The following is a 72,089-nucleotide window of genomic DNA, read 5'->3' as shown; positions in this document are numbered from 1 at the left end:
TACAAATATGATATGGTTTGGTGAAAAACAAACTGAAACTCAATGTATTAAGATTATCCTCTGGCCCTTGGTTGTGTTATTTACGAGGGCGCTCATGTGACTATTATTAACATTGCAGTTCACTCTGACTCGCTCAGGAGAAGCACACAAGTTGTAAAACATAAATATGAATAAAAACACTAAATTAAAATTGAGATGAATTTTATAAATATATTTTTGTAGGCCTACTTACCTATAAAAAACCTTTTCGCGTTTGATGTCTGTTCGGTTCAGCTGCGCTTGCTTTGGTTGATTGGTGGTTGTCTTGAAGGTGCATTACCGCCACCTGCTGGATTGGATTGTGGCGCATTCGATAGGGACAAATATTCTAAATTCTTTATTAACCCTGCATTCTTTAGATAAATAATGAAATGCATGTACATTCTACATGATTTAAATAATAATAATAATAATAGCCTACAATTTTATTTATTTAAAACTGATAGACAAAAATGTATGGTAGAAGTTCTTTGTTTTTTTTAAATTATTATTATTTTTTATTATTATAATAACATGAAACACAGAATGACAACCTTACATGCCAGGCGGCAGGAAAATAATATACCTTTTAAAAAGATTCATAGTTTTGAATAATGTGACAGATAGATTGACCGTAAGCCTCACCGGTGGAGAATTAAGCTGACCAAACATCAGCATTTATACAATGTTTGTCTTTTCAACACTGAAAAGCATGGAATTATCAACATTGATCCAATATTATTTAGCAGTGAATTTTCAACATTGGTCCAGTATGGTTTTAACATTGAATTTTCAACATTGATCCAATATTACTTAGCATTGAAATTTCAACCTCAACCAAAATGATGATTCTGATGGAATTTCAACATTGATTCAATGTCATAATGCTATCTGGGAAAAGATCAAAGTTAGAACAACAAATAGAAAATTTCAAAGCAACAGAAAAGAAATCACTTACATTGGATGATCTGGTTGCCGCAGAATCGGAAATAATAAAACTCAGTCAAAGACAACAGTATGGAGAAGAAATAAAAGTACTGGAGAAAGGTAAACAGCTAAGTTGCAGCAGTCAGCTGTTTAAATTGGATCCGATTCTTCAAGATGGCACGTTAAGAGTTGGCGGAAGACTCAACAAGTCTGCTTTGCCAGAAAATGCTAAACATCCAGTAATTCTTTCAAAGCAGAGTTGCTACACTGCTTTTGAGAGACATACACCAAAGGACAGGACACTGTGGATGCAGTTATGTTTTGGCACAATTAAGATGCAGGTATTGGATCCCACAAGCCATTTCTGCAATTCGAAAGATAATCAACAAATGTACAGTGTGCCGCAAAAATAATGGAAAGATTGGTGAGCAAAAGATGGCAAACCTGACAAAAGATAGGCTCTTACCAGACAAGCCTCCTTTCACAAATACCAGAGTTTATTTCTTCGGGCCGTTTGATGTCAAGCGGGGCCTGAGTACAGTCAAAAGGTACGGCGCGATGTTCACTTGCCTCACTCTTAGAGCGGTGCACATTGAAGTCGCAGATAGCCTAGACACAGACTCCTGCATTAATGCAATCCGTCGCTTTATGTGTAGGAGAGGTCAAGTTACCATCATGCGTTCTGACAATGGCACAAATTTTGTGGCCGCCAAAAGAGAGTTGAGAGAAGCCATTCAACAACTGGATAACTACAGGATTGAAAGGGCCTTGCAACCAAATGGAATAAAGTGGATATTCAAATGCCCAGCCACTTCGCACCAAGGTGGGGTTTGGGAAAGGCAAATTCGGACTGTACGAAGAATCCTTAACTCCCTTTAGAAAGAGCAAGCAGTGAACGATGATTGTCTTCTGACAATAATGTGTGAGGTTGAACGCATCATCAATGGTAGGCCACTTACCCCTGTTTCAGATGATGTGAACGACGTAGAACCTTTAACACCCAATCACTTATTGCTGTAGAAATCTCAACCAAACATGCCTCCTGGGATTTTCAGCAAAGATGATATGTACACAAGAAAGAGATGGAAGCAGGTTCAGTATCTTGTGGATTTATTTTGGACTAGATGGACACGTGAATACCTTCCACTTCTTCAGGAGCGCCAGAAATGGCTTAAGCCAAGAAGAAACTTCATGACAGGAGATGTTGTGCTCCTAGTGGACAGTTCTTCCCCACGGAACTCTTGGCTCATGGTTGAAACGTTGCCGGACTCTAATGGAATGGTACGAAGAGTGAAGATAAAGACCAAGACCAACACTCTGGAAAGGCCTGTAAACAAACTGCGCTTATTAGAAGAGGCGATGTCAGAAGAGTGAAGAAAAAAGAAACAAGTTGATAGTTTATGGACTTTTAAAAATTAGTTTGGCTCTGAGTGTTTGAGTTTATAATTGCTTAGTCCTCCTGCCTAACCAATTAGGGGCCGGGTAATGTAAGAGCCACATAAGGACTAGTTCACTTGAAATAATAATTTAGTTTAAACAGTAATAAATAAATATAAACCATTTCATGAAAAGTAATAGGAAATGTATTGGTTTAAAATGCATGATTTAGAAATCTTTAGATCCTATAACATTTCAGTATTTTGAGCTTCCAGTCAGATATCACTACGTCATAGCGTTAGCGATTGCATGTAGTTAGTTAGTTTGAAGTTAGAGACATTGGAAGCAACACAGTTTTTTGACCGTGCGTACCATGTCTATGTATATTTTTGTTTGTTTGGAAGTAAACATAAAAATAAAAAGAAGACAGTTGTCTGCTCGTGTTTCAAATACTGGTTGTAGTTAGACTGACTTCAAAAGGTGGTACAGAAGAACTAAAAGCAACTGGTGCCATTATATTATTTACATTAGTTTCACGTCATAAAAGCATTTTGAGATGCAAGTACATTTAGCCACTGTGAGTTCAAAATGTTGACTGGGAATGTTGACACATTAAGTGATGTTTTATTAAACAAATTTCTGGAGGAGCACGTACAGATAATTAAACCTACACTGTAAAACCTCCTCGACAGTAAGGATGGTGACTGTTGCCTTCTGCACCTGGTCAAGCTCCTTTTTCTATATGCATTGGAAAAAAATATGTTAGTTTATGTCACCACATATAAAAATAACCCTTGTCAGGGCAGACACCATATTTACATTTTCATAAATAAAAATAACGTTATAAGGAACGGATTATTGTTGGTTTAATTGGGTGTGCTCATTTAAAACCCTGTAGTTCAACCCTGAGTATCAGCTGAATGTTCTAGACCTTGAATTGAATGACGAATTGAATTGAATTCAAGCGATAATGCGCACATTGCAAAACATTTGTTTTTCATGTCAGTATGTCATAAATAGAAAGAGGCAACAGTTTACTGTCGAAGATTTGTTGCTCACATCACGCTGCATCCAGTGTAGACAACATAACGGATTATAGGGGGCTCTTGTCCTGTCGCGCTGCTCACATCCGGTGTAGACAAGGTGAAACAAGACAGATTTGATTAACAAATTTTAAATGGATAATGGCAAGACATCCTTGGTGTAAATTACGTTCTTCTTTCAGATGAATACAATCAGAGCTGTATTAATAATGTCCTGGTTAATCCAAGCATTATAATGGCAGTAAATGGCTGCCCAAAATTTGAAGCCAAAAAAGCGCATCCATTCATTATAAAAGTAATCCACATGACTCTGGGGGGTTAATAAAGTACTTCCGAAGTGAATCGATGGGTTTATGTTAGAAAAATATCCATATTTAACGCATTATAAAGAAAATAACTAGTTTCTGTCGCAACGATGATGTCGGACATAGTGTAAAAAAGCATAACTGCCACGACGTTGGCGGCGGACGCAGCGTAAAAGACATAAATGATGCAACGATGACGTCCGGCGTTGCACAATCGTTTTGAATCACGAGAGGATATTTTTCTTAGACAAACCCATCGATTTAATTTAGAAGGCCTTTATTATTCCCCCGGAGCCGTGTGGAGCACTTTTAAAATGGATGGATGCACTTTTTTGGGCTACAAATTTTGGGCTGCCATTCACTGCCATTATAAAGCTTGGACGAGCCAGGATATGTATTAATATAACTCTGATTGTATTCGTCTGAAAGAAGAATGTCATTTACATTTACATTACATTTTACATTTAATCATTTAGCAGATGCTTTTATCCAAAGCGACTTACAAAAAAGGGGAGAGTAATAGAAGCAACGAAACAGACAAGGCCAACAACCTGTAAGAGCTGTAAGAAATCTCAATTAATTAGCACAGTACACAATTGTTTTTTTTTTTTTTTTTTTTTTTTTTTTTTTATAGACATCTACAACAAAAACTCACGTACGCAAAATGCTGAACACTGGATTTTGATAGCCATGATAACAACCCATTAGGACTAAGGCTGTTGCCCCAGCTGTTGTCGTTAATGCAGATTCAGTGGCCCAATGGGTTGGTTTTGTATTCTAGCTAAACGCGCAGCAATAGCCATCGACAGCAAAAACTCACGTACGCAAAATACAGAACACTGGATTCTGATAGTTATGATAACTATGTAACATACCCGCCTGAAGGCACAAATCCGGATGAGAGACGTAGATATGATCCAGGAGTGTGCGCTTTTGGTCGTTGCTGTGGTGATCAGTAAGTGCTATTCTGTATTGGTCAAGTGCAAATGGAAAAGATGTGTCTTAAGATGTTTTTTAAAAATGGCTACAGACTCGGCAGCACAAATTGAGATCGGCAGGTCATTCCACCAGGTGGGAACGGTCCAGGAAAATGTCCGTGAGAGCGATTTCATGCCTCTTTGGGATGGAACCACGAGGCGCCGCTCGCTCGCAGAACGCAAGCTTCTGGAGGGTGTGTAAGTCTGAACAAGTGAATTTAGGTATATTGGTGCAGAGCCAGTGGTTGTTTTGTAGGCGAGAACTAGTGCCTTGAATTTGATGCGAGCAGCCATTGGCAGCCAGTGCAGTTTGATGAAGAGAGGCGTAACATGCGCTCTCTTCGGCTCATTAAAGACCACTCTCGCCGCTGCATTCTGGATCAGCTGCAAGGGTTTGATAGTGCATGCTGGAAGCCCAGCCAGAAGAGCATTACAATAGTCCAGTCTGGAGAGAACAAGAGCTTGAACCAGGAGTTGTGCAGCCTGTTCTGATAGGAAGGGTCTAATCTTTCTAATGTTGTATAAAGCAAATCTGCAGGACCGGGCTGTTGCAGTAATGTGGTCAGTGAAGTTTAACTGGTCATCAATCACAACTCCAAGGTTCCTGGCTGTCCTTGATGGAGTTATGGTCGATGAACCAAGCTGAATGGAGAAATTTTGATGAAATTGAAATTTATTAATAGGATTAACCCCTTGAGATGTACCATCTCGTTTTCGAGGGGGTCCTAATGTACAATCAAAACATAGTTACAAAACAATTACAGATACAATTAACAACAAAACAAAACAAAGCGCACAATAACAACAAAAACAATTATACATGTAATAATAATAAAAATGATATAAATAAATAAATACATTTTACACCACAAAAAAAAAAAAAAAAAAAAAGTACAAAAAAAAAATACCATTATAAATAAAATACAAATATAGAAAATATTAGCAAAACCAGTGAATAACAGTGACAGTATCAATGATAACATGTACAAGCAACCTTAAAAAAGGATAATAAAGATTGTTTAAACATCCTAAAAGATGTAATAGACCTAATATCAGCAGGTAAATTATTCCAGTCTTTTGGAGCTTTACACATAAATGATCTTTTGCCAATAGTTTTGTGTGCACGAAAAGCAACAAAATAAGTCTGGCCAGAGTGCCTAACATGATAATTTGAAGAAAAAGGTACAAAATATTGTTGAAGATAACTGGGATAGTTAAAATAAATACATTTAAATATGAAATTAAGCCAATGAATGCGTCTTCTCACATACAGAGATGACCATTGAAGTGCGTCATACATTGTACAGTGATGGGTGAAATAAGTACACCCCAAAACAAATCTACAGATTCTATTATATGCTGTATTAAGAGACTCAAGATCTGATTTTGCTGCTGTTTGATAAACCACATCACAATAATCAAAAAACGGAAGTATTAATTGTGAAACAAGTTTCTTACGAACACTATACGAAAAACAACTCCGAGAACGATACAAAGTATTAATTCCCATGTTGACTTTACGTAAAACATGATTAATGTGTGATTTAAAAGAAAGTTCAGAATCAAGCCATACACCTAGATATTTAATAGCATCAACTTTCTGTAAAATAGTACTGTCTTTACATAATACAGCACAAGAACAAGCTTTAGATTTCAGTTTCTGTCTAGAACCAAAAATCATAGTATATGACTTGCTTTTATTAAGCACTAATTTATTTGCTAAAAGCCAATCTTGTACAGCATTAAAATCAGACTGAAGAGATAGATGAATTTGTAAAGGATCAGAATTAGATGCATATATGACGGTGTCATCAGCATAAAGCTGAACTTGGCAATGTTTAAGAATTAATGGTAGGCTATTTACATAAATAGAAAACAGAAGTGGTCCCAGTATTGAACCTTGGGGCACACCACATTGTTGAATCACAAAATCAGATTTGTTCCCATTTAATACAACACATTGTTTTCTATTATGCAGGTATGAATTAAACCACAAAACTGTATTTTCAGAAAGACCAATAGCATGAAGTTTATCTAAAAGCAAATAACGATCAACTAAATCAAAAGCTTTAGTTAAATCAAGAAAAACAGCACCTGTGAGTTTGCCATTATCTGAAGCTGAAAACACATCATTAGTAAACTTAAGTAGAGCAGTAGTCGTAGAATAATTAGACCTAAAACCGGATTGAAATGGTGATAAAATATTTTTAATACACAAATAATTAGAAAGTTGTTTATAAATTATTTTTTCAAAAACTTTAGATAAAGAACATATAATAGATATAGGTCTATAGTTATTAGGATCAAGTACATCACCTCCCTTATGAAGTGGAGTAATGCGTGCACATTTCCAGATAGTTGGCAGCTCACATGTAGACAAAGAAAGATTAAATAAATCAGCTATTGGATACATAAGAATATGAGAGGATAATTTAAGAAACCAATTATCAATCCCATCTAGCCCAACACCACTAGTCACCTTTAATTCATTAATAGCATTCTGAACATCAACTGGTAATATCTTTTTAAATGAAAATAAATCATTACACAATGCAGTCTCATTAAAGGTACCAGAATTCAAATGAGAAGAAGATCCAAAAGTAGACCAGACAGAAGAAAAATGCTGATTAAATGCATGAGCAATAGATAAAGAATCATGTAGTATTGTGTTATCAACTCTAATTTGATTAATAATATGTTTATTTGATGTACTAATAATACTTTTAATTTTATTCCAAAATTGTTTAGGATTTTTAAAATGATAAGAAAGACATTCTTTATAATAATTAGATTTTGCATTTCGGGTTTTAGTCTTACTCAGATTTCTCAAATGCCTATAAACTTCCCAATCTGTATTACTTCTTGATTGACGAAATGTTTTCCATGCGTTGTCCCTTAGCCTAAAAAGACTAATAAGTTCGGAGCTAATCCACGGTGATTGCCCTTAACCTTAACAGTCTTCCAGGGAGCATGTTTATCTACAACATTAATGAACGCAGTATAAAAAAAATCCCACGCATTCTGTACATAAGGAATTAAAGCAAATCTATCCCAATTAATAGAAACCAAATCGTTAATAAATAAATCTAAATTAAATTTTTTATATTGTCTAATTTTAATTAATTTTGGTGGTAGTTTAGGTACTCTAATTTTCCACACACAAAATATGATGGAGTGATCACTAAAGCAATCAGACATAACACCTGCCCTTAAAAATCTATTTGGATGTGAGACAAGTATCCAATCAAGAAGAGATTGTGTATGAGAAGTAACTCTAGTCGGCTCATCAATTAATTGTGTAAGATTTAAACTATTAAATATATTTTTTTCTTTATCGGATGACTTCTCTAACCAATTCTTATTAAAGTCGCCCAATAAAATTATTTCATTTCCACCAATGACAGAATTAATAGTAGATATCAGGCAACTAAAGGACTCCGCCGGTGAAGAGGGTGGTCTGTATATGCTTCCAATAATTATACATTTATTTGAGTGAAAAATCACCTTGATAAAAATACATTCGAAATATGACGGATCAACTGTAGGTATAATCAACTCCGATACAAGACCAATAGAAACATATATAGCCACACCTCCACCCCTGGAGCACCTATCATATCTATAAATAACATAATTGGTTAAGTTTATTTCGTTATCTGAAACACTGCTATTAAGCCATGTTTCAGAAAGAGTAATTATATCTGGTTTGTTTAAATCAACCCACGCACGAAATAAATCAATTTTGTGCAACAGACTTCTAATATTCAAATGAATAATTTTTAATCCCTTAATCCCGTCAAGCATGAAAACTATCACTAACAATAATACTGACACTGATCAAACATAAAAGAAAAAAATTCTGAATCCATAGGCTTAAGTACATTACAAAAATACAGAAATTATAAAATAAATTAAACACAACAAAACCAACATCACACATTACAAAACAAAACATAACACATAAACACAAAATACAAACACGTACAACCACCACACCCTCCAAGAATAACCCAGCTGCCCCAGACCCCATATTCCAGGGCATTCCAGTGAGTAAACCAAATAATATACGTCAAAAACTTATCAACTCAACTCAAACAGCATTCATAATCAAAATAATAAAGAATGTAACTTAGAAGAAAAATAAATAAATAATATTTTAGAAAACAAAACAACCTCAAGAATATTGTTAAACTACTTTTTTGACGAGAGAAGAAGAAGGAAGAAAAAAAAGGAAAAAAAAAAAAAAGAGAAAAAAAAATAAATAAACTCGTTATCCAGAGAATAAGCATCAACCTCACCTTGTAGCTACAATCATTATCCTGAAGAGATCTGAGGTGGTGACATGAAAGCAGCTTCGGCATCTTTATGGCAGCTAAAACATTGCTGTTTGCCATCAACAAGAACACACAAAGTGCAAGGATATCGAAGAAAGTATTTCATGTTGAGTTCACGAAGCTTACGCTTAACAGGATCAAAACTCTTGCGCCTCCTCATCAAGTCAGCACTAAAGTCTGGATAAATATATACTTGTGACCCGTTATATTCAAGCTTCTTTTTCTCCCTCGCAATGCGAAGAATTTTCACCTTGTCCTGGAAGTTTAGGAGTTTAATCATAATAGGCCTAGGTTTGGCTCTATCGCTTTGACGAACTGTCGGAGAGCGATGAGCCCATTCAATGATCGGCGGAGTGGAAAAATTGCCTTGACCCAAAAGCTGTGGAATCAGCCGGGACATGAAGCCAGTAATATCATTGTCCTCTGATAACTCCCGAACTCCAACAAAGCGAAGATTAGAACGCCGGCTTCGATTATCCAAATCGTCAACTTTGTCGATCAGGTAGGAGTTGTCTTTCTCCAGTTGTTGAATCCGAGCGACACACATTTGAACGTTGTCCTCATTAGCCCCAACTCGCTGTTCCAACAAGTTAACTTGGTCTCCTAAAGTACTTAATGAATTCTGAATACTGCTCAAACTACTATGAATGGACTCCGTTTTCACATCAATGTGAGTCAGCGTATCAGTCTTGCTTTGTTGAATGGCTTCCCACAAAGTTTGAAGTGAGATATGTGGCTCCATTTCAACAAACAAACAATCCAAAAAGCAGAGCGGGGGGAAAAGACTGTGTGGCTATATAAAGAAGCATTAAAGCCAACGTACAAAGAGGCAGTCCAGATAAGAGAGATCCTACAAAGCTACTATAATAGCAATAAGCATGCTTAGAGTTGAGCTGGACGCGTTTACTCACGCTGCGGCCATATCAACAATGCATATCCTGGGTTGGTTGAGAAAACAAGTAATTCTGTCTTTGCAAGATTGAGTTTAAGATGATGCTCTTTCATCCAGTCAGAAATGTCTGTCAGACAGGCAGCGATACGAACACTGACTGTAGGATCATCTGGTTGAAATGAGAAGTAGAGTTGAGTGTCATCAGCATAGCAGTGATAGGAGAAGCCGTGTTTCTGAATGACAGAACCTAATGATAACATGTAGATGGAGAAGAGAAGTGGTCCAAGCACTGAGCCCTGGGGAACCTAGGAGGACTTGAGGGGGGAGTAAATCAGGGTGAACGATTCCTTTAAGCTTGAGCTGAGATTGGTTTATTATGTGTCAAACAAGCTTTTGCTGTGCTCAATGTATATGTGAATGAAAGCCTAAATTAAACGTTTTGAAGACTAGATTTTCAATGGACAGACAAATTTAAGAATTTCAAAAATAAAAAATAATAATTCTGAAGATGAATAAAATTCTTATGTGTTTGGAACAATATGAGGGTTAGTAATTTATGAATCATGACTGAATTTTTATTGGCAAGTGGACTATCCATTTAAGACAACTTGAATGATCAACTATCAGTCACTGTATCCACGCCATGCGTTTATGCTGATGGCAGCTGAAAGGTTAACATGACAAATAAATGTAATGTAGTTTTGATATGTGTCCTTCCTTGTGTCTTGAAAACATCTGCTGACTCTTCCTTTTAAATAGACCTGCCAGGATCGTAGTTCAAATGACATCAATGCCATTTTTGTCCTTGAAGACAAAATACAAAATTATTAGGGTAATTTAACTCACAATTAAGCAACATTTATGGACATTTTTTTTATGATTCATGACAAGACTTCTTTCAACCACTGCAAATCTAGCATTGCCAATTACCTGACACCTTAACAAACCCAAGGCAACTTCAGGATAACTGCCAGTGAAAATATAACACACAGGAAATGTTTCTGTTTATATTAGGAAAGCCGACTATAACCACAACTTTCAAGACTTGACCAGTATTCTCCTGAAGCAATACAACATGACTTTGAATGATAGACAGACTGGACTTTGGAATTTAAGCTTTTAAAAAAAATCATTTTGCTTCAGAAGACTTACAAGTTGTGCTAAAAGACATTTATGGTCATAATTACATTTGCAAAAATAGCAATTCATTCAAAAATTAAAATTGAAGAACAACCTTATATTTGTATGAACGTTATGTAATTGTTCATAACGTTATCATTTGCATTTTGCACAGTAACGGTACAAAATCCCATTGATTTGTTCAATGTTAATAGGGCTTGGGCGCCGCGTTGCATTCTGGGACGTCGCGGCCATGTTGATGGCCTTGCGAATGTAAATATACAGCAAGTCGAATGAGGAGAAGCAGAGTTGGGAGAAAGAAAAAACATGTTAAAATCCTGAAAGGGATGTGGAATTTACCGGGATACGTTAAATAGGGAAGGCAGGGACCGCTATAGAGACAAAATCGGAACTATTCAAGTTTTGGATCCACATGAATTTCCAAAGAAAGAGCGGAGCACCGACGACGACGAAAACTTGATTTTGTTGGTCCCCAACAGACGTTCTACTGACTATAAGTAACAACTAGAATTCAACTTATTCTACTAACCTGAACCCCAACACATATAACCATAACCTACCAGTCTACTAACGGTACAGTTAATACTCTAATTAGTGTTAGTTGACATGCTGTTGAAAACGTACATCGTTAGTAGAATGTTTAAAGTGGACAATCGAAATAAAGTCTAACCGAAACGTATATATTATTATTATTATTTTTATTATATAAGAAATTGCTCTGCCTCCGTTTTTATTTGTTATTGCAATGTTATTGTTTACTATATTTATAATTTGCACTTCCTCCATTTTTAAAAAAAAGTGTATTTATTATTGTTATATAAAGTGCACTCCGTTATATAAAGTGCAACAACTTGCACTCCGTTTTTATTTGTAACCTTTTACCTTGAAGCATTCCACATTTCTGTGTTCTCAGGTTGCACTACTTGCAAATAAACACTAAAAAACATCTGATTGTGTGACAATTCTTGCTTTTTGCACATCGTACTGTTATTACTTCTTGTCCGTGGTTGCGCCTCCAAGCATGAAAGCGGTGGAAAGTTATTCCATTTTCGACATTTCCCATGGTGATTATGTGTTGCGCTGTTACACCCCAAAATGCAGCAATGGTTTACCATAGTTGAAATAACGCCAAAATAATAAAATTAAAACACACGACTGAGAGGGAGTATGTCTATAAACAGTGCGCAGTAGTCCGAGTAGTAGTAAAGGATGCCATCAACATGGCCGCCACGCCAAGTAATGACGTCACGACGCCCAAGCCCTATTCTGACTTACTCATAGTATTGTAGCCATTGCTGCCATTGCACCTTCGTCTTTGCTCTGAAAAGATTTAAAAACATGTCAACAATGTGTTAGTGTGAGTTTCAAATGAGAAAATGTCATAAGGAACAAATAACAGTTTAAAATGTTATCTAACATTAGCAAAACAGGATCTAAAATGCTCCTCGAGTCACTTTATTCACCCCGGAGCTTCAGCTGCTTTAGTCAAATTAACTAACGTTAGCATCACATATGATAGAGGAAACTCGAATTCGATTAACAATACATTTAAAACGGTTGTAATATGAGGAATGCGTGAGTTTGCATTAACGTTACCTTTATTTGCTTTAACGTAACGTTAGTTAACGTTAGTGGCGCGAGAGACATGGAAAGATGGCCAGCTGTCTCAAAAGCCAGCATTTATCTGTCCGACTGTGAGAAAGCACAAACATATATTTTTTAATTCCCCGCTGACCAACTGCGGTGTAAAACAGCATAATTAAAGGGGGGGTGAAACACTCAGTTTCAGTCAGTGTCATGTCAATCTTGAGTACCTATAGAGTAGCATTGCATAATTATATAAGAAAGATGCGCTGTTCCGAGTCTTTCCGGAAAAAGCCGAGCGGGTGGGGGCGTATCGTGTGAGTGGAGCTAAATAATGACGTGTGCGCGCCGCTGTTATTGGGTTGAGTGCGTCGTAAAGCTGTGTCATCCCTAACAGCGGGAAAAACTTTATTCAAAATAAAAATATGGCTTTTAATCAGATACAGCCATACATCTATGATCCGGAATCAGACCCAGAGGCTGCAGTTGAACAGGAGCAGCAGCAAAAACGACTAGAGCAGGACGTCTCTATGTGGTACAAGTTATACCCCAGATAGCATGGTGACATTGACTCAATGTTGAAATTCCATCAGAATCATCATTTTGGTTGAGGTTGAAATTTCAATGCTAAGTAATATTGGATCAATGTTGAAAATTTAATGCTAACACCATACTGGACCAATGTTGAAAATTCACTGCTAAATAATATTGGATCAATGTTGATAATTCCATGCTTTTCAGTGTTGAAAAGACAAACACTGAATCAATGCTGATGTTTGGTCAGCTTAATTCTCCACCGGTGAGGCTTATGGTCAATCTATCTGTCACATTATTCAACATGTTAAGGCAAGTCCAAATCAATTGGCTACATTTGTGTGAATGTTAGCACATTTATTATCCTCAAAGGATACGATGAGTAAACCAGCGAGTGTGTGGATTCACAAAGAATACATAAATTTTGTAATTGTAAGCCTTTCTTTAAATTTTTCTGGAAGAGTTAAAATTGTATGCGTGTTTGATTTCTGACTCTTCCAATAAGAAAGCTGTAAAAACTATGAATCTTTTTAAAAGGTATTATTTTCCTGCTTACTGGCATGTAATGTTGTCATTCTGTGTTTCATGTTATAATAAAAAATGTAAAAAAACAAATTTAAAAAAACAAAGAACTTCTACCATAAATTTAGTCTATCAGTTTTAAATAAATAAAAATGTAGCCTATTATTATTATTTAAATCATGTAGAATGTACATGTATTTCATTATTTATCTAAAGAATACAGAGTTAATAAAGAATTTAGAATATGTGTCCCTTTCGAATGCGCCACAATCCAATCCAGTAGGTGGCGGTAATGCACCTTCAAGACATCCACCAATCAGATCAAAGCAAGCGCAGCTGAACAGACTTCAATCGCGAAAAAGACACAGGACAACGACCATGTTTTTTAGAGGTAAGTGGCCTACAAAAATATAATTATAAAATTCATCTCAAGTTTAATTTAGTGTTTTTATTCATCTTTATGTTTTACAACTTGTGTGCTTCTCCTGAGCAGAGGTGGAAAGAGTAACAAAATATTCTACTCAAGTAAAAGTACTGTTACTTCAATGAAATTTTACTTAAGTACAAGTACAATTACTGGTCTAAAAATTTACTCAAGTAAAAGTAAAAAGTAGCTCATTTAAAATGTACTCAGAGTAAAAGTTACTTAGTTACTTTTTTAACAGTGGGGGTGGGGGACTCTCCCCTGTAGGGTTGTGATAGGATGAGATTTTCACGATATGACAACTATCTCAGAAAACATCAATTAAACATTTACTGTACCTATTATTAAATGATGGTTATTATCACTAGTTAAAATGAAGTTAAATGAATGAAGAAGATTGGTCTTTTTTTTTTTTTGGTTGAACAAATGCTTTATTATAACAAACTTAAAACCATTTGTTTATTTTGTTTATCAAAATTTCAATAAAACATGTCTAATAAACTAAATTCAATAAATTATTATGAATTAGATTAACAACTTATTTTTATCATTAATTCGTAAAAATGTTTAAGAATAATAGAGTCCATATGTAGTAGACGGAGCAACTCATTCACAGAGAGAGAACAAGCAGATCATATATTCATATAGCATTCAATGTGTAACGAGTAGAAATATAGTGTGGCCCCTTTAAGAGCTGCGCGCGCTCCCTGAAAACGAGTTCTGCATCTTGTGTATGTGCGCACTGAGTTTTGAGCTCCCATGTGTGGGGATTATTCTCTGTTTTTCTGTTGCTAACAGTCAGTTATTTTGTTTTATTGAGTAATGCTGTGGACGGAAATGGAGTTTGTGATGAGAGTTCAGCAGGAAATAAAGCGCGATCTGTTTGACGTCAATAGCCTCCGTGTTTGCATCCACTCCAGATATATTAAGTGAGCTATCCGCATTTTTCACCCGGACGCAAGCGTTACAAATGTTGTGCTTTAATGTTCACAGACCATGTCGCGATTTGATTTATTTCTAAGGCCTACAGCTCTACATTCGAGTTTTTCGTTCATCCACCAGTTTGCGTGTATTACACCAAATCTACGTTATAATGTAAAGTTAATGTTCATAACTGGATTCCGGGATTCCCTCAGCGTCACAGAAATCAATCGGCCGTAAGTTATAAACATACCTTTATTTGCACAGAGGGATGTGTGCCCGAACATGTTCTATGTGTTTCTTCATTTGCATCCACATTTTGTGCAAATTTGATATCCTCCAGGACAACACCACATTATTTTTTTCTATATCCAAAGTATTTCCATACTAGCCTGGAGTTCACGACGGCGTTTTGCTTTCACCTGAGTCTGCGTCACTGACGTCTTGTTCGTCTCCATCTGATATTTGCGCGCATGTTCTCTCCCGCGCCCCGCGCCCTCTATTCAATATTAGTCATTTCCGGATCGCGGTCTTTTTCCTCCTCTCTTTGCATTAATGATTTATTTTTACTCAGTAACGGATGTGGTTTAAAATGTAGCGAAGTACAATACTTTAATCAAAATGTACTTAAGTAAAAGTAAAATTACAGATTTTTAAAACTACTTAAAAAAGTAGAAGTACACAGAAAAACTACTCAATTACAGTAACGCGAGTAAATGTAATTCGTTACTTTCCACCTCTGCTCCTGAGCGAGTTAGAGTGAACTGCAATGTTAATAATAGTCACATGAGCACCCTCGTAAGTTACACAACCAACGGCCAGGATAATCTTAATACATTGAGTTTCAGTTTGTTTTTCACCAAACCATATCATATTTGTTATCTTTTTTTTTTCTTAAGATTGGCATATACACTATGAATTGTGTCCAAATTCTGACTCGTGCAACTCTTTTTTTTTTTTTTGAAACGGTGCTGCACATGCATTCATTGACTTGTGAGTCGATCCTATTTGATTCATTTGGATTTTGAGACCATATAGGATCGACGCACAAGTCAATGAATGCGCGGCGCGGATCCACAAACGTATCTTACTCGTTGCACACAGATGAATCATTTTGAATCATCCCATATTCGTCCAGTGTATAAACGAGAGGCGATCGTAAGGTTAGATGAATTTCTGGCTTGTCAGTAATTGTGTTGGCCACTCGTGAGAGTATCTCGCAGCTGAAGCAGAACTAGAACTGATTGACCTGTCAGCGCGGTGAGGGGAAAGACAATCAGTTCAGCTCTGCTTCAGCTGTGAGATATCATCACGAGAGCAGATCACAATTACATCATTACAGTTTAATCTTTAATGCAGCAAGAAAAAAAGAAAAGAGTGAGATCTTTAAGTTCTGTAGGCAGCTATATCAAACTACAGAAATTTAGTAAACAGTTGTGCCTCCAGTTCGTGTTGTAAATGGAAAAAAAATCTCTAGTAGGCTATATTTATAATGTATAATTAATCACATTTCCAAATATTGACTAACTTCTTGTTGTTTTAGATGCTGTGAATGCTGATAAAAGGAGGCATCAGAGTTTATCTTTGCTGAGACGGTGCAGAACTGTCTCCATTACAACCTGAAAGGCTTCGGGGCATTGCTCATGGTGGAACCCCCTGAGTTTGGAGTATTTCATTCTTTCTTCTACCTTCTTTCTTTCAGTAGTACTGTGTCATTTCTGTAATTATTGGCAAATTTACATTTGTATTTACTTCCATTTTGCAGATGCAAGTTGTCATGTTTTTCCAGGCTCTTCTCATTTGTGTCATAAATTCAGATGTAATTGTTTTAAATCAATGTGAGATCTCCTGTTGTAACTGTGGGGGCATAAATAAAGACATTTGCATCTAAACTGAAGGATGCTGTTTACTTTGAGTGACTTTTTAATGCAAAATCATATCGACAGCAGCCACACATGGTCTCTGATTAAAATGAATAAAATAAAGAGACAAATTAACTGGCATAGAATCCTGCTGTACATAAAGCAAGATTGATCTATTTTTCATTGTTGAATTAACATTATTTCCCGGTGCAAACCTGATGAAAAATCAATGTTATATTTCAATATTGATTCAATGATATTTTGATTGATGCACTAACATTGATTCAACATTGATTCACTTAAATAAGTGGTTTAATTTTAGTTGGAAAACTATTGATTTTAAGCCCATCTTGATCTATTTTTCATCGTTGAAATAACATTATTTCAGGGTGCAAACCTGATGAAAAATCAACATTCTCAACATTGACATCTCAACATTGATTCAATGATATTTTAGTTGATGCATTAACATTGATTCAACGCTGATTCACTGTTTGTCTGCTATCTGGGACACTAACTATATAATATGCTTAGCGACTTGTGTTATTTACATATTTATACTTGAATTATATCGTCGTATTTTTGTACATGTGGGAAGTGCAGTTGTGCACGTGTGTGTGTGTGTGTTTACGCGTGGTTTGTGTAGACAATTGTAGTTATATTAGTAGCACATTTGAATGAAGAAGCGCGCTTATTTAGTTCAACATATTTCCCCACTCTTTGTGTATTGTTGTTTGGAGTGCTTTTACAATACACAAACATAAAGTTACACATATAGTGGCCAGCTAAACAAATGTACACGCACTACACATCGCATGCTCCATTGATCAATTAACTATACGTGATCATGTTTGGGCTACTTGATGAGCATAGGCAAAAACACAGACATTTGAAGCAGTCTTACTCACCGCCTGCGGTTCTAACGTTGGGACCTTTATCGTTGGGACTGCTCCATCCTTCAGCATTAGGCGATCGGAAAATCCGGCATCGAGCTGGGCCTTGTTTATGAAACAGTCGGCACCGAAATGCAGCGAACAGATATAAACCTTTGCGCAACTCAATTGCTGATGCAGAAAAGCAAATTACATCCACTGTTGCCTTAACGCGGGGGTTTTTGGCAATCTGTACAGGACTGTCTTGGTCTGGCAACCAAAAACGCACTTTTTTTGTGACATTGTTAATTTCTTGAAGTCACATCACCTGTGCAGCAGCCTACGAGCCAGCGCTTTGATGGGCGTAGCCTGTTGCTTTCGCTCTCTCTCTCACGCTCTTCCGGTAGAATTGTCCGTAAGGCCCATACAAGGAAATTCCGAAATTTTAACGTCAAGGAGACGCATGATCGAAAAAAAATTGCCGAAACTTATGACTAACCGGAAGTAGTATTTTTGACAAAGAAATACTCCCATCAAACGTCCACCTTAACTTTTGAAACTTTGTCTATGTTTAGTATGGGATTCCAAGTCTTTAACAGTGTAAAAAGATCAGTATGCATGAAACAGCATTTCACCCCCCCTTTAACTCCAAATGTTTACATTCACGTTGATAACACGGGTGCAATAGCGCGTTTGCTCCTAATGTTAGATTGTTTGCTCTCTAACTTTACACACAACATTACTGAGCTGGTTAATCTTCGAATAAACATAAAATAGGTATGAGAATAACACGGAACACGTTCAAACATGAACGAAATATGAATTAATAAGTTTGAAATGCTTACCTGTTGTTTTTCTTGACTGTAGCGCGAGCCGTCCTGCTGTGACTGGACTGAAGGAGGGAAAATGGCGCAGTTTTTGATGCCTTGGAAACTCATTGGGGTGATACTTTGACATGAGTAAATGTAATGAATTTAAAAGAGCTTAATGTAAGACTGTAGGCTTAATATGAGGTAGATTAATGTATATACTATTGTTTATTTATTTATTTTATCAGCTTTTAGTTATTTAATTAGCCATAGATGTAAAATACTAGATTAAATAAATATCTTTAACTTAAACCATTAGAGTTAAAAAGTTTTAGTAACTTATTTAGATTGAGGTTTGCTTACAATAATACGTTTTTGAGTTAACATCACACATATCTGTTAAGTTGAATTAACTTTTTTGGTAACATTAAGTAAAATTAACTTATTTCATTTATCACACTCAGATAATTAAACCTAATTAAACATGAGTGGAGCAAACTCAGATAATTAAACCTAATTAAACATGAGTGGAACACATCAAGCTAATCAATGATAAGTGGTGTATATATATACAGCAGATTTACCTTCTTTCGTTGACCATTTTCATTTAAGCATGGATGGCTTTTCCGACTGGTCGCCTCACCCGCCCACGCTGTATAGATCACTCAAACCACAGATTTGCAACAGGGGAAACTACAACAGAAATAGAAAATGATCTTAAATAATTAGTTACAATCTTTCTTGCGATTGCCGCCTCTGCGTACTTTTCAGACAGATACTTTTCACACGCGAAAATTGCGTTCATCATGGACCCGCATAAGGTTGCTGTGGTGATGAATTATAAATAGTTAAATCTTAGTTGGAAACAGTTGATAATGTGAGCCTCACGTTTCAGATTCTGAGCGTTATATGGGCTTGCACCCCATTGCTTCAGTTCAGAGCAGTTCACGATGAATCGCGCACATCTATGCCAAAGCAAATTCTTATTAAAAATGATAATGTTCCCTATCTCGAGGGAACTTCGAGCTGCGTCGAAACGCTAGGGGACGCCTCTGCGTGCCATGTCATGAAGCACTTGTGTAATCAGTCCAATAGCGGGACGATACGTCACGGGCGGGTGACGTCATCGACCAGGAAGCTATAAAGCATGTCCGGACCAAACAGTCACTAGCTTCTGTGTCTTCACAAAGCGCTCTGTGTGATATTGTATGTCCATTTATTATTTGTGTGTCAAAAGAGAAAGAATGTCTAGTCAGTTCAGGTGTTGTGTTCCTCCCTGCCCTCGTTACATCACGGGTGGGGATACACACGACCTGTGCGTAATGTGTTTGGGGCTCGAGCATGCCCAGTCAGCTCTCGAGGGGGTTGGCTGCGAGCATTGCGAGAGTCTCCCAATGCGTACATTAAGATCACGCCGGGCACTCTTCGAGGAGAGTGCTTTGGCTCGCGGTCCTCGGGGCTCGGGTCCCGCTGTTGCCGAGGCACAGCGAAGGCTCGCGTCTTGGGGATAGCAGTTAGATCTGGTGGCGGGGTTAGAGACGGGTGATCCCCTATCTCTGCCCTTACCCACTGGATCTCAAGCCTCAGCTCGTGAGTTGGAAGCACGCTCTGCGGTTTCTTCCGCTCGCGCTGAGGCACAAGATCAGCTGCAGCACTCCAGTTCCGAGGAACTGGATGTTGTTAGTGTAAATGAAACTGACGAACTACTTCCACCATTACACACACACGCACAGGAGGAGCTAATGGAGGTTATCACTCGTGCCGTTGCCAGATTAAGTTTAGACTGGCTGGCCGAGTGTTATGAGTCACAAAAACACACAAGCAGGCTAGATGAAAGATTTCTGCCCTCATATACTCAACCTCCTAGGCGGGGCTTGCCATTTTTCTCAGACCTCCACACCGAGGTGTCGAGGTCCTGGGCTAAACCAGCATCTGCCAGAGTCTTTAACCCGTCCACATCTCAATACTCAAATATAAGCGGGTTGAAGGCTCATGGTTATGCGGCGATGCCGCGGGTGGAAGAGACGCTCGCGAGCTATCTCACCCCCGAGTCAGCATCGTCGCTGCAAGCCCCGCAGCTGCCCACCAAGCCCGTAAGAACAACATCAGCGCTGGTGGGCAGGGCGTACTCGACGGCAGGGCAGGCGGCCGCCTGTCTACATATGGTGGCCGTCCTGCAGGCTTATCAAGCCGATTTATTGGGGGATATAAATGAAGAGACCGAAGATGTGGGGAGAGAAACAATCGCCGAAATTAGACGGGCGGCAGATCTGTCTCTTCGTGCCACCAGGGAGACGGCCAGATCCATCGGCCGCTCTATGGCAGCCCTGGTGGCCACGGAGAGACATCTGTGGTTAAATCTTTCAGATATAAAAGAAAGGGATAAAAAGTTTCTTATGGATTCGCCCGTCTCGCCTACTGGCCTCTTTGGTGACGCTGTAACAACTGTCGTAGACCGTTACCAGGAGGCCAGGAAGCAGGCGGCGGCGTTTTCAAAGTTTCTCCCCCGCAAATCATATCCCCCAGGGGCTGCCGTGCGGGGGCAGCCCCAGCCGAATACGTCCTCCTCCGTAGCGCATCGAGCGCAGCAAAAGCAGAGTGTGGCCGCTCGGGCCCCCCCGCAGAGAGAACGGGGGTCCGGGCGACGCGCTCAGCCGGGACCTTCCCGCGGTAGGACGGATCTGAGGACCGTCCTTATCGCTAGGAAGGCCTCGGCTAAGAAGTCCTGACGCCAAGAGCGCAGGGCTTCCGATGGCAGTCCCCTCCGGGAAAGTGCGGCTCGCCGAGGCGCCCGCTCTTTCCCGGTGCCATCGGGGGGCCAGTCTGCCAACCCTGCCACCATTGGTGCTTCAGGGCGCGGCGGTCCCCGGCGAACGCATATCTCCATGTCCGCCCGGAAACGTAGCGGCTTGGGGATGTTCGCGCCCTCTCGGGAGGGCCCCTGGGCGGTCAGTTCGGTTGCTACCTGCCGGTTATCCGTTACAGGACACCGGGCTGACCACACAGGAAAATCCAGAGACCAGCCTCGAGAGGCTGGTTCCCTTAGTAGATTTTCTGGCAGCGTGGAAACTTCTGCCGAATGTCTCAGAATGGGTCCTGCGTACAATAGAAAAAGGGTACAGAATTCAATTCGGGTTACACCTGCCCGTGTTCAACGGGGTTACTGCCACGGTAGTAAGCCCCGAGCAGGCTCTGGTAATGGAACAAGAGGTACAGACTCTTCTGCGAAAAGAGGCTATAGAACGGGTCCCTCCCCACTGCAGAGAGTCGGGGTTTTACAGCCGGTACTTCATAGTTCCAAAGAAGGATGGGGGTTAAGGCCTATCTTAGATCTGTGTCATCTAAACAGAGCAGTAAAAAGATTAAAATTCGAAATGCTCACGATAAAACAGATCGTGTGTCACATCAGGTCCGAGGACTGGTGTGTCACGATAGATTTAAAAGATGCGTACTTCCACATCTCCATCCTTCCGCAGCACAGACAGTTCCTCAGGTTCGCTTTTGGGGGAAAAGCGTACCAATATCGAGTGCTGCCATTCGGTCTAGCTTTATCGCCCCGCACTTTCACGAAGTGCGTGGATGCAGCTCTGGCTCCGCTGCGACTCCAGGGCATCCGCGTGCTAAATTACATCGACGATTGGCTAGTGTTAACACAGTCGAAACAACTGGCGGTTCAGCATCGAGATGCTGTTCTCGCCCACATGAAGGTGTTGGGGCTAAGGTTGAACGAAAAAAAAAGTATGTTGGCACCACAGCAGTGCAATACTTTTCTGGGGGTAGTTTGGGACACGAGAACGATGTCGGCTCGGCTATCTCCGCCCAGGGTAAAAACGATCCTGAATACCGTCAACCAGATAAAGCTAGGCCAGTCACTCACTGTCAAACACTTTCAAAGAGTGTTGGGTTTGATGGCAGCAGCGTCCAACGTGATACCTTTTGGCCTGCTGTACATGAGACCCTTGCAGTGGTGGCTCAGGACCAAGGGGTTCTCCCCGAGGGGAAACCCTTTTCACCTTTTCACCTTTCCACCTAGTGCTGGAAGGCCTTATGTTGGCTCCCTTCGAGCCGTTAGAGGAAGTGTCAGAAAAGTTCCTCACACTAAAAACAGTGTTTCTCCTAGCGATTTCATCACTGAAAAGAGTAGGAGACCTACAGGCTCTATCAGTAGCACCTTCTTGCCTTGAATTTGCACCAGGAATGGTGAAAGCATTTCTCTTCCCGAGGGAAGGATATGTTCCCAAGGTCCCGACCAACATGCCGGGACCAGTAATGCTGCAGGCTTTCTGTCCGCCTCCGTTCACTAGTCAAGACCAAGAGAAGCTAAATCTGCTATGTCCGGTCAGGGCCCTAGATGCATATGTCCACAGAGCTGCCCTGTGGCGAAAGTCAGAACAGTTGTTTGTATGTTTTGGGTCCTCCAGTAAGGGAAAACCGGCTTCAAAGCAGACGCTTAGCAAGTGGATAGTCGAGGCTATTTCGCTCGCTTATGAGTCGGTCGGACATCCTTCACCTATGAGGGTCCGCGCCCACTCTACTAGGAGTATGGCTGCCTCTATGGCTCTTATTTCGGGAGTTTCACTGTCAGAGGTTTGTGATGCGGCTGGGTGGTCCTCTCCGCATACATTTGTGAGGTTTTACAATCTAGATGTAGCCTCTACTCCGGGGTCCCGGGTGTTTCTGGGTTAAATCACCCATACAGACATTTGGGACTCTGGTGGTGTGGGTATTGAGGTCCCCTAGCGTTTCGACGCAGCTCGAAGTTCCCTCGAGATAGGGAACGTCTCAGGTTACATATGTAACCATGGTTCCCTGAGAGGGAACGAGACGCTGCGTCGAGATGCCATACTCCCGGCATGCCTGTGATCGATTTGTTCAACTTTTTCAGAAGCTAGTGACTGTTTGGTCCGGGCATGCTTTATAGCTTCCTGGTCGATGACGTCACCCGCCCGTGACGTATCGTCCCGCTATTGGACTGATTACACAAGTGCTTCATGACATGGCACGCAGAGGCGTCCCCTTGCGTTTCGATGCAGCGTCTCGTTCCCTCTCAGGGAACCATGGTTACATATGTAACCTGAGACGGTTTCTTTATTGTGATTAATATTGTATGTATATTATACGCTTCACACAGAGAGGCCGGATAGCTGGCCTGAATGGTTGCAGCCAAGTGAAGCAAACTCGTATCAGACTTTTCAAAGAGAGTTTATTATCACCGTAGATCCCTCGCACACATGGGGCAGTTAAACACTCCACTGACAACTGCGTTACTAAACAGAAAAACAAACGGCAAAGAGCAACAGAAATGTAGAACACATCCATGGACGTTCAAAGCTTGCGCTTCATCTACGGACTGTCCTCTCATCAGCGAGTGAGAGGAGAGTACGTTCCGCCTTAGGCCTAGTCCACAAGGACAGGAGTTTTTCCTCCTGCATTTAAAAAAAAAATCCCGTCCACACATGCTCGGTTTTAAAGAAATCTCCGTCTACATGAAAACGCAAAAACCCTGCTATCAAGCGCTGTCAAGAGCATGCCACACCAGAAGGCGGCGATAGCACCCTAATCGTAAAGACATGTTGACCAATCAGAAGGCTAGAATTTTATTCTGACGCCTCTGTTCCGCAATGTAATAATATACCTGAGCATGTATCTGTGTACATGATACAAGCAGCCCTGTTAGCACAGTTACTTTCAGCTATCATTACTATTATCAATCAATCAATCAACTTAATTTATATAGCGCTTTTACAATCACGATTGTGTCAAAGCAGCTTCACAGTGTCAAACAGGATAATATTGCAACAAAATTAGATTTGGCTGTACAGTCGTTCTGGAGAAAACTGTGATGTTATCAGCTTATTTTCATTTATCATATAGCTATAATGTTGGCATATCAGTATTATAGTTTATAGAATTAAATAAAACCTAATTCATAAATTTTATTTGTATAATTAGTTGAATAACTTTAATCATAATTTTAGTGTCCCCACTAAAATTACTGTGGGCTACGTCCACCATTGCACAGAATCGTCAACCATAGGGTCATCAACAAAGCAGTCAGCGGCGAACAATCTGAGGTCAAACACAGCGGATAACGGCGCACACTCTGACGTCGCAAGGCAAAAACACCGGTCTGGGAACTCGAGCTGCGTCGAAACGCTGTGAGAACACCTCTGCGTGATTGCGTCGTGAAGCGCGTGTAGAACCAGTCCATTCAGGAGATCGAACGTCATCGACGGGGTGACGTCATCGACCGGAAACTATAAAGCATCCGCGAACACAAACAGAAACTTCCCCGACCTGCACACCGAGGTGTCTAGGTCATGGAGGAAACCGGCGTCATATAGTTTTCAGCCCACAAACCTCTACTTATAGTAACATCATAGGGCTGAAACAATATTGTTATGGGGTGGTGCCGAAGGTCGAAGAGACGCTTGCGAGCCATCTCTCGTCTTCACCTGCATCGTCTCTAAAGGCCCCGACTTTACCCACCAAGCCACTAAAGACAACATCGGCGTTGGTGGGTAAAGCGTACTCGGCGGCAGGTCAGACCGCGGCATGCCTGCAAACAATGGTGATTATGCAGGCGTACCAGGCCGACCTGCTTAGGGACTTGGATGGTAGAGACGAGATGGGGGGAGATGCCATAAATGAGCTTAGACAATCCGCCGATCTCGCTCTCCAGGCCTTCAAGGAGACGGCCAGATGTGTGGGCCGCTCTATGGCAGCCTTGGTGGCCACAGAGAGGCATTTGTGGCTAAACCCCACCGAGATCAAGGAGAGGGAGAAGAGCTTTTTGCCTGATGCGCCGCTGTCCCCTGCGGGCCTCTTCGGTGACGCCGTACAATCAGTCACCGAGAGGTTCCAGGAGTCAAAGAAGCAGGCGGTGGCGCTTAAACAGTTTCTCCCTCTCCGGATCCAAGTCCCTGGGGCTGCAGCAGAGAAACAGCAGCCCAAAGAAAAGCAGAGTACGAGCTCCTCGCACAGGGCGCAACAGAGGCAGAGCGTCGCCACCCGTACTCCTCCACAAAGAGATACGAGGCCTTCGAGGGGTAGGGCTGATCTGAGGACAGTCCTCATCGCCAAGAAGGCCCCGTCAAAGCGTTCCTGACGCCAGAAGCGTCAGGACGCTGAGGGTTGTCCCCTCCGCAGGAAGGCAGTGTTTACCTCAGCACACGGTACCCGTCTTCCTGCGGCGCCCTCTGGGGGCCACGCTACCACGCTCCCTTGGTAGATTTTCTAAATGAGTGGAAACGTCTGTCGAATATAGCTCGTTGGGTCCTGAAGATAATAGAAAGGGGGTACGCGATTCAGTTCAAAAGGCGGCCACCTCCTTTCAGCGGTGTCCTACCCACAGAGGTGGGCCCGGAGCAGGCTCTGGTGATGGCACAAGAAGTAGAGACACTCCTGCGAAAGGGGGCTATAGAAAGGGTTCCTCCTCCCGGCAGGGAGTCAGGGTTTTACAGCCGTTACTTCATCGTGCCAAAGAAGGAAGGGGGGTTGCGCCCGATATTAGATCTGTGTCTATTAAATCGCTCTGTGGCGAAGCTCAAGTTCAAGATGCTTACACTCAGACAGATCGTATCTCAGATCAGGTCAGAGGACTGGTTTGTGACCATAGACCTCAAAGACGTATATTTTCATGTCTCCATCCTTCCACGTCACAGGAAGTTTCTGAGGTTTGCCTTCGGGGGAGAGGCATACCAATATCGAGTACTTCCCTTCGGTCTAGCACTGTCACCCCACACCTTCACCAAGTGTGTGGATGCAGCTCTGGCGCCGTTGCATCTGCAGGGCATCCGCATACTCAATTATATCGACGACTGGTTGATTTTAGCTCACACCGAGCAGATGGCGGTTCAGTATCGAGATGCTGTTCTCGCGCAAATGTCGAGGTTGGGGTTGAGACTGATTGCAAAGAAAAGTGTGCTTTCTCCGGCTCAGAGAACCACCTTTCTAGGCGTGAATTGGGACTCGGTAATTATGCGAGCGCAATTATCGCCGACACGCATAGCATCGATCCTGATAGCAGTGAAAGAACTGAAGCTAGACCGTGCTGTCATTGTAAAGCTGTTCCAGAAACTGTTAGGCCTCATGGCGGCTGCGTCCAACGTGATACCTTTTGGCCTGCTGAACATGAGGCCGTTACAGTGGTGGCTCAGAACAAAAGGGTTCTCCCCGAGGGGAAATCCACTCCGCACGATCAAAGTCACGTGGCGATGCCTTCGTGCTCTGGTCATGTGAAAAGATCCCGGGTTTCTGGCCCAGGGACCTGTGCTGGGGGCTCATGTTCGTCGCGTCATGCTAACGACAGATGCTTCCCTCACGGGATGGGGAGCGACCATGAGTGGTCTTTCGTCCCAGGGTCTATGGCAGGAACATCAGCGGCTATGGCACATAAATCGGCTAGAGATGCTGGCTGTGTTTCTTGCATTGAAACAGTTCCTGCCCGACCTCAGGGGCCACCATGTATTAGTCAGGACAGCCAACACATCAGTGGCCGCCTATATAAACCATTAGGGGGGTTTGAGGTCCCGCCCCTTATACAAGCTGGCACGTCAGATCCTCCTGTGAGCCCAAAGGAAACTGCGTTCCATCAGGGCAGTTTACATCCCGTGGGCCCTAAATCAGGAAGCAGACATCCTGTCGAGGCAGGGGCCGAGGCCCGGGGAATGGAGACTCCACCCCGAGGCGGTGGAGCTCCTGTGGCGAAGATTCGGGAAAGCAGAAGTAGATCTGTTTGCTTCGACAGAGAATTCCCACTGTCCTCAGTGGTTTTCTCTGTCACAGCCCGCTGGGGCTGGACGCCATGGTACAGGAGTGGCCGAGGCTGCCCCTGTACGCATTTCCCCCGATTGCTCTGCTTCCGGGAGTTCTGGAGAGGGTGCGCCCGGACGGAGTCCGTGTGCTATTAGTGGTTCCGTGCTGGCCGACCAGAATCTGGTTCTCGGACCTAATATCTCTCCTGGAAGGCTCTCCCATGGAGATTCCGACCAGGAGGGATCTCCTCTCTCAAGCGGGCGGGAGATTCCTTCATCCCCGCCCAGAGTTATGGAAACTGTGGGCCTGGCCTCTGAGGGGGCTAGGCTCCTAGAAGAGGGTCTCTCGACTGAGGTCGTGGAGACCATCCTTCACTCCAGAGCTCCATCCACGAGGAAACTGTACGCTCTGAAATGGAGATTGTTCTCAGTATGGTGCAGAGAACGCCAGTTGGACCCAGTTAACTGTCCGGTTGGTACAGTGCTGGAGTTCCTGCAGGCGAGATTCTCGGCAGGGTTGACCCCCCTCCACAATAAAGGTGTACGTGGCGGCCTTAGCTGTTTTCCACACTCCTTTGGGTGGAGTGTCTTTGGGAAGACACCCATTAGTTACACGTTTCCTCCGTGGCACTTTAAGGTTGAGGCTGGTGGTACATTTGAGGGTCCCGACCTGGGATTTGGCCATTGTTTTGCGGGGCCTGTCCGAGGCTCCGTTTGAACCAATTGAGGGGGTATCAGAGAAATTCCTGACTCTTAAGACCATCTTTTTACTGGCCATTTCGTCCCTTAAAATAATTGGGGACATTCAGTCCCTGTCGGTAGGGCCCTCATGTTTAGAGTTTGTGCCTGGCATGGTAAAGGCTTTCCTTCACTCCAGACCAGGTTATATCCCCAAGGTTCCTACGAGCCCAAGGAATCCCATCACTCTGCAAGCCTTCTGTCCTCCTCCTTTCGTGACGTCAGACCAAGAAAAGTTAAATCTGCTTTGCCCGGTTAGGGCGCTTGACGCTTATGTCCACAGAGCTGCCCTGTAGAGAAAGACTGACCAATTATTTGTCTGTTTCGGAGCTCCGAAGAAAGGAGCACCAGTGTCTATGAAGAGAATGAGCAAGTGGCTGGTCGAGGCCATCTCACTTGCTTATGAAGCGTGATGAATGTGAATGAATGATGAATTGCATGATGAACATGCGACTGTCGTGTTCTCTGCGCCATCTAGATGATGATACAGAGCAGAGACTGTGCATCAAGTTGCGTTGACAGAGTTTTAGAGATTTGGAGAAGAGAAAACTTCAGAGTAATGTCCCAAAGTTCATTCATGAAGTTGTGTGAAGTTGTCCCAGCTCACATTGTGGCCATAGTATGAGCACACAGTGAAGCTGTGAAGTTACACTTTTAGATCAATGTGAGTTCAAAATGTTGACTGGGAACGTTGACACATTAACATTGTTTCGATGGTTTCTTGCTATCTGGGGTACATAATAAGCATTAAGATTAAGATAAGATAGTAGTTCGTAAACCTATCCTGGAGTACCACCAGCCCTGCACATTTTGTATTTCTCCATATATCTCTGACACCCGTTTTAGGTCTTGCAGTCTCTACTAATGAGCTCATGAGTTGAATCAGGTGTGATAGATGAGGGAGACATACAAAATGTGCAGGGCTGGGAGTCCTCCAGGACAGGTTTGAAAACTACTGAGATAAGATATAAAGATTGCAGCTGTTCAAAGTGACCAATAATCATAATTGGCTTGCACATAAATGAACAATGTATTTTCTTTCACAGAGACATGCAGAAGATCTGAGAAAGAGACAAGATCAACATGAAGACAAAGAAAAGCTTTCAAGCTCAAAAACTAAGACATTTTTAGACAGGATTCATCTTAAAGACAAAGATAATGTTGGTCTGAGAGCTGCAGATGTTCCTCAGATTACGGCACAGCCATTACAGTCCTATGAAGAAAGAGGAAAAGACATGAATGAAAACACAAAACACCTCTTTGACAAACTTCATCTTAAAGGGAGGGATCATAAACTGAGAGCTGCAGATGTTCTTCAGATAACTGCACATTCATTACAGTCCCATGAGTCTTGTGCTGAGGAGGAGCTGATTCAGACTTTCATACAAAAACTACTGATGATGGACTACAGAGCAAGACACATTAAAACTAAAGAGAGCAATGATGAAGATAACACACAACAAGTTAACTGTGATTCTGTTAATAATGAAACTGATCCTGAGGATTTTTTTTTCAAACCAGTGCCTCAAACTAACAAAGGAACAAGTCAATCTGAGCGAATCCACCCGATGGATGTTCAGATGGCCGTGTTTCATAGTGCTGATGGTTTCCTGAAGCAGCTGATGGTCACTAAACTGTCCCAGTGTCAGTACGCTCTGCCTCTGCTTCTTCCTGATCCATTCACACAACAGATTGAGTTTCCTCTCTGGACATTCAGACAAATCAACAAGAGCTGGAAGAAAAACAGCAATGATAAAATCCTCAGTCAAACCCAGCCGATCTACAAAGCAGAAACTCCAATGGTGTCTTTCTTCAGGTTTGGCTCTGTGTCTTCATCCAAGTCTCAGCTGATGAACAGTCTGATCAATGAGAAACACAACACGTTCTTCCACAGGAACTGCCCAGGCAGCAGCAAAACCAGAGTCCTGATGGATGGGGTGGTGGAGATCGCCTGGTTCTGCCCTTCTGGATCATATGATGATAAATTCACTGACTGTGTTGCGTTCTGTAATCTACACGGTGATGCTGGAGAGCATGAGAAACAGCTGGAGATCCTCACTGAAATGGCCTCAGTCAATGTTGTTCTTTTACCAGGACTGGACAGGAATGACAGAAGCATGATAAAACTTAAACCACTCTACAAGGACTCAAAGCCACTCATTTGCCTTTTTAATGAGGATGAATTTGCAGTAAATAAGATGAAGAATGGAAAATTAAAAATCGGTCTGAAGGCCAGAAATCTGTCAGAAGTATCTGAAGAACTCAGGAGAGCTATACATGATTGTCTCTCAGATTCATCTTCCTCTTTCAGACTTGAAGATGTGTCCAAACACTTGTCCAAAAACATCAGAGTAGATGAGGAAGATGATGATGACTGCAGGAGAGGAAGAGAAGAAGCACAGCAGATGATGAGTTTACTGGAGAAGAAACATCTGACAGAAATCAAAAAATCCTTTCTGCCCTGTCAGGGTAAACTGTGGCATCAGTGGAGTCAGAAGAACAAAGAACTACATCGACCTCAAGGAGATGAGACAGAAATGGACATCAGTAGAAAACAAACAGAGATGAAGAGAATCCGAGAACAGCAGCATGAATCTGACATCAGTGAGTTCATGAAGCTCTTTATTAAACAACTTAACTCAGCTGTGGCAAATAAAATGTTTTTCATTAAATGGCTCATTATATTCCTGGATGAACATACATCCGCTGATCTTTCTGATCTACATCACAAGTATGATAAACAGTGGTCAACAGTCTTAAAACTGAAAGAGATCAAGGATAAATCTGAGCAACTCAAGACTGAACAAACTGGCCTTGAGAGAATATCTGAGGATCTTCAAGCTGCATCCGTTGGCCTGGAGCACATCATGAGGGAGATCGGTCAGATCTATGAATCATGTTTATCTGTGAAGAAAAACAAGAAAGACCTGCAGTTTGACTTCTCATCTCTCCCGAGTCTTGCAGCAGAGATGATGATCTCAGGATTTCCACTGGAGCTGATGGATGGAGATGCTGCTCATGTTCCTCTGGTCTGGATCTCTGCTGTTTTAGATCAACTCATCCAGAAACTGGGAGACCAGAGGGTCTTTGTGCTGTCAGTTTTAGGGATTCAGAGCTCTGGGAAATCCACCATGCTCAATGCCATGTTTGGACTCCAGTTTCCCGTCAGTGCTGGCAGGTGCACCAGAGGAGCTTTCATGCAGCTGGTCAAAGTGTCAGATGAGATGAAAACACGGATGAACTTTGACTATATTCTGGTTGTTGATACTGAGGGGCTTCGTGCTCCAGAACTGGCTGGAAGATCAACCAGACATCATGACAATGAATTGGCCACATTTGTTGTTGGTTTTGCAAATCTGACCTTGATCAACATCTTTGGAGAAAACCCAGCTGAGATGCAGGACATTATTCGGATTGTTGTTCAAGCCTTCCTGAGGATGAAGAAGGTCAGACTCAATCCCAGCTGTGTGTTTGTGCATCAGAACATCTCAGACGTCACAGCTGGAGAGAAAAACATGGAGGGAAAGAGAAGACTGCAGAAGACTCTGGATGAGATGACAAAACTCGCTGCTAAAGAGGAAGACAGTGATGCTGAATGTTTCAGAGATGTCATTAGATTTGACGTTCATGATGATGTGAAGTATTTTGCTCAGCTCTGGGAGGGAAACCCACCGATGGCACCACCAAACCCAAAGTATTGTGAGAATATTCAAGAACTAAAGAAAACTATTATGGCTCATGTCTCAAAATCAGATGGAATGATGCTGAAAGACTTAAAAGACCGTATTAATGATCTCTGGGAGGCTTTACTGAAGGAACGATTTGTCTTTAGCTTCAGAAATTCTCTGGAGATTTCAGCATACAGGAAACTGGAGACTGAATACAACAAGTGGACCTGGAGTCTTCGCAGTGTCATGATGGAAACTGAGATTAAATTACAGAACAAAATGGAAAATGAAGCAATTCATGAGGTTGAGGAAACTGATCTTCAAAGAGAACTGAAGAAAACAAGTGAAGAAGTGGAGAAATCAATGTCTGAATTATTTGAGAAAGACAAAGATAAAGATATACTGATTCAATGGAAAACATCATTTGAAATCAAAATCAATGAGCTTCAGGAAAACATTGTGAGAGAAACAAAGAGGAAATTAAATGAGTTTCTTCAGCAGCGAAACCTCCAGAAAGAGATCAATGTTCTCTGGACACATTATGAAACTCTCTATGAAAAGAGCAAAGAACTTTCCTTAAAACTCAATGACAAAGCAAATAATGAAGCACTGAAGAAAGAGTTTGATTTGCTTTGGAAAAAGAGTGTAAGGGAGATGATTGGAAACCCAATTGACAAAATGAGAGATGTGAGAAAGATCCTCAGGGACTTGTATGAGGGAACTCTTCCTGTAGACCACTGCAAAGAGGGCAGTGACAACAATGATATTTTTACTGTGCAGAGTTATTCTGAATGTATTACTTTCAGAAAGTCCTCAAAAAGTGTGATTACAGAGGCAGCAAAGGGTGCTTACAAAGATGAAATTAAATCATTAGTCAAAGATTTTGCTCAGAAGACAGACAAAATAATTCAGTCATTTAACATTTTAGAGATGGGCTACAACATCAGCTACATTCAACAACTCACGGGTTATATCAAGGAAAGACTAATGCAACATGAGAAGGGACAAGATAAATATAAGTTCAAGAAGGAATTCTTCAAGCATTTGGTTTATTCCATCTGTAAGAGAGTATACAAGATTATCACTGAACAACACAGACTATTATCTGATCATCTTCACTATACTATAAGCAACAGAGAAGTGTGCTATAGTATTTTCAAGAAATCTTGCCATAGATCAACATTAGCTGCCATCTTTGGAGAGATCATCTGTCAGAAACTGAAAGAGCCCATTGAGCAGAGCGTCTACAAGAAGACTGCCAGAGATTTAGCAGAAGAAATGAGATCAAACTGTGAATCACTGAATGGAAACAGATCAAAACTGGAGAAACACATCCTGAAGACACTGGCAGAACAGGAGGACTTCGACAAATACATTGACTACATTCATAATCCCAGTGAATTCTTCAAGAGTTTCATCAGAGATGAAGTCAGTCTGTACATCACTGATAAGTTCAGTCTCAGTGTTTTACTCAAGATGAAGGAGAACATTAAACTCCTGCAGAAGAAGATCATGGACGCAGCTCATGAATCTACTGAACATGTTCAAGAGAACAGAGGAGATGTTGGTTTGTGGTTGAAGAGTTTCACACAGCGGCTCTCAGATGAGCTGATCTTCTCTGAAAAAGACCTCAGTAGAGTGAAATATGATGATGTGGATGATTTCAGCATGCTAGAAGATGTGATAAGACAAGAACTTCCTGCTATAACATCTGATATCAGCAGTAGATTCAACACAGAGTCATTTACAGTAAAGCTGGAGTCTAAGTTCAGACCAGATGAGCTTCTAATCGATCACTTCTGCCAGTGCTGTTGGGTTCAGTGTCCGTTCTGTGGAGCCGTCTGCACCAACACCATAGACAACCATGAAGGAGATCACAGTGTTCCCTTCCACCGTAGTATTGGACTAAATTTGAAAGAATTTAAGTTATCTGCTCATATCTGTACATCAGCAGTAGCAAGCAACACTCTTACTTTTGTTCCCATTGACTCAGATGATAACATCCTCTGGAAAGAATACAGAAAGGCAGGAGGAGTTTATGCCGACTGGAGCATCACCCCTGACCTCTCATCGCTTCCCTACTGGAAGTGGTTTATGTGCAGATTCCAGAAAGATCTGGAGAAAAACTATGAGAAATCATTTGAAGAGAATGGTGATATACCAAATGAATGGAGAAAATACACAAAACTAGATGCGATTAAGAGTTTGGATCAATACATTTAAATCAGAAATCTAAACCTTCAGTGCACAGAATAGAAATGTGGAGATGTTTTTGTCCATACAACAACAGTCAATAGTTTTCAGAAATGTGTTGAAATGGAATATTTGAAATGTTTTTATTTGATGTTTTTGTTTTTAAATGTCCCTTTCAATATTTTGTGTACCTACATTCTTAGGGGCAATAAACTTTGACTAACTTTGACATGTTGAAGTTATTGCTGTCTGGTGACATTCTGATTAAGGCAAATCTGTAAAAATTAGGGCTGTCAATCGATTCAATTTTTGAATTCCACTTGTGTTGTATGATTAATTGCACACTGGTTGGGAAATTAAGCAAACACCTTTTATCTCATGAACTCCCAGGAGTCTGAGCTGTTTTGGGGCCCTTTAGAAGTGTCGACATGCTCTGACATTTGTGCGTTTTTCAGTTCCTTATAAACACATTAATGGCAAAGTGTAATTACACTGTATTCACCACAAACTGAGCTACCATAATATGTGAGCAAAATGTATGTACATATTTTTGAGAGAATGTTTATGCATGTGTTTTGAAAAAAATAAAAAAAATAAAATTAAGGTCTCAAAACACAATATATGCGGCCACAATACTTTAGACTAATGGATGTGGTTGCCTAGAGTTTTTGCTTCAAATTGTTGTGAGAATCATTGAGCCTGCTAATTCACATAATACAATACATTGATTTCAATTTTCTAAGACACTTTTTCTTCACAAAGGCCATATGCGAAGAGGTGTAAACGATCATGGATATTATTGGGGTTTCACACCTGAGACACAAAGGACCTGCACAATGAATGAGCTTCAGGTGTGTGACTGAGAGCTAAGCAACAGGACGAAGGAAATATATTTTGTTGCAGTTTATTTAGAATATAGTCAGCAAAGCCACATTACCCACTGATTTTATATTGGTCTCAGCATGGAAGAGAAGTGGTCAGAGGGTCTCTTGTCCCTCTCTCTGAGGAAGATGTAGTCTATGTTTGAATGGTTTACATTATCTGCTGGAACCACTCTCATCTGCTGGTGGAGTGACTGGGAGTTAGAAAAGGGTCCCTGCTATTTTCTATTACGAGATCTTCAGGAGCTCAAGGAAGGCCTGGATATCTGACCAAGAGATGACCATATTTAGATTCGTTTTACGTTATCACATTCCTATAGCCTGAGCTATATGATGTAATCTCTCTCATTGGTTCAAATCATGTTGCACCCTTTGAATTCAATGTATATTATCTCTGCTTTACTAAATAAAGAAGAGATTTTTGTACTCTCCCTCAGCGCTGAGTCTTTGTTCATTCAACTGCCACTTCAGAAACCTGGGATGAAACACGAATAAGGGGAAAAAACTAACACCCACTTAACATCTGGTACCATTTTTTGGGATTTCCGCCTGGATTTGGCCAACCCAAATTAAAAAGCCTTCCATACACACATACAGTAGTCTTTCCCTTCAGACTCATTTGAATAAATCTTGCATACAACATGACACAAACTACTTTTTCCCCACTATTTTCTGGAATTTAGTGGAAACAGCCCAAACTGTCTGAAAGGTGCGAGAGCACACAGGGCCGGAGTTACACACTTGCAAAAATGAATTTATAACCAAAAAAAAAAAAATATATATATATATATATATATATATATATATATATATATATATATACACATACTTTTATAATAAGAATATCACTATTATAATAAAATTCATATTTAAAAAAAAATTAAAACAAAAAAAAACATGCAAACTAAGTTTATTTTAACTTAGTTTGCAAAAGATTGGTTGTCAAAGATTGGTTGTCATAAAATCGTTATTGGTGTTAATAAACCTATATAATTGAACAGCTCGATTGTGGTCTCAGCCTTGATAACGTGCACGTAAGTTAGCCGTGACACACAAGCTGCTCGATTAAGTCGTTTATCGAAACGAAAAGCTGCAATTTCAACGTGTTAAAGCATCCAAATTTTTAGCCATGTTAATAACGTTTGTAAGACACCAAACCATTTGTAAATCCGTCAAGATTTCAGCGAGATAAGAGTATTTATGTTCGTTCAGATCACTCGCCTTACATCAGGTTCCACAGAGCCGACAGAAAGCTTGCCTGTGACAAGATGGCCGCCGGTGATGCCGATGGTGACTCCGCCGTAAGACATCTATGCTGCGTCCCAATTCGCCTACTTATACTACGTCCTAAAAGTATGTACTCTTTTTCAAGTTTTTCAAGTTTCGGGACATACTACTTCGCCATCTTTAACGGACTCTGTCGCTTAGTTACGCGCATCCCGTCACCGTTTATCTGCCCTGTCAATCATCGTCAGATTCGTCACAGTTCAAATCCTCCACATTCAGATTAATCTCCTACCGTATCGGAGAGAAATGTAGCCGCTCGTTGATCTGCCATGTGTGTGTCTTTGTGGGTCAGAGACTCTCCTCATGTGTTTGCAGTTTAAATATAATGATGCATTTAAAAGTTAATGGCCAAACATGTCATTACAAAAGTTCACAATGCTACTGCAGGTGAAATATAATATGGACAACACTGAATAAATATATTTTTGTCAGGTTAAATATTGGTAGTTGGTCACTCAAACCGTTTGTAGTTCTAATCGAATCCTCGTCCAACTCGCAATGGGTTGTGGGTAATATCAGCCGTTAGAGTGCCCATCGATCCATACTTCGAATTTGGACCGGAAATAGTAAACCATCCGGGAATCTTTGGAATACTCTTTTCAACAAACTACAATTTGGGACATACTAATTCTATTTTCAAATACTATTTACGATGGATAGTATGCGAATTGGGACGCAGGGCTAGCCTTTATTATGGATATCTATGTACACACCCACAGAACTTGAATCTGCTGCAGTATGGCAAGAGAAGAGTGACAAAACTCAATATCTGCAGTACCATTATATGCCACAGGAGGGGAGCCTTCGAACACCAATGAATACAGACAAATGCCTTATTTTATGAAATTCATACAACAATATTCTTTAAATTAAATGTTCTTTTTTTTAATTATTACATGAACCTATTTTAATCTTAATAAGAACTTCTGTACACATATGCCAGCAATATAGAGTAGGCTAATGCTGTTTTTGGAGTTGTTTAATGGCGATGGAGCTTGGACCTTTCAACCAAAATGAAATTGAAATCTGAATGACATTGACTGTTTACATGTGCACCAATAAAGCGAATAATCAGAGTAAGATATTATGATAGTATGCATGTTACCGGACATTGTTTTAATCTACTCGCAATCGCATCAGATTCATAATAATTTTTTATGGACGTAGCTTACTGGATATTATTCGGCATCATGATGAACATGCTGCTGTCGTGTTCTCTGCGCCATCTAGATGATGATACAGAGCAGAGACTGTGCATCAAGTTGCATTGGCAGAGTTTTAGAGATTTGGAGAAGAGAAAACTTCAGAGGAATGTCTTAAAGTTCATTCATGAAGTTGTGTGAATAACACACGGTATCCATGTACATCCACGCCTGGTTAATCCGATTAAATCGTCGTATGCCCCCTAGTTTAATGTGACTGTGGTTACTACGATTATGAGCTTAATCGTATTCGTTTGATCGAAGTATTGCGTTTACATGAGATAAAGTTTAATCGAAATATTGTCAAAATCCTATTATAATCGCATTATGAGGGGGCATGAAAATTTATTGATTGGAGTCCCGTGCCTGCTAGGAAACTTCCCGCTTAAACTTTAAGAATGTTTGGGGATAATGTTCTATAAATCTCATCACTAAGCATGTTTAGAATGTTTTTAGAGAATGTTATCCTACATTTTAAGAGAAAATTCTGATAAAAAGAAAACATTACAAGAACATAACACGATGTTCACAGAACGATAACATTTCTAGCTGGGGTGAGCTCACATTGTGGCCATAGTATGAGCACAGTGAAGCTGTCAAGTTACACTTTTAGATCAATGAGAGTTCAAAATGTTGACTGGGAACGTTGACACATTAACATTGTTTTGATGGTTTCTTGCTATCTGGGGTACATAATAAGCATTACGATTAAGATAAGATAGTAGTTTGTAAACCTGTCCTGGAGTACCACCAGCCCTGCACATTTTGTATTTCTCCATATATCTCTGACACCCGTTTTAGGTCTTGCAGTCTCTACTAATGAGCTGAGGAGTTGAATCAGGTGTGATAGATGAGGGAGACATACAAAATGTGCAGGGCTAGTGGTACTCCAGGACAGGTTTGAGAACTACTGAGATAAGATATAAAGATTGCAGCTGTTCAAAGTGACCAATAATCATAATGGACTTGCACATAAATGAACAATGTATTTTCTTTCACAGAGACATGCAGAAGATCTGAGAAAGAGACAAGATCAACATGAAGACAAAGAAAAGCTTTCAAGCTCAAAAACAAAGACATTTTTAGACAGGATTCATCTTAAAGACAAAGATAATGTTGGACTGAGAGCTGCAGATGTTCCTCAGATTACTGCACAGCCATTACAGTCCTATGAAGAAAGAGGAAAAGACATGAATGAAAAAACAAAACACCTCTTTGACAAACTTCATCTTAAAGGCAGGAAACATAAACTGAGAGCTGCAGATGTTCTTCAGATAACTGCACATTCATTACAGTCCCATGAGTCTTGTGCTGAGGAGGAGCTGATTCAGACTTTCCTTCAAAAACTACTGATGATGAACTACAGAGCAAGACACATTAAAACTAAAGAGAGCAATGATGAAGATAACACACAACAAGTTAACTGTGATTCTTTTAATAATGAGACTGATTCTGAGGATTTTTTTTTCAATTCAATGCCTCAAACTAACAAAGGAACAAGTCAATCTGAGCGAATCCACCCGATGGATGTTCAGATGGCCGTGTTTCATTGTGCTGATGGTTTCCTGAAGCAGATGATAGTCACTAAACTGTCCCAGTGCCAGTACGCTCTGCCTCTGCTTGTTCCTGATCCAGACACACAACAGATTGAGTTTCCTCTCTGGACATTCAGACAGATCAACAAGAGCTGGAAGATGAGAAACACCAAAAATGAAATCATCAGTCAAACCCAGCCGATCTATAAAGCAGAAACTCCAATGGTGTTTTTCTTCAGGTTTGGCTCTGTGTCTTCATCCAAGTCTCAGTTGATGAACAGTCTGATCAATGAGAAACACAACACATTCTTCCACAGGAACTGCCCAGGCAACAGCAGAACCAGAGTCCTGATGGATGGGGTGGTGGAGATCGCCTGGTTCTGCCCCTCTGGATCATATGATGATAAATTCACTGAATGTGTTGCGTTCTGTAATCTACACGGTGATGCTGGAGATCATGAGAAACAGCTACAGATCCTCACTAAAATGGCCTCAGTCAATGTTGTTCTTCTACCAAAACTTAACAGGAATGACAGAAGCATGTTAAAACTTAAACCACTCTACAAGGACTCTAAGCCACTCATTTGCCTTTTTACTGAGGATGAATTTGCAGTAAATAAGACGAAGAAAGGGAAATTCAAAATCGGTCTGAAGGACAGAAATCAGTCAGATGTCTCTGAAGAACTCAGAAAAGCTATAGATGATTGTCTCTCAGATTCATCTTCCTCTTTCAGACTTGAAGATGTGTCCAAACACTCAGACATCAGAGTAGATGAGGAAGATGATGATCACTGCAGGAGAGGAAAAGAAGCAGCACAGCAGATGATGAGTTTACTGGAGAAGAAACATCTGACAGAAATCAAAGAATCATGTCTGCCTCATCAGGGGAAACTGTGGCATCAGTGGAGTCAGAAGAACAAAGAACTACATCGACCTCGAGGAGAGGAACTACAAGTAGATCTAGAAAGAAAACAAACAGAGATGATGAAAATCCATCAACAGCAGTATGAATCGGATATTAGTGAGTTTGTGAAGTTCTTCATTAAACAAATGAACTCAACTGTGGCAAAAAAAATGTATTTCATCAAATGGCTCATAATATTCCTGGATGAACATACATCAGCTGACCTTTCTGCTCTTCATCACAAGTATGATAAACAGTGGTCAACAGTCTTACAACTGAAAGAGAACCATGATAAATCTGAGCAACTCAAGACTGAACAAACTGAACTTGAGAGAATATCTGAGGATCTTCACGCTGCATCTGTTGGTTTGGAGCACATCATGAGGGAGATCGGTCAGATCTATGAATCATGTTCATCTGTGAAGAAGAACAAGAAAGACCTGCAGTTTGACTTCTCATCTTTCCCGAGTCTTGCAGCAGAGATGATGATCTCTGGATCTCCACTGGAGCTGATGGATGGAGATGCTGCTCATGTTCCTCTGGTCTGGATCTCTGCTGTTCTAGATAAACTCATCCAGAAACTGGGAGACCAGAGAGTCTTTGTGCTGTCAGTTTTAGGGCTTCAGAGCTCTGGGAAATCCACCATGCTCAATGCCATGTTTGGACTCCAGTTTGCCGTCAGTGCTGGCAGGTGCACCAGAGGAGCTTTCATGCAGCTGGTCAAAGTGTCAGATGAGATGAAAACACAGATGAACTTTGACTATATTCTGGTTGTTGACACTGCGGGACTTCATGCTCCAGAACTGGCTGGAAGATCAACAAGAGATCATGACAATGAATTGGCCACATTTGTTGTTGGTCTTGCAAATCTGACATTGATCAACATCTTTGGAGAAAACATGCAGGGCATTCTTCAGATTGTTGTTCAGGCTTTCCTGAGGATGAAGAAGGTCAGACTGAATCCCAGCTGTGTGTTTGTGCATCAGAACGTCTCAGACATCACAGCTGGAGAGAAAAATATGGAGGGAAGGAGACAACTGCAAAAGACACTGGATGAGATGACAAAACTCGCAGCTAAAGACAGTGATGCTGAATGTTTCACAGATGTCATTAGATTTGACGTTCATTATGATGTGAAGTATTTTGCTCAGCTCTGGAAGGGCAGCCCACCGATGGCACCACCAAACCCAAAGTACTGCGAGAATGTGCAAGAGCTAAAGAAAACTATTATGTCTCGTGTCTCAAATTCACATAGAATGAGGCTGACACACTTAAAAGACCGTATTAAAGATCTCTGGGAGGCCTTACTGAATGAGCGATTCGTCTTCAGCTTCAGAAATTCTCTGGAGATTTCAGCATACAGGAAACTGGAGACCGAATACAACAAGTGGACCTGGAGGCTTCGCAGTGCCATGAGGGAAACTGAGAACAAACTACACAACCAAATAGAAAATGAAGTAATTCATGAGGTGGAGGAAACTGATCTTCAAAGAGAACTGAAGACGACAAGTGAAGAAGTGGAGAAATCAATGTCTGAACTATTTGAAAAAGACACTGATGCTGATATACTGATTCAATGGAAAACATCATTTGAAATCAAAATAAAGGAGCTTCAGGAAAACATTGTGAGAGAAACAAAGAGGAAATTAAATGAGATTCTTCAGCAGCGAGACCGTAAGAAAGAGATTGATGCTCAGATGACACAACATGTAAACACTCTCTATGAAAAGAGCAAAGAACTTTCCTTAAAACTCAAAGACAAAGCAAAAGATGAAGCACTGAAGAAAGAGTTTGATTTGCTTTTGAAACAAATTGTTAGGGAGATCATCGGAGACCCGGCTGACATAATGAGCAATTTGAGAGAGATCCTCTATGACTTGACTGGGGGAACTCCTGTAGACGACTGCAAAGTGGGCAGTGACAACATTGACATTTTCACTCTGCAGAGTTATTCTGAATGTGTTACTTACAAAGACCATAAGTCCACAACAAGTGTGGCTACAGAGGCTGCAAATGGTGCAGTTCAAGACACATTTCTGTCTGCAGAGGAAGAAGCCGAAATAAGATCATTAGTCAAAGATTTTGCCCAGAAGACAGACATAATGATTCAATCATTTAACATTTTAGAGATGGACTACAACATCAGCTGCATTCAACAACTCACAGATTACATCAAGGCAAGAGTAATGCAACATGAGGCAGGACAAGAGAAATATGAGTTCAAGAATATTTTTTTTAATTATTTAGTTCTTTCCATCTGTAAGAGAGCCAACAAGAGGATCACTGACCAACACAGATTGTTATCTGTTCCTCTTAACTATACTAAGAACCACAGAGAAGTGCACTATAGGGGTTTGCAGGAATACTGCCATAAAGCAACATTAGATGCCATTTTTGGTGACATCATCTGTCAGAAACTGAAAGAGCCCATTGAGCAGAGCGTCTACAAGAAGACTGCCAGAGATTTAGCAGATGAAATGAGATCAAACTGTGAATCACTGAATGGAAACAGATCAAATCTGGAGAAACACATCCTGAAGAGACTGGCAGAAGAGGAGGACTTCGACAAATACATGAACTACATTCATAATCCCAGAGATCACTTCAAGAGTTTCATCAGAGATGAAGTCAGTCGGTACATCACTGATAAGTTCAGTGTCAGTGTTTTACTCAAGATGAAGGAGAACATTAAACTCCTGCAGCAGAAGATCATAAAAGCAGCTCATGAATCTACTGAACATGTTCAAGAGAACAAAGGAGATGCTGGTTTGTGGTTGAAGAGTTTCACACAGCGGCTCTCAGATGAGCTGATCTTCTCTGAAAAAGACCTCAGTGGAGTGAAACATGATGATGTTGATGATTTCAAACTCATAGAAGATGTGATAAGACAAGAACTTCCTGCTATAATGTCTGATATCTGCAATAGATTCAACACAGAGTCATTTTCAGTAAATTTGGAGTCTAAGTTCAGGCCAGATGAGCTTCTGATCGATCAGTTCTGTAAGTGCTGTTGGGTTCAGTGTCCGTTCTGTGCAGCCATCTGCACCAACACCATAGACAACCATGAAGGAGATCACAGCGTTCCCTTCCACCGTAGTATTGGACTAAATGGGACATGTTACTTAAAAGAATTGAAGTTATCTGCTCATATCTGTACATCAGCAGTAGCAAGCAGCACTCTTACTTTTGTTCCCAATGGATCAGATGATAACATCCTCTGGAAAGATTACAGAAGAGCAGGAGGAGTTTATGCCGACTGGAGCATCACCCCTGACCTCTCATCGCTTCCCTACTGGAAGTGGTTTATGTGCAGATTCCAGAAAGATCTGGAGAAAAACTATGAGAAATCATTTGAAGGGAATGGTGATATACCAAATGAATGGAGAAAATACAGAAGAGAGGATGCTATTAAGAGTTTGGATCAATACATTTAAATCAGAAATCTTAACCTTCAGTGCACAGAATAGAAATGTGGAGATGTTTTTGTCCGTACAACAACAGTCAATAGTTTTCAGAAATGTGTTGAAATTGAATATTTGAAATGTTTTTATTTGATGTCTTTGTTTTTAAATGTCCCTTTCTTTCAATATTTTGTGTACCTTAGGGATTATTGCTGTTGAAGTTATTGCTGTCTGGTGTAAAAATTAGGGCTGTCAATCTATATTTTTTTTACTTGCACTTGTGTTGTAAGATTAATCGCACACTGGTTGGGAAATTAAGCAAACACCTTTTATCTCATGAACTCCCAGGAGTCTGAGCTGTTTTGGGGCCCTTTAGAAGTGTCGACATGCTCTGACATTTGTGCGTTTTTCAGTTGCTTATAAACACATTAATGGCAAAGTGTAATTACGCTGTATTCACCACAAACTGGGCTACCATAATTTGTGAGCAAAATGTATTTACATATTTTTGAGAGAATGTTTATGCATGGGTTTTGAAAAAAAAAAAGTTTTAACATTAAGGTCTCAAAACACAATATATGCGGCCACAATACTTTAAACTAATGGATATGGTTGCCTGGAGTTTTTGCTAATTCACATAATACAATACATTGATTTCAATTTTCTAAGACACTTTTTCTCCACAAAGGCCATATGCGAAGTGTGGTACACGATCATGGATATTATAGGGGTTTCACACCGGAGACACAAAGGACCTGCACAATGAATGAGCTTCAGGTGTGTGACTGAGAGCTAAGCAACAGGACGAAGGAAATATATTTTGTTGCAGTTTATTTAGAATATAGTCAGCAAAGCCACATTACCCACTGATTTTATATTGGTCTCAGCATGGAAGAGAAGTGGTCAGAGGGTCTCTTGTCCCTCTCTCTGAGGAAGATGTAGTCTATGTTTGAATGGTTTACATTATCTGCTGGAACCACTCTCATCTGCTGGTGGAGTGACTGGGAGTTAGAAAAGGGTCCCTGCTATTTTCTATTACGAGATCTTCAGGAGCTCAAGGAAGGCCTGGATATCTGACCAAGAGATGACCATATTTAGATTTGTTTTACGTTACCACATTCCTATACCCTGAGCTATATGATGTAATCTCTCTCATTGGTTCAAATCCTGTTGCACCCTTTGAATTCAATCTATATAACCTCTGCTTTACTAAATAAAGAAGTTTTTTATACTCTCCCTCAGTGCTGAGTCTTTGTTCATTGCCACTTCAGAAACCTGGGATGAAACATAAATAAGGGGAAAAAACTTAACACCCACTTAACATCTGGTACCATTTTTGGGGATTTCCGCCTGGATTTGGCCAACCCAAATTAAAAAGCCTTCCATACACACATACAGTGGTCTTTCCCTTCAAACTCATTTGAATAAATCTTGCATACAACATGACACAAACTACTTTTTCCCCACTATTTTCTGGAATTTAGTGGAAACAGCCCAAACTGTCTGAAAGGTGCGAGAGCACAGTTACACACTTGCAAAAATGAATTTATAACCAAAACAAAAAAGCATCTCTTTTGGGAGGTTATTACAGCTTAGACAACGTATACTTACATGTTTATGACTTTTAGCATTGTTTTATGTAGCTTCTAAGGGTTTCCTGTAAAATGACACCAACATTTTGAACCACTGTATGTGTGTATGTGAGGCTTTTCAATTTCAAAATCCAGGGGGAAATGGCACCAGAGTAATTTAGTGTAAATATCTCCAGAAAGAAGAGACTAAGCTTTCAAATGGAGGTCAGAGCTCCTCCAGACATTTAAAATATACATGACTATGTCATTCTGGACCCTGTACAGGGTCCGTGGACTTTAAGTGGTCTGGACTCTGTCTCAACCCTACAAAGTCTTGGTTTACAACACTAGTCTGAGCTAAAACATTGACTAATCCCTCATTAGCATATGTGTTAAGAACTGTAGAAACAAACATGGAAATAAATTTAGACATAAAGGCATCTTTAGATTAAAGCAGAATTACAAGCTCAAATTAAAAGGGTATATATTCTGCATTTAGTTCTAACCTATGAAGTTCAGCTCCGACCTCCTGAAGCAGCCAATCAAGGGCTTCAGATTAAAACATCAGAAAGGCAGGTGTTTAAAACTAGACACACTCTGCAGGACCGAAGTTGCCCATCGTATACGTATACTACTGACAATAAAGGACTCAGGAAAGTGTTTTATTAAACTTTATTTGTTGGCGAGTGCGTTTGAAGCAGTTTCTCCAGGGTCTGTCAAAATCTAGATGATTTCAGGTGCTTTAGTTCCAGTGATGAACACCAGTCTTCAGTGTTTAGAGACGCTAACCCAGTCTCTGCCTCTCCGTCTGTTCTGCTTCTTCACCCTGCATGTAAACAGAAATAAACACATGAAATAATCAGCGGAGATCATATCCCACACCACTCCTGTGATATCTATAAGCGGCTCTAATGAATCTGTAGCAGGATCTGAATTATCTCAGCTCTCATGAGGACAGAGACGAGCACTGAGACCCTGCAGTGCTGTAGCACACATCCTACACCCCACAATGCACAGCAAAGCAGCGCAGGGCTCTAACTGTGTGCACAAATATACAGATAATATCACGTCTATTAACAATTAACATGCCTTGAAAGTCAAAGGGAGATTTTTTTTTAATTAAGTTCATAAAAAACAAAAATAGCACACAGAGAAAGTCTGAATTGAGTCTACCAATGAGCTTAAGTAAGGCTCTCGTTATAAATGCATTGTAAGATATTGCAGTTATTTCCCCTCACTGACTCCGCCATGCCCTCGTGGGAAACACGTGGCGACTGCGGTTCAGTCGCGTGAGACGAAACGGTCCTTTAGCACGGTTTTAAATTTTTACAGTGTGTTTTTTTTAGTAAGCAATGTAATTAGAACAATTTACATACCTTAAATGAATCGGATTCTTTGAGAAAGCCCAAAGTTGCACATGTCCTCCGCAGTTGCTCCTGTGTTCAGTCCCGCTGTTCACAACTACTGGGCGGAACGAAGAGACGTGCGTATAAAAGCGTAACTCATTAATATTCATGACGCAAGGCAACGTTCACCCAATAGGGCCAACGAAAGGCGGGCGCGATTACACTTTTTTTTATTATTTCAAATTAATTTATTATTTTTTTACAGTCTATGTTTCAAAGTAGGGTGCGTATGTTTTACACATAATATTCCGAAAGAATCAATACCAAAATGACAAATAAGCATGGGAATAAAAAAGACAAACACTTGTTAGTAAAGCAAAAGAGACAAAGTGTAAAACATGATTGATAGGGAATGCATGAACTGGTAACATATAGGCTACATCTGGATAAAAGCGTCTACCAAATGCATCAATGTTAGTGTGGATTTTCTCTCCTATCTTTAATTGTGGAATCTGAGCGGCTAATACTATAATATTACGTTAGGGTTTTTCCTCAATTTTAAATGGTTAAATTTGAGTGTGTAGATAATTGTATGTGGCAAATATACCACAACATTTAAATATCGCTCATATGAGTGAAAACGAAGGAAAGCGAGAAAGGCTATTTAAAATTATCACATTTTATTTAGCATTTGACCTAAATAACGAAAACATTCATGATTAATAGGAGGTTTCTGTTGAAATAAGTAAAAACGCTATCAGTACCATTGATTTTTAGCTTAGATTCCTCAGTTTCCTTCTTCTTTCACTCACTGTTGTGTCATATAAGAGACTCTGACCAAAAGCAACCGCGATGTCAAAATAAAAGTCCCAAAGTCATTTTTTTTTACAGTCTATGGACCCAATAAAAGGAAGCACTTACTACGTGTTTTCCACCGTTCAATAAAGTTATTACCGTTAAAAAATACCATATATTTTTATTATACAGAAAAAGGGCAGTTGTAAATTACCTAATTTCATTACGCAGTAGACCTAAATAATGAAAACATTCCTAATTCATGAGTTTCTGTTGAAATGGGTTGAAATAAGTCAAACGCTGCCAGTCCCATATGGAGGATGACACCTGGAAAAACGATAAATACATAAATAAATACTCAAATATATAAACCAACCAACCCATACAATTCTTTATAAATAAATATATAAATAAATAAATGTGCAAACAAATAAATTAATACATAAATCCACATAGTCCAGCATAAATACGTATATTGAAGTAATTAAATAAGAGTAGATAAATAATTAAATAATTAAGTCAACTTTCAGTTTAGAATTTCCTTTATATGTATTTATTTCCTCACCCATTAAATTATTTACATATTTATTTATGCAGCCATATGTGGATTTATATATTTATTTGCATATGTATTAATTTATAAATGTAAAATTGTGTGAATTTATTTATTTAGTGTTTTTATGTTTCATCCTCCATACCCAAACGCCCCAAGCATGCAGAAAGTGTAATCCAGTTTAATTTAATTTTGCATTAAATTACGAAAACATTCATCATTCAGCATGAGTTTTGTGTTGCTGCCAATCCCACGGGTTAATTTTTAGCACACATTCCTATATAGAGTCAAATGCATGGTGTGTTTTTATGTGCAAGAACTGTATTGAAGGGTAGGAAATGCTTGGGACTATTATTTTGACAGCGCACCCTGGTCAGAGGATCTGATGATGACGTTTATGATGATGTTTGTGTTTTTTCTGCTCATGTTGAAGAGAGAGACTGCAGCGATGCGCTTCATCCTCATCTGCTTATATTCCTCAAACCCATCGATCATATTATTCTGATTTATCGATCAACATCTGCTGTTGCTCGTCGATGGTCGTAATATGACGAGCTCTTTACCCAGACCTCCAACTCAAGGGGCCACAGGTTTGATATTATATTATTTATTTGCCGTTATTTATTTTCTGTTTATATCTCAATGCAATAGAAATTTTTATGACAGATGTGTATTGGCTCAATATGTGTGTCTTAAGCTCAATTATTGCGTTTATTGAGCCTCATTGTCATGTTTTAGCAGCAAGTGCAGTTACAATGTAAACATTTAAAGGTGCAGTGTGTAATATTTATAAGTATCTATTAACCGAAATGCAATATAATATACATAACTATGTTTTCAGTGGTGTATAAAGATCTTACATAATAAACCGCTATGCTTTTATTACCTTTAAATAAAAACCTTTATTACCTTATAGCCGTTTTTATCTACACACACCGCGGGTCCCTTACAGTAAAGTCGCATTTTGCGCCGTCAAGTTTCTACGGTGGCCCTAAATGGACAAACTTCTCTACAGAGCGCTAATTAGGGCTGTGCAATATTGAAGGAAAATGCGATATGGAATACCTTGTAAAATAATGCAATATGATATTGCTAATAGCCTGTAAAATCTATTTAACTTACATTAGGAAAAATAATTTAAAAACTGAGAATGATATTATTTATGTGTTTCACATTCTTTCTGGGAAAAGAAAGCATCGCTACAATCGGCTGTTGCGATATGCATCTTGCGATATGTACATTTGCGATATTTCTCCGACAACAACATTTTTGTCCTGTGTCAGCCACCGTAGCTTCTCTATGTGCTCGGGGTGCAACTCACAACCTCACCACTAGATGCCGCTAAAACTTACACACTGCACCTTTAAATATCTAAGAGCATTGTGCTGTATGTGTTCCTTAGAGAAGGACCGTCTGTTGAGCCCCGTGATGGGATACGGCTCCGGAGACCTGAACGGCGGGTGTCATGGCGGCCCTCCCTCCCTAAATGTGTGCGGGTCGAGCCGGGGCTCGGAGGAAGAGGAGGACTCCCTGAGGAGGAAGCTGAAGTACTTCTTCATGAGCCCGTGTGATAAATACCACGCGAAAGGCCGCAAACCCTTCAAACTGGTCCTTCAGCTGCTGAAGATCATCATAGTCACTGTGCAGGTACAGCCAGCCTCAGATAGTGTTCAGACATAACAAAAACATCAAAGCATGTGGTTATTTAAAGGGTTAGTACACCCAAAATTAAAATTCCCTCATTAATTACTTACCCTAATGTCGTTCGACACCCATATCGTTATGAATCGGTGAATCGATTCATGATTCGGATTGCGTGTCAAACTCATAGACCGTAGTGTCCGTAATCACCTATAGGATTCCGATAAGCTCATCTGAAGCGTAAAGTAGAGACGAGCTGGGCGTCGCCATCTTGTGAGCGAGTCATCGCGTGTCACTCCTGGATAACAGAAAATGGGCAAAAAGTCAAGATGTGGGCGGAGCTTAGGTGACGCAATGACTGTAGACGGCGTATAAATGGCTATCCTCCTGTCACTCAAAGTAACCACGCCCTTAATTATGCAGAACTTTAAAGGGATAGTTCACTTCTCAAACAGTTAACTGGAGCCATTGACTACCATAGTAGGAAAAAAAAGTACTATGGAAGTCAATGGCTCCAGTTAACTGTTTGGTTACTGACATTTTTCAAAATATCTTCCCTTGTGTTCAGCTGAAGAAAGAAACTCATACAGGTTTGAAACTACTTGAGGGTGAGTAAAGGATGACAGATTTTACATTTTAAAGTGAACTATCCCTTTAAAGGTGCCATGTGTAAAAATTGAGGTAAAAATATCCAAAAAATGACCTACACGCATCAAAAGAATGAGAAGAAATAAGGGCGATGATGTCATTAAAAAATGTCAGGTTATAGCGCTGCAGAGATATCAACCTTAATTAGCAGTAGCATTACTAGCCCCGGCCCGACCGGTGTCGTAATACCAGTCTCGGCCACGGGAGGCGGTATGGGGGCAACATAACCACCAGCCAACCCGGCGTACTTGAACCTGATGTCAATCGTGCGGAAAGTACAGCCCACTACTTCATTTCAGTTCAGGGAAGAGAGCGGACGGATGGCCGAAGCCCTTGGCTCCTTAAATGTTTCTGATATGATAAAAATAGCTGCTTTACCTGACCGGAAAAAGCGGAAGTGCGCCCGGCGACTGTGTCCCGTCCCGTCATAATAAAAGTCCCAGTACTCGCAAGCCGTTTAGAATAGGCGCCCTCCAGTGGACGAAAAGTGACATAGTGCAACTTTAAGGCTTAATATAATGTAAATGAATGTGTTATAAAAAAATTCACCCCCCTCACAGTTGTCATGAAGGGCAAAATTAGCCGTATAGACCAAAACCACAATTAGTCCGAGACTGTAAACATGTTTTATTCTGCTGTAAAGTTGGACATTTTCACATGGGGCTCAATGAGATTCTGCTCCTTCTGGAGTCTGCCTCTAGTGGCCAGTTGAGGAACTGAAGTTTATTTAATTGTTTTTCTTGGCAACAAAATCTATTCTGGTGTCTTCATAAATGATTGTAGAGCCGCTGTAGTGAGATGGGCTTTGTAACGACGTCTTTAGTGCCTTTATGGGTCTTGAGAGAGGAAATGACATTGGTGTCAATGAAGGCCTTTCTGAGCCGTCGGATTTCAACACTAATATCTTCATCTGTGTCTGAAGATGAACGGAGGTCTGACGGCTGGCCAACCACAGGAGGAATTAATGACACAATTTACATTTTTGGGTGAACTAACCCTTTAATGCATAACCCTTTCCATGCACAGATTTTGCTCAGTCATTTTCCCCCTCTTTAAAAATAGCTTTTTTAATAATAATATTGTTTGCATTATGTTACAATGCATTATGCAGTTTGCTGTGAGTACAATACAGCGATTCGTTTAAAATCACATCCATTCACAGGAGGATTATTCATATTAGGAGACTTAAATTTACTGTATTTTACAAGTACTCTCAGTTATGTTGCAATAAGTAAAATGAAATCTCTTCAAACCTCTGTTATTGGACACATTTGCTTTTTACTTTTGTTGATTAGTAAGATATATATTAATGTAATTTTTTCCTCGTTAATACGCATTTATTCAGAGTGACGTACAAAAAGTTACTTTAAACTCTCTCTCTCTCTCTCTCTCTCTCTCTCTCTCTCTCTCTCTCTCTCTCTCTCTCTCTCTCTCTTCCCCCCCCTCTCTCTCTCTCTCTCTCTTTCTCTCTTTCTGTCAGCTGGTGCTGTTTGGTCTCAGTAATCAGATGGTGGTGGCGTTTAAGGAGGAGAACACCGACTCCTTCAAGCATCTGTTCCTGAGAGACTATCAGGATGACTCTGAGGAGCCGCTGTGTATCCACACACAGAAAAGCGTCCACGATCACATAGACTACGCCATAGAGCAGGTACAGACCCACCTCAGTGTGTTTAAACAGATCACCTGAGCTCATGAGGGACGTGCTTGTTTTCAGCACCTGTGAGACTGCAGCCCAATTAACCAGAGGATAACAGCCTCCAGATTAAAATACAGCTTAAAGATTTCTGTCATAGATGGATGTGTGAGTGCATGGATCTGGACGGATGGATGAATTAATGGAATGATCTAAATGGATGGATGGATGGATGGATCTGGATGGATGGATGGATCTGGACAGATGGATGGATGGATATGAATGGATGGATCTAGTCGGATGGATGGATGGATCTGGACGAAAGGATGGATGGATTGATGGATATGAATGGATAAATGGATGGATCTGAATTGATGGATGGATGAATCTGGATGGATGGGTGGATGGATGGATGGATGGATCTGGATGGATGGATGGATGGATGGATGGATGGATGGATGGATCTGGACGGATCTGGATGGATGGATGGATCTGGATGGACGGATGGATCTGGACGGATGGATCTGGATGGATGGATGGATCTGGACGGATCTAAACGGATCTGGACGGATCTGGACGGATGGATCTGGATGGATGGATGGATGGATCTGGATGGATGGATGGATGGATGGATGGATCTGGATGGATGGATGATGGATCTGGATGGATGGATGGATGGATCTGGATGGATGGATCTGGACGGATCTGGATGGATGGAGGGATGGATGGATGGATCTGGATGGATCTGGATGGATGGATGGATCTGGACGAATGGATCTGGATGGATGGATGGATGGATATGGATGGATCTGGACGGATGGATCTGGTTGGATGGATCTGGATGGATGGATGGATGGATGGATCTGGACGGATCTGGATGGATGGATGGATGGATGGATGGATCTGGATGGATGGATGGATGGATGGATATGGATGGATCTGGATGGATCTGGACGGATGGATCTGGATGGATGGATGGACCTGGACTGATATGGATGGATGGATGGATGGATATGGATGGATCTGGATGGATCTGGACGGATGGATCTGGATGGATGGATGGACCTGGACTGATATGGATGGATGGGTGGATCTGGACGGATCTGGATGGATGGATGGATGGATCTGGATGGATGGATGGATCTGGACGGATCTGAATGGATGGATGGATCTGGACGGATGGATGGATCTGGACGGATCTGGATGGATGGATGGATGGATCTGGATGGATGGATGGATCTGGATGGATGGATGGGTGGATCTGGATGGATAGATGGATCTGGACGGATCTGAATGGATGGATGGATCTGGATGGATGGATGGATGGATCTGGACGGATGGATGGATGGATGGATGGATATTGATGGATATGGATTGATGGATATGGATGGATGATGGATGGATGGGTGGATGGATGGATCTAGACGGATGGATGGAGATTGATGTATGGATAGATGGATGGATCTGAATTGATGGATGAATCTGGATGGATGGATGGAGATAAATGAATGGATGGATGGATATGGAAAGATGGATGAATGAATAGATGGATTGATCTGGATGAATGGATGAATGAATGGATGGATCTGGACGGATTGATGAATGGATGGATGGATATGAATGGATGGATGGACGACTGAATAAATGAATGGATGATGGGTGATGGAATGAATGAATGCAGAATGGATGGATCTATATGATGTATGGATGAATGAATGAATAAATGAACAAGTAGATGTTTGATGGATCTGGATGTATTAATAAAAGAATAGATGATGGATAGATGGACAGATTAGATTATTAGGTTATGGATGGATGGATGTACACTGATAATGTGTGTTGATCATCAAATCCTCCAATGAGAGTGATTAGTGAAGGGTCATGTGACTCTGAAGACTGGAGTAATGATGATAAACTCACACTTTACCGTATATTCACACAGAAAACACTGATTTGAATTATAATATTTTAAAACATATCAAATACATTTCAAAATCATTAAAACATTTCAGCAGCCCCTGCGGTTAGAGCAGTAGAGTCGCCAGATCAGTGTTTGAGTGAGTTAATGTGTGTCAGTGACCGTTAACTGAACAGGACGTGAGCACCGTTAGCCAATCACACGAGTGTCGAAACACTGAGCTTCATGTCAACAATCACTGCAGCAATACAGAAACAGATTCATGCTGCTAATCTAACCGTGTGTGTGTGTGTGTGTGTGTGTGTGTGTGTGTGTCAGTATCTGGCCCTGCCGCAGAGGTCAGTGGGACGGTACGCGTATGTTCCAGGTGCGGGTGTGAACCACAGCGCCCTCTACCTGTGCCAGCGTTACTACAGGAAGGGCACCATCGACCCGGTCAACGACACCTTCGACATCGACCCGCACGTGCTCACAGGTGCGCACGCTCCACACCAATCAACAGCTCGGGGTTAAACCTCTCGCATATCTGAGGGAAACGCTTCACAAACAAGAACAAATGCAGGGGCGGGGCTTGATTTAGTCTGTGAGGGATTGATTGGACGGTGGTGGTTTGCTATTGGTGGAGCCGCTGTGGCTCCGCCCACATCACCAGAGAAGAGATGAAGTTATTCAGATTCAACATTACAGAGCTACAACATTCATGATCAATAAGAAGTGCCCGTTTTGATTTTGGGGGAAAATAGTGCATTATTAATCATATTGAACTATTTTTGTTGATGCTTTTCAGTATTGGATGAAGGAAATACAAGTTTATTTATTAATGGCGACAAATTAAAATTGAGCTTCTGGTTATAATGTGAACGATTATTTCTGCATTTATTTTACAATTTTGTAGATTTTTTAAATATTTTTTTTTATATGCCAAAGATATTACACAGTATTTACAAATATCTAAATAAACCAATATGCATTTATTTGAGAAGCTAAATGACATAAAGATATTAAATTACATTTTCTGAAAGAAAAGTATCAAAATTAAGTGAGTTTAGTAGCTTAAAACAAGATGAAACAACTATAAAAATTATATTTTACCTTTTATTTTATTATTTAAATTTAATTATTATTACTTCATAACATTTTTGTTAATATTATAGTATTTTATTCTTACCATTTTTTTTAATGTTTGTATATTTTCTAATTGTTTTAATATTTTATAAAACAAGGAAATATTAATATTATGTTCCCTTTTATTTTTATAATTTAATTAATAATTATTCTTATTATAATTTTGTCTTGCCAATAATTTTTAATGTTTGTTTATTTTTAATTTCTTTAAATATAATTTTAAAACAAGATTTCTTTTTTGCTTACCAGTATTTTTTTAATGTTTTTTTTTATTTTTTAAACAAAATGTCAGTGCAGTAGGAAAAATAACTTATAGGGACAAATATTATTTCCCCTTTTATTTGTATTATTTAAATAATTATTATGACATTATTTTTTTAATATTATAGTATTATTTTTATTATCAATATTTTTGCCGTTTTAAGCACAAACTCACTTAATTTTGATAAATTTTTGTGAAAAATGCTCCGTATCGCTTGCCATTTTCCTTCTCTGATAAGCACATTTATGATTTAGGAATTGAAAGCTAATCATACTGGAAAACAAGACAAAATATTAAGTCCAAAAATATATTTTTTCAGTATGCAGCGCTCATTTTATACGATCCAGTCAGCAACCAATGGATAAAATGTCCGACAACTGTTTCGCTCAGAAATACGTCACATATACGATAGTAGAGTCGGTTTGCTTTGGTAAATATTTCTCCTGATTTTGCACCATTTTGGATAAATTCTCATTGCAATGCATTCTGGGATTGCTTTCTCCACAAAGGCTAGATGCACTTGTGGCCATATTGTTTAATTGTGTGTGTGTGTGTGTGTGTGTGTGTGTGTGTGTGTGTGTGTGTGTGTGTGTGTGTGTGTGTGTGTGTGTGTGTGTGTGTGTGTGTGTGTGTGTGTTTAGACTGTATCGGACTGGATCCGCCGCCAGACCCATCAGCTCCGCTGCAACAACACTACAAGAACATGACCCTCAATTTCCAAAAGTGAGAGACACACACACACATAATTTGAGCGATTCTAAATGTCATTATTGCCTGTTCATCAGTGTGTTTTTGAGGTTTGGCTCAGTGTGTGTTGTGAAAGGGTTGCTTCAGTTCCTCTGTGTCTCCTCAGGCTGATCAATGTGACCATCCAGTTTCAGCTGAAGGCCATAAACATCCAGACCATCATCAACAACGAGATCCCCGACTGCTACACCTTCTCCATCACTGTACGCACACACACACACATTACATTAGATTATATTGTTAACTGTTTTCAAAACTGATAATAATCATAAATGTTTGTTGATCATAAATCCTCCTATGAGCGTGATTTCTGATGGGTCATGTGACTCTGAAGACTGGAGTAATGATGATAAACTCAGCTTTGATCACAGAAATAAATTACACTTCACCATATATTCACACAGAAAACAGTTTATTTATATTGTAAAAATATTTAACTATTTTTACTGTATTTTTATTAAATAAAGCAGTCTTTCAGTTCTTTAATAAAACATTAAAACATCCTAAAAATGCCCATTTTGAAGGGTCATTTATATTTATATACCATTTTTGTATATATTGCAGCTTTCTAAGCGTGTGTGTGTGTGTGTGTGTGTGTGTGTGTGTGTGTGTGTGTGTGTGTGTGTGTGTGTGTGTGTGTGTGTGTTTCAGATCCTGTTTGATAACAAGGCTCACAGTGGGAAAGTGAAGCTCAGTCTGCTCAATGAGGTGTCCATTAAAGAGTGTAGAGACCCCAACGTGTCGGGACACGGTGAGCCGCCGCGAACCGCTCTCAGTGTGTGTGTGTGTGTTTGTGTGTGTGTTTACTTGTTGTTGTGAAATATGAGGACCCAAATGTGTATAATGCCATGGGTCTGACACAGGTATTACAGGAGAGGGTGAAATATGAGGACATTACCCATGTCCCCACTTTACAAAAGGCTTATAAATCACACAGGAGGAGTTTATGAGAAACAGGAAACATTCTGCATTTTTCCTGTGTGTGTGTGTGTGTGTGTGTGTGTGTGTGTGTGTGTGTGTGTGTGTGTGTGTGTGTGTGTGTGTGATGGGTAGGTTTAGGGGAAGGGGCAGTGTAGGGGGATAGAAAATATGGTTTGTACAGTATAAAAACCATTACGCCTATATGGAATGTCCCCACATTTCACAAAAACAAATGTGTGTGTGTGTTTGTGTGTGTGTGTGTGTGAGATCCCACTGACCCGTCCTTCTCTGTGTCCAGCTGACAGTTATGCGCGTGTGGCGTTCGATGTGCTGGTGGCGGTGATCTGCGGTCTGTCTCTGGTGCTGTGCGGACGCTCCATCCTCAGAGGAATCATCCTGCAGCACGTAAGTGGAGACGAGACAGCAGGTGTGTGTGTGACGTGTGTGGTTGAGACATCAGGTGTGTGTGTGACGAGACAGCAGGTGTGTGTGTGACGAGACATCAGGTGTGTGTGTGACGAGACAGCAGGTGTGTGTGTCACGTGTGGTTGAGACATCAGGATTGTGTTTGACGAGACAGCAGGTGTGTGTGTGCTGAGACAGCAGGTTTGTGTGTGACGTGTGTGTGACGAGACATCAGGTGTGTGTGTGTGCTGAGACAGCAGGTGTGTGTGTGTGTGCTGTCCCACTGCATCTTAACTCAGGAGTCGCCTGCGCCGGCAGGAGTTTGTGTGTTATTTCCGGCAGTCTCTGGGCCGCACTGTGTGTTGGGGCGACCGTCTGGAGTTCATCAACGGCTGGTACCTGCTGCTCCTCATCAGCGACGTCCTCACCATCATCGCCTCCTTCATCAAGATCGCCATCGAGACCAAGGTCAGGCGCTGTCCTGGGAGCGGTGAGGTTTCGGGAGCGTTTCTCTGAGCTGATTGGTGCTTGTGTTTGTGCCGCAGAACCTGTCGTCCTATGACGTCTGCAGTATTTTAATGGGGACCTCCACCCTGATGGTGTGGGTCGGGGTGCTGCGGTACTTCAGCTTCTTTCAGAAATACAACGTGAGTTACACTGCGTTCCTGCCGGAGAGTGTGTGTCTGATAAATGTTCTTTTTGAAAAAATCTTTGCAAACATTACCGAGAGAGTAATGCAAACAGTGAGTCAGACGTTCAGACTGATGTGATCCGTCCTCAGATCCTCATCGTGACTCTACGAGCCGCGTTTCCAAGCGTGATCCGGTTCTGCTGCTGCGCTGCCGCCATTTACATGGGCTACTGCTTCTGCGGCTGGATCGTCCTGGGACCCTACCACGCTAAAGTATGATACAGTTCAATCATATATTACCACACTAAAGTATGTTATAATTAGGGATGATTAATTAGGGCACGATATATCATCCACCATATCGATATTGGTTATCATATCACCCAAAATGTTCATATGGGTGCCTCCCTAGTTATAATTCAAATGGGCGGGGCTGAGGTGAAGTGGGAGGAGCTACGGTGACGGGCAGAGCTGATGTGAAGTGGGAGGAGCTGATGTGAAGTGGGAGGGGATGATGTGAAGTGGGAGGAGCTGATGTGAAGCAGGTGGTGCTGAGGTGAAGTGGACGGGCTGAGGTGAAGTGGACGGGGCTGAGGTGAAGTGGGAGGGGCTGATGTGAAGTAGGAGGAGCTGATGTGAAGTAGGAGGAGCTGATGTGAAGCAGGAGGGGCTGAGGTGAAGTGGGAGGGGCTGAGGTGAAGTGGGCGGAGCTGAGGTGAAGTGGCAGGGGCTGATGTGAAGTAGGAGGGGCTGAGGTGAAGTGGGAGGAGCTGATGTGAAGCAGGAGGAGCTGATGTGAAGTAGGAGGAGCTGATGTGAAGCAGGTGGTGCTGAGGTGAAGTGGACGGGCTGAGGTGAAGTGGACGGGGCTGAGGTGAAGTGGGAGGGGCTGATGTGAAGTAGGAGGAGCTGATGTGAAGTAGGAGGAGCTGATGTGAAGCAGGAGGGGTTGAGGTGAAGTGGGAGGGGCTGAGGTGAAGTGGGCGGAGCTGAGGTGAAGTGGCAGGGGCTGATGTGAAGTAGGAGGGGCTGAGGTGAAGTGGGAGGAGCTGATGTGAAGCAGGAGGAGCTGATGTGAAGTAGGAGGAGCTGATGTGAAGCAGGAGGGGCTGAGGTGAAGTGGACGGGGCTGAGGTGAAGTGGACGGGGCTGAGGTGAAGTGGGAGGGGCTGATGTGAAGTAGGAGGAGCTGATGTGAAGTAGGAGGAGCTGATGTGAAGCAGGAGGGGCTGAGGTGAAGTGGACGGGGCTGAGGTGACGTGGGCGGAGCTGAGGTGAAGTGGCAGGGGCTGATGTGAAGTAGGAGGGGCTGAGGTGAAGTGGGAGGAGCTGATGTGAAGTGGGAGGAGCTGATGTGAAGTAGGAGGGGCTGAGGTGAAGCAGGAGGGGCTGAGGTGACGTGGAAGGAGCGGAAGTGAAGTGGGAGGAGCTGATGTGAAGTAGGAGGGGCTGAGGTGAAGTGGGAGGGGCTGAGGTGAAGTAGGAGGGGCTGAGGTGAAGTGGGAGGAGCTGATTTGAAGTAGGAGGGGCTGAGGTGAAGTGGAAGGAGCTGAGGTGAAGTGGGAGGAGCTGGTGGGAGGAGCTTGTGTGAAGTGGGAGGAGCTGGTGGGAAGTGGGAGGAGCTGATGTGAGGTGGGAGGAGCTGGTGGGAAGTGGGAGGAGCTTGTGTGAAGTGGGAGGAGCTGAGGTGAATTGGGCGGAGCTGAGATGACACGATGACTAACAGACAGCAGACAAACGGCAATCCACCTGTCACAGAACTTTAAGGCTTTATATAATGTAAATGAATGAGTTATAAAAAAATTCACCCCCTCACAGTTTTCATGAAGGGCAAAATTAGCCGTATAGACCAAAACCACAATTTGTCCCAGACTGCAAACCTGTTTTATTCTGCTGTAAAGTTGGGCATTTTAACATGGAGCTCAGTGAGATTAGCTTCAAGAGAAACTGGAGCTTGGTTACAATTCAATAACACACTGCCCAGCCAAAAAAAATCACTGTTTGGATTTAAATAGACAGATGTGTATAAGTCTGTGATTGGCTCATTATTCCAGCGATTTTTATGCTTCTAGCATGTTCTTCTAACCATAATTGATGGAGTGTATAATTTTTCATTTCTTAAACAATCATGTAGGAAGACACATCATGGCCGTATTCCAGGATGACAAGCTCAAACTGTGAAAGAATGAAGAATGATTTTCACCTCTGAGCCTTAAACTCAGTGAAAGTCTGTGGGATGTGCCGGAGGAGACCTGATGGAAGGCTGGACTCTTCTTTTCTGCTGTTATTTCCATCAAGAGGTGCAATGTTTGGTCAAGATCTTGTAATCTGGAATATGGCCATGATGTGTCTTCCTACATAGGTCCTTAAAGTCCCCATGAAATCAAAATAGAAGTGTTATGGCTTCTAGTATGAATACGTTAGCCTTACTATTATCTGTAAGCTAGTGTGCTCCAAAACAATATCAAAATTCACATTTATAGGCATTCAAAATGCACAGTCTCTCATCTCCAACAAAATATGGATCAATGATTTGGATGACATCACTTCAGCTTCTCATTAGATTTTTTTGTCCAATCAAATGCTCTCTAGAATCTGAAGCCCCGCCCCCTACATTATAACCTAACACTGAAGCTGCGGCTGACATTGGTCATTTGGTAACTCGTGTGCTATTTTCTACATGGTGAACGACACATAGTGCGCTCTATAGGGGTTAGGGAACGATGTAGTCAGTGTAAATAGGCGTTCAGTTGAGGTGTCATGGGTCTCATAGGTCCTGTTCACACCTGGTATTGAGATGCATTTAGTTAGATCGGACCACAAGTGGAGAAAACAGGTCTAAATGGGGTCAAAAACGCTTTGAGCTGGTCCACTTTCGGCCTCTTCCAGAGGTAGTCAAACGCAATCAACGCTCATGTGGTAGAATGTTCGAACAACCACAAAAGACTGACCTTATGCGTGAACATTATGGGACGTGCGCTAGCCAGACGGGATTTAAACTTTGTGGGCTGGAGACCAAGTTTGGTTTGAAGATGAAAAACGTCACAAGCTCAATGTTCTCCCATCATTCCTGATTTCTAACACACACACACACTGCAAAAAATGCTTTACTTACTAAGTATTTCTGTCTTTTTTCTAGTCCAAACATGAAACAATTCTTAAAACAAGAAGTATTTACTAGACAAGTGAAAATTATTGGCTTGTTTTGGGAAGAAATAGCTAAAAACAAATTCATTTTTGCTTAAAATAAGCAAAATAATCTGCCAATGGGGTAAGCAAAATAATCTTAATTTAAACAGAAAACAAGATTATTTTTCTTACCCCATTGGCAGATTATTTAGCTTATTTTAAGCAAAAACTCTCTTACTTTTGAGTTATTTTTTCCCAAAGAAAGGGGATTAATTTATACGTGTCTAGTAAATGTTTCTTAATGTAAGAAAACAAGATTATTTTTCTTACCCCATTGAAATGCATGTTTTGCAGTGCAGCATTCGGCTGGTCTTGTGTCTGTCAGAGCAGAAACTAAAGCTGATGATCTCCGTGTGTTTTCCCGTCGTCTCCGATCGTGTTCATATCAGAGGTGGACAAAGTACACAACTTCTTTACTTGAGTAATAGTAACAGGACTACTGGTCAAATATTACTCCGTTACAAGAGAAAGTTGTAAAAAACTATTTTTACTCAAGTAAAAGTACAGAAGTATTAGTTTTCAAAAGTGCTTAAGTATCAAAAGTACATTTCTTTTTTTATGTCAGTGTATTATTTTATTGTTGTTGTATAAATGCACATTATGCCATCATGGTTTAAGCCAGTCAGTGACGCTCCATCTTATATACTATCATACGACTAACTTAAACTCATTAAATACTTGTATAAAAGATACAAAGCTCTTTATAAAGCGCTGTCACTTTAAGTCTTAATGCACGGATCCAATACACTGATACACATCTGATATTCTCACACTGTTCACCTTCACTTAAGACATAATCAACTCTGTTTATGTGAATACTCGACAAAATCATCCGTCTTCTTCCATTTTGCCATAAACTATAAATCAGTGTTTAATAAATGCTGTGAAATCATTGAACTTCACGAGACTCTACAAGAGTGATTCCTGAAAGGCTTTCTGCAAAAACCCCAAACACCTTTAAAAGAAGAAAACAATCATCCACTGACTTTCAGAGCTGCGACAGAAACGACTTCGAGGACCTTTATAGAAATGTAGAGGAGTAAAAAATACGATATTTGTCTTTCAGATGTTAAACTAAGTTAAAGTCATAAGTTTCCAGAAAAAATAATACTCAAGTAAAGTACAGATACTCAAAAAGTGTGCTTTAAGGCGAGTAAATGTGCTTAGCTACTGTCCACCTCTGGCTCATATGTCAATTAGATTGAAAGATCTGAAAAAAAACCCATATGTTTACCTGTCCATAGGCCCTCCCCTCGAAGAAATCAGGACAGAAGTGATTAAAAGTGGACAAAAGAGACTAATTAAAACACCAGGTGTAAACGGGAATGTGCACTGCAAAAAAATGCTTAGTATTTTTGTCTTGTTTCTAGTCCAAACATATAAAAATTATAATAAGATAAATAATTGTGTCTCTCTACCAAAACGCATCTTAACAGCCGCTGTAAACAGGTGCTTAGAAGCCACGCCTGTTTTGGCAACACATGAAAGACCAACAACATTTTTGGCATAATCTTTTTTGAGCATGTTTTGGCTCATCTAAAGGTAAATTACCATATTAAAACATCCGTTGCTCTCTGAATCCTGTTGAATGTCTTTTTCCACGTCTCCTGATCCTGGTCTCCATCTCTCCGTCAGTTCCGCTCCCTCTCCACGGTGTCCGAGTGCCTGTTTTCCCTCATCAACGGAGACGACATGTTCGCCACGTTCTCGGATATGGAGCAGAGCGGGACGCTGGTGTGGGTCTTCAGTCAGGTCTACCTCTACACCTTCATCTCGCTCTTCATCTACATGGTGCTGTCGCTCTTCATCGCGCTCATCACCGGAGCCTACGACACCATCATGGTGAGTCTGTGCTACCCTTAACGGGATAGTTCAACCAAAAAATGAAGATTAGCCCATGATTTACTCCACCTCAAATCATCCTATAGGTGTGTATGACATGCTTCTTTCAGACGAATACAATTAGAGTTATTATATTAAAAATGTCCTGCTCTTCCAAGCTTTATAATGGCAGTAAACTGTTGTTTTTTTAAGGCGATAAAAGTGCATATATCCGTCATATAACTGCTCCACGCGGCTCCGGGGGTTAATAAAGGCCTTCTGAAGCGAATCGATGCGTTTGTGTAAGAAAAATATCCATATTTTAACGTTTCAGCCGATCGCCTTCCTTATTCAGCTAATGGAAAAAGTGTTGAGAGTGCCTCTGCAGTTCAAAGGCTTACGCTATCAGTTACACTCGTCAGACGTCACGTAGGCATCTTGAACTCTGAGAAGGCATTTTTCCACGGAAAGGCGTTTGGCCAGAACTTTACTTTAAAAAAGGTTTAAATATGGATATTTATAAATAAATAAAGGCTTCAGAAGGCCTTTATTAACCCCTCGGAGCTGTGTGGAGCAGTTGTATGATGGATAGATGCAGTTTTATGGACTTAAAAATAAGAGACTTTTTTTATATATACAGTGGGACAAAAAAGTATTTAGTCAGCCACCAATTGTGCAAGTTCTCCCACTTAGAAAGATGATTAGGGGTGTCCCCGACTAAGGATTTACACATTCGAATCAGAATTTTCGAATCTCTCTATGGTCGACTGATAGTCGAATCATCTGTGTGTGTGTAAACCATAGACCAGAAAAAAATAAACGCTATAAACGGGTTGGGAAGGGCAGGACACTAGTCAGCAGGAGGCTAAGACTATTTTTATTTTACTTTACACACGGCACACAGCCACCACTTCTAATAAAGTGACCAAAACTAGGCTACACTACACATTCGTAAATGAACCGTTCTCTCATAACATTTAAAGGCCGCGATCGAAACACAGAACATCACACAAATATATAAAAGAACATCTTGATAAATAACCTAAAAAAATACCTGCCTAGAGAGGAAAAGAACACTTTGAGTGCGTCTATATGCACGTTCTTAAGTCGATTGTGCCTAAAGGGGGTCGCACACCGGACTGAAGCTCAGCGCCGTCTCAGGATCTCACACCGGACTGAAGCTCAGAGCCGTCTCAGGATCTCACACCGGACTGAAGCTCAGCGCCGTGTCTCAGGATCTCACACCGGACTGAAGCTCAGAGCCGTCTCAGGATCTCACACCGGACTGAAGCTCAGCGCCGTCTCAGGATCTCACACTGGACTGAAGCTCAGCGCCGTACTCAGGATCTCACACCGGACTGAAGCTCAGCGCTGTCTCAGGATCTCACACCGGACTGAAGCTCAGCGCCGTCTCAGGATCTCACACCGGACTGAAGCTCAGCGGCGTCTCAGGATCTCACACCGGACTGAAGCTCAGCGCCGTCTCAGGATCTCACACTGGACTGAAGCTCAGCGCCGTCTCAGGATCACACACCGGACTGAAGCTCAGAGCCGTCTCCGGATCTCACACCGGACTGAAGCTCAGCGCCGTCTCAGGATCTCACACCGGACTGAAGCTCAGCGCCGTCTCAGGATCTCACACCGGACTGAAGCTCAGCGCCGTCTCAGGATCTCACACCGGACTGAAGCTCAGAGCCGTCTCAGGATCTCACACCAGACTGAAGCTTAGCGCCGTCTCAGGATCTCACACCGGACTGAAGCTCAGCGCCCGTCTCAGGATCTCACACCGGACTGAAGCTCAGCGCCGTCTCAGGATCTCACACCGGACTGAAGCTCAGCGCCGTCTCAGGATCTCACACCGGACTGAAGCTCAGCGCCGTCTCAGGATCTCACACCGGACTGAAGCTCAGCGCCGTCTCAGGATCTCACACCGGACTGAAGCTCAGCGGCGTCTCAGGATCTCACACCGGACTGAAGCTCAGCGCCGTCTCAGGATCTCACACTGGACTGAAGCTCAGCGCCGTCTCAGGATCACACACCGGACTGAAGCTCAGAGCCGTCTCCGGATCTCACACCGGACTGAAGCTCAGCGCCGTCTCAGGATCTCACACCGGACTGAAGCTCAGCGCCGTCTCAGGATCTCACACCGGACTGAAGCTCAGCGCCGTCTCAGGATCTCACACCGGACTGAAGCTCAGAGCCGTCTCAGGATCTCACACCGGACTGAAGCTCAGCGCCCGTCTCAGGATCTCACACCGGACTGAAGCTCAGCGCCGTCTCAGGATCTCACACCGGACTGAAGCTCAGCGCCGTCTCAGGATCTCACACCGGACTGAAGCTCAGCGCCGTCTCAGGATCTCACACCGGACTGAAGCTCAGCGCCGTCTCAGGATCTCACACCGGACTGAAGCTCAGCGCCGTCTCAGGATCTCACACCGGACTGAAGCTCAGCGCCGTCTCAGGATCTCACACCAGGCAGACGTGAACATTATAAACGCACGAGCTCAATTTTGTATCGACTTCTGACAGAAGAGCTGCACAATGAGTGTATCTTGTAGCACAGGGTGAAATCAGTACATTCACGATTTGAGGGAAATATACATTTAATCGCCACGGACAGGCGTCGAATGCCGCCGTAGGTGTATATAGGTTCAAATTTTAAAGGCGCGGCGCGTCCGCGAGTCCCGCGACACGTCTTTATAACACTAATATTGAGCACCCCCATATTGCCAAAATGGTATGATCCTCGTTTCATAACCCCCGCGAAGATTCGACCATGAGATCAGTGGTCGAATCCGGTCCTGCATATCGATGCATCAAATCTTCGACTATTAGGGGTCACCCCTAATAGGTACACTTCAACTATTAGAGACAGAATGAGAAAACAAATACAGAAAATCGCATGATTTTTAAAGAAATTATTTGCAAATGATGGTGGAAAATTTGGTCACCTACAAAAAAAGCAAGATGTGTGGCTCTCACAGACCTGTAACGTCTTCTTTAAGAGACTCCTCTGTCCTCCACTCGTTACCTCTACTAAATTCTTTAAAAATCAGACAATGTGATTTTCTGGATGTTTTTTTTCTCATTCTGTCTCTCATAGTTGACGTGTACCTATGACTAAAATTACAGGCCTCTCTCATCTTTTTAAGTGGGAGAACTTGCACAATCGGTGGCGCTCCAAATACTTGTTTGCCCCACTGTAACTCAGATTGTGTTCGTCTGAAAGAAGCATGTCATACACACCTAGGATGACTTGAGGGGGAGTAAATCATGGGCTAATCTTCATTTTTTTGAAGCCTAGTTCAGACTGCACGATTTTTAAACTCGTCGGGTCACTGCTCTTTTCACACTGCATGACTATCTGGGGTATCATTCAGTCACTGCTGTGTTCACATTGCACGATGGATCAGCGACAGTGGAGTTCACACCGCATGACTGAACAAGAGGACGAATCGCCGACAACTCTCTCTCTCTCCGGTGCGCAAACTACATTTTCCCAAACACACGTGCGATGTGACAAGAAAACAACGCGAGATCACACGTGCGTCAGACCGGAGTTCTCGCGCGAGACGTGGAATTGTTATTAAAAATGATAAACTGCAGAAAGTTTGCTTCAAACTGTATGTGCGCTGATTTGAGGAGAAAAAGAAAAAAGATTATGGCGGAAGAAATTGTTGGAGAGACAGAGGGAGCCAGGATTGTGTTCTGCAAAGACAGTTTAAGGTAAATAAACAATTTTGTAATGTGCTGCTAATGCGGCTGGATGTGCAAATGTTTGGGCTTTGTTTCTGTTTGATAGAATTGCGCAGCGTTGTAATTTAGCGCTTAAAAAACATTAGCTGATATCTTCAAAACCGCTAGTCCGATCGAGACGAAACCAGCCTCAGAAGTTCGGAAACATAGGTCGATAGCTATACACTAATGCCCAAATCTCAAAATATTGATAGTAAGGGGTAGTAAAATCCAATCAAAGTCAGGTTCATGTAAATGTTTATAACTCCAAAACAAAATGAGATATTTTCCCCAAACTCGACACGTATATGTATGGGCTCATTCTGAGGAAAAATTTAAAAAATGGTGGTATTGTGCCTCTTGGTGGGGCTATAATAGAACAAAACATGAAATTCCCATTGACTTCAATGCAGTATTTGGGTATAAAATGCTAATGTTACACTTAACGAATGCATTAGTGTATCATTACCAAACTCGGCATGTGTCTTCTGCTCCATGCCCTGAAGGTACTCAAAAAGTTTTCGGGCAGCGCCACCTTGTGGTCAAAAGTTGTAATAAAGTATACAAAATGCTAATAACTTTTGATTAAATTAGCCTATTGTAATGAGACTGGTCACATTCATTGGCTCCTGCCGAGAACATAGATACCAATATTGTCCATATTTGGCAAAGCTCTCTGCCCTCTATCTTGTTATTGGTTAAAAACATACTTATTCAAACTCGTCCTACACCGTTTTTCCAATTTTCACCAAAATTGAACCGTATCGTCTTCAGACCATGCCGACAAATAGTTATGGATGTTGATAGACAAAACAGTTGTCATATACCACTGCAACAGAGTTGAGCTATGATGCAAAAATGACTCTTGAGGCTGTATCTCTGCAATGCTTTGACATGTCGACACCAAACTTTGCATGTGTCATTTCCACCCAAGCCTGCAGTCTCCCTCTCATTTACTGAAGCTTTCGCGCCTCGATCGCCCCCCGGTGACCGGTCCCAGTATAGCCGCCCCTCTGTGATTTCTAATGGACACGAGGCAAACTAAATAATAAAATTACACTTCAAAAATGTTTCCCCAAAGTTAGTATATGTCACTGAAGGCAGTTATCATCACGATGATTTCATTTCAGGTGTTCGTTTTAAAAATAAGTTTAGTTTGAGTTAGTTATTTGATGCTATAAAAACGGGGGGTGTGACGTCATGATTGACAGCTGAGACTGGCGTCTTCTCTGAGTGAAGTTCTCACTGAGGCACTAACGGACTTTTTTCGAAATTTTTTGGGAGCAGATTAGAGCTTTAGCTTTAATTTCTACATTTCCATAACTGTTTATTTCACACCAACATAATTAATTGTTCTGCATCTGCGAGCGTGTGGGCGGGCTTTTGATATCGCGACTGTACTTCCTGCGCTCTACTGCGCAACTCCGGTCCCGAAATCTCTACTGCACAGACTCGGTCCCAAGATGTCCGCGCCGTGCAAGGCTGCCTGAAAGCTTCAAATCTGCCAAGCGGAAACGGGTGATGTCGAGTCGTCCATATTTTTTTACGGTCTATGTTTCCACCTCAGTCTGACTACACCACATCAGTTTCGTAACAGTGCCACCTGTTGGTCGAAAATGATAAACCATTAAATCATTATTATTTACTGTATTAAAATTGTACTGCTTTTTTGCCTAAAATCAACTTAATAAGTCTTCAGTGGCTCATTGTTGCAGTTGGTCTTATACTCCTAGCTACCTATGCTGGCATGTCTTAGGGTCTTCATTTCGCTTGGCCCCGACAATTGCTGCTTGCAGCTATATTTGTAAAGATATGTATTAAAATACTGATATTCTGCTCTATAACTCCTCCCTGAACCTCCTGCTGCCCTGTATCTCACTCTCTCATTGGCTGTCAGTCATCACCGATGTAATTTTCAGTCAGAACGCAGTTCACACCGCAGGAGTTTGAATCGCCGACAGGTCCAGATATTTAGCTGCCAAATATCTCACCGGCGTTGGCGACTTGTCGGCGATTCTCTTTGATCGCGTTTTTGATTATTCACACTGCATGATTGTCACTCGCGTGCACGAGCACCGGCATTTGTCGGCGATTTCACAAAACCTGTCGGCGACTCAAAATCGGGGCAAAAATCGGGCAGTGTAAACTAGGCTTAAACTATTACAAAAAAAAGCATTACCGTTACTTCCGGAAATAAAATATTCATAAATGTTTGAATCATTACTGTTTATTTTGTAATGTTCATCATGTATCTTTTATTATTATTATTATTTATCCCAATTGTTGGGTTTTGTATGTTTTTGGAGTGTAAGAAGGGGAAAAGCGTAATAGGACCCCTTTAAAAACGCCTGTCAGAAATGTGTAAAACCAGGTGTGTGTGTGTGTGTGTGTTTCAGCAACAAACCCAGGACGCTCCACAGCCGTCTGAACTGCACCGGTTTATCGCCGAATGTGCCGACACACCGACCTCCGGAAACTTCCACTGCCCCGAGCCATCCACCTGCTCGCTCTTCTGCTGCTTCAGCTAGAGCTGTGTGTGTGTGTGTGTGTGTGTGTGTGTGTGTGTGTGTGTGTGTGTGTGTGTGTGTGTGTGTGTAGGGGTTTCTGAGTAACACTCCATTCATCTCACACACGGGAGGGACATGCACTTCTGTGTTTGTTTACAGATACTCTTGATCTAAGTCTCTTATTTTAAGTTATAATCGGTTGTGATGAAGGAGCAGACTCTTCATGAGCTCATGTGACACTAGAGCAGCTAAAGGGAGCGGTGGCGACCTCTAGAGGCGAAGAGGAATTACAGCACAGGGGCAAACAGAGCAACACTTCAAGGGTTATACTTTGCTTTTTTTAAATAATTGTAACGCTTTCAGGTGCGCTGGTGACTCTCACGACACGCGTGCAGCTCGCATTTCACACTAAAGACAGAAGCAAAACATTTATTGAGGATCATTATGAGGTTTTGCTTTGTGAGATTATTTTCATGACAATTAATTATTACTGTATTATTATATATTAAAAAAAGGGATTAAAATTGGAAGATTTAAATGGAAAGTGCAACAAATATATGGCATAAACAGTTAGACATGAAAAGTGATGCGTCTCGTTTCTCAGGTTGAAATACGACATTTCCTGCACACAGAAGAAGAAGAACGTCATATTTCAGCTGCTTTGGTGAATCTGATGAACATGTCCAGGTCAGATTTCACACTAAAAACATGCGCAAAAAAATATAAAAGATATATTTTGCTTTTAAAATCAAGCCATTATGATATGTTTGCTTTATGGGGTTATTTTTATGACCATTAACATTTAAAAATGTCATTTTTTTCTAATTATAGTTGTTGTATTACAATTAAAAATATAATTTTTCATTTTAAATCTGCATTGAAAAAAAGATGCAGATTCAAATACAAGACGCAAAAAATGAAACGCATTTGTAATGTAAAAATACACACATTTGTTTTCTTAAATGCAAAATTATATTTATTTTAAATATGCATAGATAATACAGATGAATTAAGATAGTGGCATTCATTTTTAACGAAGAGAATATTTGTGTTTTTAATAATGCCGTTTTAAAGTTTGTAATGTATTTGAACAGGGTTGATCTCATTTTAAATGGTTGATTATTTGTGTAATGAAAATAATGCCTTTGTTTTCTCGTGTGAAAAACAATATTTCTCATTTATCTTTGGGTGAAATGCGACCTGCACATTTTCCTGAGATTCGCCGGATTGATTTTACTCCGTTCATATGGCCAGCATTGACGTGTATATTGATATTATAATGCTTATGTTTCAAATGCACTGTAGGATGTTTGTGCTTTGCTGGCATCATATGGATGAAAATGCCACATTTAGACACACACACACACACACACACGTTTTTTTTGTGAAATGTGGGGACATTCCATAGCCGTAATGTAACACGTAGGCGTTTTTATACTGTACAAACCATATTTTCTATCCCCTTACACTGCCCCTAAACCTACCACACACACTGCCCCTAAACCTACACACACACTGCCCCTAAACCTACCACACACACTGCCCCTAAACCTACACACACACACTGCCCCTAAACCTACACACACACACTGCCCCTAAACCTACCACACACACACACACACACACACACACACACAAAGCCCCTAAACCTACCCATCACACACACACACACACACACACACACAAACACACAAAGCCCCTAAACCTACCCATCACACACAAACACACACACACACACACACACACACACACACACACACAAAGCCCCTAAACCTACCCATCACACACAAACACACACACACACACACAGCCCCTAAACCTACCCATCACACACACACACACACACACACACACACACAGCCCCTAAACCTACCCATCACACACACACACACACACAGCCCCTAAACCTATCACACACACACACACACACACACACACACACACACACACACACACACAGCCCCTAAACCTAAACCTATCACACACACACACACACACACACAGACACAGCCCCTAAACCTATCACACACACACACAGCCCCTAAACCTATCACACACACACACACACACACACACACACACAGCCCCTAAACCTATCACACACACACACACACACACACAGCCCCTAAACCTATCACACACACACACACACACACAGCCCCTAAACCTAAACCTATCACACACACACACACACACATACACACACACACACACACACACACACAGCCCCTAAACCTATCACACACACACACACACACAGCCCCTAAACCTAAACCTATCACACACACACACACATACACACACACACACACACACACACACACACACACACACACACACAGCCCCTAAACCTATCACACACACACATACACACACACAGGAAACATTCTGCATTTTTTCTTCCTCATAAAAACTCCTCCTGTGTGATTTATAAGCCTTTTGTAAAGTGGGGCCATGGGTAATGTCCTCATATTTCACCCTCTCCTGTAATACCTGTGTCAGACCCATGGCATTATACACATTTGGGTCCTCATATGTCACAAAAAGATGCACACACACACACACACACACACACACACATACACACATACACACACTCACTAGGGAAATCTGAAACAAAGCACAGACAGAGAGTGTGTGTGCGTGTGTTTGTGTGTCTGGTTTACAGGAAGCATAGCTTGCAGGTTTATTCTGTCATGAATATTAATGTGACGGTGTGTGTTGTACCTGTCTCCAGCGCAGAGCGTCACACACACACACACACACACACTGATGTTTGGAGAAGCCCTGGGCATCTTGAGAGGTTTTTCTCTGTGTATTGACTCACAGGTCAGTCCATCGGGGAATTACTCGAGTGTTTTCTGAAGCGTGTCTGTGGTCAGTAGCGGGAGAATATTGGCTTGAAATGACTTCTAATGCTTGATTAGATTGATCAGTAATAATCTATAAACCATGAGCGGTGCTTGTGAATGAGGGACCAGATAAAAACAGGCGTTAAAGGAACGTTTCCAAGTGATCTTCAGGATTAGTGCCGGCTGTTCATGAGCTCCGGTCATGCACTGTTCTACATCTTCAGCTTCTGGCAGTTTAATATCTCATCCGTTCAGATTTACTGAATTCGGTTCATCGTCCGGGATGTTATTGTGTCTTATTCAGAATACATATTTAGTTTAATTTCATGATTATTGTGACATGTTTACTGGTGTTTTATGTGACCGTGAGCTGAGATGCGTTTGCGTCACATCGTCAGATAGTGACACTCATTTTTAACAAAGGGAATATAGTTTTTTTTATTTTCAATGCAGTTTTGCACATATTTTTTGTCTGTAATTTATTTGGAGGGATAGTGTGTCTTTATTTAAACCGGTTGATTCCTAAGCACAGATTTGATGATGGCTCTTTCTGTTTTCAGACACATTTCAACGGTCAGATCTAGAATAAAACTCATCTGTGACTGTCAACGCTTCATGCATCAGATCTCTGAATCGTCTTCTGTTTGTGTAATTGTGTCTTTCGCTCTTCAGTTATGCTTATT

The 72,089-nt window shown here is 41.2% G+C and overlaps 3 protein-coding genes and 1 long non-coding RNA gene across 4 annotated transcripts; 3 read left to right on the top strand and 1 right to left on the bottom strand.

Annotated features, from left to right (window-relative positions):
• The first annotated feature begins 29,063 nt into the window (after positions 1–29,063).
• Positions 29,064–33,926, top strand: LOC137048521 (interferon-induced very large GTPase 1-like). The gene has a single exon (XM_067426756.1). The coding sequence runs from the start codon at positions 29,064–29,066 to the stop codon at positions 33,924–33,926; it is 4,863 nt and encodes a 1,620-aa protein (XP_067282857.1).
• Positions 33,927–38,404: 4,478 nt separating this feature from the next.
• Positions 38,405–43,184, top strand: LOC137049967 (interferon-induced very large GTPase 1-like). Its single transcript, XM_067428719.1, has one exon. The coding sequence runs from the start codon at positions 38,457–38,459 to the stop codon at positions 43,137–43,139; it is 4,683 nt and encodes a 1,560-aa protein (XP_067284820.1). The 5' UTR covers positions 38,405–38,456; the 3' UTR covers positions 43,140–43,184.
• Positions 43,185–45,335: 2,151 nt separating this feature from the next.
• LOC137049959 (uncharacterized) lies at positions 45,336–46,796 on the bottom strand. The gene is made up of 2 exons (XR_010899753.1): positions 46,054–46,796; positions 45,336–45,503 (listed from the first exon to the last, which is right to left on the bottom strand). It is a non-coding gene; the product is annotated as an uncharacterized lncRNA (long non-coding RNA).
• Positions 46,797–47,767: 971 nt separating this feature from the next.
• mcoln1b (mucolipin TRP cation channel 1b) lies at positions 47,768–69,123 on the top strand. The gene is made up of 13 exons (XM_067428705.1): positions 47,768–47,961; positions 48,774–49,018; positions 51,141–51,308; positions 53,530–53,686; positions 55,240–55,321; positions 55,452–55,548; positions 55,997–56,096; positions 56,565–56,671; positions 56,990–57,139; positions 57,217–57,318; positions 57,453–57,575; positions 62,127–62,333; positions 68,444–69,123. Exons 1-13 carry the CDS (start codon positions 47,919–47,921, stop codon positions 68,573–68,575), a joined length of 1,713 nt encoding a protein of 570 aa, XP_067284806.1. The 5' UTR covers positions 47,768–47,918; the 3' UTR covers positions 68,576–69,123.
• The last annotated feature ends 2,966 nt before the right edge of the window (positions 69,124–72,089 follow it).

The sequence above is a fragment of the Pseudorasbora parva genome, chromosome 2, assembly GCF_024679245.1.
Source record: "Pseudorasbora parva isolate DD20220531a chromosome 2, ASM2467924v1, whole genome shotgun sequence".
Lineage (NCBI taxonomy): Eukaryota > Metazoa > Chordata > Actinopteri > Cypriniformes > Gobionidae > Pseudorasbora > Pseudorasbora parva.
This window is presented reverse-complemented; position numbering and strand designations above follow the sequence as displayed.

Coding starts and splice junctions, on each gene's coding strand:
- LOC137049967 (XM_067428719.1), top strand. CDS start 38,457: ATGAATGAAAAAACAAAACACCTCTTTGACAAACTTCATCTTAAAGGC.
- LOC137048521 (XM_067426756.1), top strand. CDS start 29,064: ATGTATTTTCTTTCACAGAGACATGCAGAAGATCTGAGAAAGAGACAA.
- mcoln1b (XM_067428705.1), top strand. CDS start 47,919: ATGACGAGCTCTTTACCCAGACCTCCAACTCAAGGGGCCACAG. Junction 49,019..51,140: donor TCATCATAGTCACTGTGCAG/GTACAGCCAGCC, acceptor TCTTTCTGTCAG/CTGGTGCTGTTTGGTCTCAG. Junction 55,549..55,996: donor GCTACACCTTCTCCATCACT/GTACGCACACAC, acceptor TGTGTGTTTCAG/ATCCTGTTTGATAACAAGGC.